This window comes from Nicotiana attenuata, unplaced genomic scaffold (assembly GCF_001879085.1).
Source record: "Nicotiana attenuata strain UT unplaced genomic scaffold, NIATTr2, whole genome shotgun sequence".
Taxonomy (NCBI): Eukaryota; Viridiplantae; Streptophyta; class Magnoliopsida; order Solanales; family Solanaceae; genus Nicotiana; species Nicotiana attenuata.
This window is the reverse complement of record NW_017670348.1, coordinates 728289-800377: the sequence shown is the minus strand read 5'-3', so window position 1 is coordinate 800377 and position 72089 is coordinate 728289. Positions and strand designations below refer to the sequence as shown.

The following is a 72089-nucleotide window of genomic DNA, read 5'->3' as shown; positions in this document are numbered from 1 at the left end:
GTTGGGGGTTTAGAGCGAAATTACGACCGAAAAGTGGGCTTTAAGACGAGGTAAGTCTTTTTCCTAACCTTATAAGAGGGAATTAACACCATAGGTGAATTGAATTAATATGTTCTTCTATTTGTGGGGGCTACGTACACACGAGGTGACGAGATGCTTATGTCCGGGTAGTCTTAGATTTATACCATGCCTTGTTGACACTGTTATTTGATTATGCTTATTATTTTCCTTGAATAAAGTTGAGATTGAGGATTTCAAGATTTAAAACTTTTCAGTTCGAATTTCTTATTTTTGGAAAGAATTGAGGAATATCATGATAACTTTGAGAAATCTATGTTCACTCGCGTCGCAAGTATATTCCGCGAGCGAGGTAAATTCCACTTCTCTCATGGGAGCAGGCCGTTCGCCTCGGTAGGTTAATAGATGCATCTATGGTTCGTGCCGTTCGACCCTTGGCAGTGCAAAGTTTATATATTTATATGTTGGATCGGGTTTCATTGGCTTGAGAGATTAATCTGTTAAATAATGAAAATTAATTTGGTATTTACTATTAATGATAGAATTGTTTATGTATTTTCTTGTTATTGAGTTTTCACCTATATTTATATAATCCATGCTTAATTATAATTTTGGTACTTCATTGTTAACCTATAGTAAGTGTCGAAGTCGATCCCTCGTCACTACTTCTTCGAGGTTAGACTAGATACTTAGTGGGTACGCGTTGATTTACGTACTCATACTACACTTGTTGCACATTTTGTGCAGGTACATATATGTCTAGTGGTCTTTTAGCCGCAGAGGCGCGGCTATTGCAGGGACTTACGGTGAGCTGCATTCCATCTACTAATTTGCAGCATACAGAGTCCCCGTCAGAGTTATTTACATTCTCCTGTCTAATTTGTATTCTAGACAGGTATTGTATGTTATCATATTTCTTAGTTGATGCTCATGCACTTGTGACACCGGGTCTTGGGGGTTCCTACTGGATGTTTAGTATGATAGTTCACATAATTATCATTGTTTCACCCTGTAAATTCTATTTTATATTATTTAATAAATGGGAAATATGATTTCAAAAGTAATAAAAATGAGTAATTAAGTGGATCGGTCATCGTTGGCTTGCCTAACGGCGGCGTTAAGCGCCATCACGACCTATAGTGGATTTTGGGTTGTCACAAGAAGAGAATATAAGCCGCCACTACTCGACCCCTTGTGTCGAATTTTTCTCGTCGCCAAATCCTTAATCAAAAAATAGTTAGGAAAAAAATCAATTGACACTTGATTAGACTTAGCAAAGAAGCTAATTGATAATAAATTGTGTGTAGCAGAAGGAACATGTAAAATATTATCAACATTGAAATTTTGGTTGGAAATAAGAACAAAACTTTTACCAACGTGAGAAATAGGCAATTTGAAACCATTACCTAATGTCACTTTTTCGGAGCCTTGATACTCAGAGTGAATATCTAAATTATCAAGGTCTGGTGTGAGATGATATGTGGTGCCACTATCCATTAACCAGGTTTGTGTAGGTGGATTGGGAGAATTGGCAAGATTAGAAGTGGGTCGGCCAGACACCACGCTGCTACTGTTAGCTCGTGGTGAAGGAAATACACGTGTAATATGACCTTCTCCATCACAATTATCGCAGATAATTTCAAAGTGGTCAGAAGATTGTTGATTTGCTTTAGTCGATTGGTTAGATGCCTGAAAGCCACAGTTTTGGTTATTCTGTGTAAACCCTTGGATGGAGGAGCATCCATGACCATGCCTTCCTCGTCCTCTACCATGCCCTCGAGTGGTAGAAATAGAACTCTAAGTGAACTGAGCGGTGGGTGAACACTAATGGTCTCATCTCTTTTTAACTGTCTTTCTTCATTAAGGAGAAGGCCATATAATGCATCAACCATAATGTTTTGTTGACGCGATTCTAGTGACCTGGTGAAGGGACGATAGGCAGGGCCTAGTCCAGCAAGAACAAATTCAACTAAATCATCATTGGGAATTGGATGTTGTAATGCAGCTAATCTATCTGCGATTTCTTTGGCTTTTTGTACATAGGCCTCAATACTTGATTTATCACGCTGCAAGGTATGCAACTGCATCTTGTGTTCACAAATTAGTGGCTTCGATCTTGAAGCAGATGCAGCAACAAGTTTATCCCATGTTGCATGAGCAATCTCTGCTCCAACTAACTGACGCAGAATATTTTCCGAAACTGATGCAACATCCAACTTAGCACAAGTTGGTCTTCTCGTACCCATACTTTGTACACTCGACTTGGCTTATTCTCTTCTAGAAACTGTGTCGGTATTGGCTCACTACCATCAATATGATGGTTGAAACCACAACCACACACCATTTGCATAAATTGTCTCCTCCACACCACGAAGTTTGATGATGTGAGTTTTACTGGTAGTTGATGCGCAAGATTTGGTGAGGTCATAAGAGGAGATGTGGGAAATTGAGCGTGCGTGGTTGGTGTAGTAGAGGTGGCCGAGGAGTTGGCAATAGTGTCTCCTTCTCTGTTATTGAAAAAAATTGCCTTGGGTTGATTAAACCACTTAGGCTCCGATACCATAAAGAGTTCTTTCATTCACTGATAGTAATGGGTGATTACAACAAGAATATATATAAGGATGATTAAAACAAGAATATATATAAGGAGTTCTATGTTGTATAAGACTCCTAAGTGTATAGACATACAGAGAGCAATATAAGTTCGTACATTACAAAGAACCTAAACCCACAACAAATTAAATAAATAATTTTAACCAAGATTCTAGTTGGTCTAGGATTATCCTTTACGTAAGTTTCAAATTGTTTTAGCCCATGAATTAGTATCAAATCATGAAAAAAATAAAGATAAAATAGTAAATAAATAAATAAGCTTGACGTTTTTGCATAGGGTAAAAACTTACTCGCACCAGTGTTTACACCCAACCAATAAGCAAATAACATATGCTTTATTTAACTACAATTATCAATACATATTTATAGTTAACACATGATCCTAAATAATACTAATATTAAAAGTTTTAAGTTATTATATATAGTTTATGCTCTTTACGGTATCACTGGCCATTTACCAATAATGTATTCCAAGATTTCACAAAAATTATGTAAAAACTACTTTATCCCTGGATTCTATTTTTTGATAGCATTATTTCTCGCAAGAAATTTAAAATTATACAATGTCATACCATCAAATCAATATAAGTTTTCACCATTGAACACCATTTATTATTCTGCATCGAATTTGACTTAGCAATAAAAAGTACAATTACTATCATAACCTATGCCTCCCAAGTCCTAGAGTGCAAGACTAATAGAGTAACATATACTCGTAAAAGAACATGGACATTCATGGCTATGGCTCTTAATCTAACTCCCAACTACATATATTGTTGTTTCGGAATTATGCTTTGCGCTCGAAGAAGATCGGAAATAATTAGTACTTCGAAATTTAGCCAAACACTTGAAGAAGAATAAGAATAAAAGAAAGAAGAACGAGGAAGTTGATGGCAACACTATGTTTCTCGAAGTTATGTTAGTATAAGTTTTTCTGAAGTTATGTTAGTATATGTGACTTACTTCCTTTTTAATTTTTATTTATTTATTTCAAATTAAACTTCTAATAAACCTTAGTTTGTTTTATATGGATAACTTAACTACATTGGGTGTAAACATCCAGTGCGGGTAGTTTTTACCTTTGCACAATAATGTTATCTTTCTTTTGGGAGGAAGACAAGAAATTACAACAAAATTTAAAAATCGCTCTTCTTTCTTACGTGTCAAGACAGCGATCGAGCATATCATGGCTGTGACAAGAACTTTTAGCCACCCACCATTAAGCTGAAATTCAGAGAAATACAAAATCCAGGGCAAAGAAATTGCAGTGAAAAAAGAAAGAAAAACAAGGAATAATATGCTTTTATTACTCCCCGGTTCTTAGTAAAAAGGAAATATTTGGACATAGATAAAGTATAAGGTAATCACCTGCCTATGCATTGTATATATTGATAATGTAAAGTGTATACAGTGGAAATCGGGGTTATCCGATTTCGTCCTTTGATGGAAAAAGTGATACCACGTCGGAAAGCCAGGATGTCGAGTTCAGGATCGATGTTCCTTTCCATGATCGAGGCCGATATCGCTTACCGAGGTCAGAAGACGGCATACTTCGAGATGACACCGGTATAGTTCAGTAACGGAAAGAGCGAGATACCCGCAACGGACTGAAGATCATGGCGTGAATTTCCGAATAGATTGATCATCGGCGGTTAACCAGTTGTCAAATATGATTTCCTACTATAATTAGAAGTGTACCTTATTTAGGACTCCTCCATTATATAAAGAGGGGTCCGTTCATTTGTACGATTCATTATTCACTGATAAGAAAATATACGCTCATTACTTTCTTACTATTTTATTTACTGTTCATCAGAGTTGCTTTATCATTTGCTATTCTTATTATCACACCTCGAGACTTCCATAGGTCGAGATTTAGCTTGCACACTGGTTTGATTTATTTTATTTTCTAATTTATCTATTGAAATCCTTGTATATCAATTGGTATTTAAATCACATATCCTTAAAATCACAATATAAGTTTAGTTGTTACTCGAATTTTAGGATAAACAGTTGGCGCCCACCGTGGGGCTAAGGATAATAGTGATTGTTCAGTACTGATTCTGATAACACACGTTATTTCATGCTTGTTCTTATCAAGTATTTTTTTTCTCTCAGGTTAAAACATGTCAAACTCATAAAACGCACCCATACATGGTGATGATGGCCTCGGATTTCACGGGGAAAATGACAATGTAATTTATCCAGGAGCCGAGGTGCCACCGGCTAATCTCGAGGAAGCACCGGTTGCCAATCCAGTTGATGTCAGTTAGAACGTTGCTCTAAATGTGAACCTAGGCGCAGACCCCGAAGGAAGTGTGCGTAGGGAAGGCCGATCTGGTGGTCAAGGTAGACAGGGCAGAGGAGACGGAGGAGATAGTCTTCAGGTGATATTCGAGATGCTACAAGCTCAACAGACCGCTACCGCTCAGTTGCAGAATCAACATAGGACTCCAAGTGGGGTCGAGCCAGAAATCACTCGACGTACCGAGCCAGTGCCAGAAAGGTCGAATGATAGCGAATCAGGGATTGATCCTGCAATAATGAAAATGCTCGAGGAGCTCACCCAAATTATTGAGTCAAGAGAGAAGAAAATCGAAGATAATGATAAAAATAGAAACATACAACTCCCGAGTTGATCAGATACAGGGGGCACCCCCGATCCTAAAGGGTTTGGATTCGAAAAAGTTGGTGCATAAGCCTTTTCCTTAGAGTGCGGCTACGAAGACCTATCAAAGGGAGCAATGATTTGGTATCACAACCTGCCACATAATTCCATCGACTCATTTGCCATGTTAGCAGATTCTTTCGTGAAGGCACACGCCAGGCCATAAAGGTCGCAAGAAGAAAATCGGACCTTTTCAAGATAAGACAAAGGGATAACGAGATGATGAGGGAGTTCGTATCCGGATTTCAAATTCAATGCATGGAGTTACCACCGGTCACAGATGATTGAGCCATTCAAGCTTTCACCCAAGGGTTGAACGAGCGGAGTTCGGTAGCATCACGACAGTTGAAACAAAATTTGGTCGAGTATCCAGCTGTAACTTGGGCAGATGTGCACAATCGATATCAATCGAAGATAAGGGTCGAGGATGACCAATTAGGAGCCTCTTTCGGTTCACTATATCCAAAAAGGTCAGCGGTTAAAACCTAGAGGGATGCCGACAAGGAGACAAGGTCGAAGAGAGAACGATATCGACCATATACTGTAGATCGAAGGAATAATGGTTCAGGGCGCAATTCCGCCCGGAATGATCGAAGAAGTGATCGAGGACAGAATTCTCGGGGATTTATGAGCAAAAGTGGTTTTTATAAGCATGCCAATCCCATAAAGGCACCTCGATTATCAGAATATAACTTTAGTATCAACGCGTCGGGCATTGTATCGGCAATCGGAAGGATCAAAGAAACTAGGTGGGCCAGACCCATACAGACCGATCCTTCCCGAAGAAACCCAAATTTATTTGAAAATATCATGGAACGCATGGTCACAAGACCGAGGATTGCAGGCAACTAAGGGAGGAGGTAGCCCGTCTATTCAATGAGGTCCACCTTTGAGGGTTCCTTAGCGATCGAGCTAAGAATCATTTACGAGAAAGGGACGCCAACAGGAAAAATGAACAGGAGGAACCCCAACATGTCACTCATATGATTGTCGGTGGGGTTGACATTCCACAAGGACCCATATTCAAACGAACTAAGGTATCAATCACCAGGGAGAAACAAACCGAGATTATGTGTCCGAAGGCTCCTTATCATTCAACGACGAAGAAGCAGAAGGCATTTCTCAGCCACACAACGACGCTCCGGTAATTTCTATCACATTAAATAAAGTTCAAGTTAAGCGTGTTTTAGTGGATCCATGTAGCTCGGCGAATATCATCCAATCAAGGGTTGTGGAGCAGCTCGGGCTACAACTCGGGTCTTAAACGACTTTAATATGGCCAGTGAAACAATTAAAGGGGAGATTATTTTTCTAGTAAACATGGTTGGAACCATTCAAGATACCAAATTCCACGTGATCGAGGGCGACATGAGGTACAATGCCCTACTCCGAAGGCCTTGGATCCACAACATGAGGGCAGTCCCCTCGACTCTCTACCAAATGCTAAAATTCCCGACGACGGACGGTGTAAAAACAGTGTACGGGGAGTAGCATGCTACAAAGGAATGTTTGCGATTGATGAGGTAATGTCGATATCGACGTTATCAACCTCGAAAAGGTTGAGCATCAAAGGTAAACAGGAAGCCAAATAGCAATCACAGCCACCAGCGCCGACCGAATCGAGGGAGCAGGGGATAGAAGAAGAAGAAAAGGATTTTCTAACTCCTCGGACTTTTATTGTTCCCGAAGATTCGGACGCCAGTAAATCAATGGTCGAAGAGCTGGAACATGTTATATTGATCGAGTATCTGCCCGAGCGAAAGGTATACCTGGGAATGGGATTAACCCCCGAACTCAGGAAAAAGGTTATTCAATTTCTTATTGATAACATAGGTTGCTTTGCTTGGTCCCATTTAGACATGATAGGGATCCCACCGGAGATAACGACGCATTGGCTAAGCCTTGACCCCAGGTTCAAACCGGTGAAACAAAAGAGAAGGCCCCAGTCCGAGGTAAAGCACGCATTCATAAAGGACGAGGTAACTAAAATTCTGAAAATAGGGTCCATTCGGGAAGTAAAATATCCCTAATGTTAGCCAATGTAGTCGTAGTCCCTATAAAAGGGACCAAACTTAGAATGTGTGTAGATTTAAACTGAATGCCCCAAAGATTCTTTTCCACTGCCTAACATCGATTGCATGATCGACGCCACGGCTGGACACGAGATCCTTACCTTTCTCGATGCCTACTCTGGGTATAATCAAATTCAAATGAACCCGGAAGACCAAGAAAAGACTTCATTTATCACCAAGTATGGAACGTATTTTTATAATGTAATGCCCTTCGGGCTAAAAAAATGCTGGAGCTACTTACCAATGCCTAGTAAATAAAATGTTCGAAGAACAAATAGGTGAGTCAATGGAAGTTTATATCGATGACATGCTATTTAAGTCCTTGCGCGCAGAGGACCATTTGACTCATTTGCAGGAAACGTTTGAGATTTTGAGGAAATATAACATGAAGCTCAACCCCGAGAAATGTTCTTTCGGGGTCGGGTCGGGCAAATTCCTGGGCTTCATGGTGTCGATATCGGGGGATCGAGATCAACCCCCATAAAATTAAGGCCATCGAAGACATCACAATCGTGGATAGTGTAAAAGTCGTGCAGAGGCTAACTGGACGGATAGCTGCTTTAGGTCGATTCATCTCGAGGTCGTCGGATCGAAGCAACAAACTTTTCTCTCTACTCAAAAAGAAGACGATTTCACCTGGATCCAGGAATACCAGCAGGAATTAGAGGAACTAAAGCGATACCTATCGAGCCCACCACTACTTCACACTCCAAAGGCAGATGAGAAACTTTACTTGTACTTGGCAGTATCGGAAATCTCGGTAAGTGGTGTCCTAGTTCTAGAGAGCAAGGTACGCAATTTCCCATTTATTATGTAAGTTGAACCTTAGGAGAAGCAGAAACTAGATATCCACACTTAGAGAAATTGGCACTTCCATTGATAAGCGCCTCTAGAAAGTTAAAACCATACTTTCAATGTCACCTCATATGCGTGTAAACCACTTACCCACTTCGTAATATTTTGCACAAGCCCGTACTACCGGGCCGATTGGATAAATGGGCCATCAAACTCAGTGAGTACGATATCGAATATCAACCCAGAACGGCCATCAAGTCTCAAATTTTGGCGGACTTCGTGGCCGATTTCACGCCAACCCTCGTACCTGAAGTTGAGAAAGAACTTTTGTTAAAATCAGGCACATCATCGGGGGTATGGACCCTTTTCAAGGATGGTGCTTCGAATGTGAAGGGGTCCGGGCTAGGCATCATTTTGAAGCCGCCCACGGGTAGCACTATTATGCAGTCTATCAAAGCTTCTAGGTTAACTAACAATGAGGCCGAGTACGAGGCCATGATTGTAGGTCTCGAGCTAGCTAAAAGCTTTGGAGAAGAAGTCATTGAAGCCAAGTGTGACTCTTTGCTAGTGGTGAACCAAGTAAACAAAACCTTCGAAGTTCGAGAAGATAGAATGCAAAGGTATTTGGACAAGCTGCAGGTGACTTTGCACCGTTTCAGGGAATGGACTTTACAGCATGTACCTCGATGGAAAACTCCCATCGGATTCTAAAGAGTCGAGGGCCCTACGAACCAAACATGCTCGATTCACATTGCATGAAGATGGAACATTATACAGAAGGACATTCGATGGACCATTGGCAGTATGTTTAGGACTAGGAGACACCGACTATGTTTTACGAGAGGTCCATGAAGGCACTTGTGGGAACCACTCCGACGCCAAATCGTTGATTCACAACATCATTAGAGCAGGATACTACTGGGATAGCATGGAAAAAGACACTAAGGAGTTTGTTCGAAAATGTGATAAATGTCAAAGGTTTGCACCAATGATCCATCAGCTCGGAGAACAACTTCATTCAGTCCTATCCACGTGGCCATTCATGAAATGGGGGATGGATATCGTCGGCCCTCTGCCAACGGCCCCAGGTAAAGCTAAGTTCATTTTATTTATGACAGACTATTTCTCTAAATGGGTTGAAGAACAGGCGTTCGAGAAAGTGAGAGAGAAAGAGGTTATAAAATTCATCTGGGATCACATCGTATGTCGATTTGGGATACCCGCCGAATCGTGAGCGACAATGGAAACAATTCATCGGCAGCAAGGTAACGAAATTCCTCGATGATCACAAAATAAAGGATATTGTCAACACCGTATCATCCTAGTGGGAATGGACAGGCCAAATCGACGAACAAGACTATCATTCAAAACTTAAAGAAGAGGTTGAACAATGCTAAGGGGAAGTGGAGAGAAATTTTACCCGAAGTCCTTTGGGCATATCGAACAACATCAAAATCCAGTACGGGGGAAACCCCGTTTTCCTGTTCTCCTTAGTATATGGATTCGAGGCCTTGATTCCGGTTGAAGTCGGAGAACCTAGCACAAGATTTCAACATGCAACGGAAGAATCAAATCATGAGGATATGAATACTAGCCTCGAACTATTGGATGAAAAACGGGAAGCTACACTTGTTCGGATGGCTGCACAAAATCAAATAATTGAGAGATATTATAATAGAAGAACCAACCTTCGCCACTTCGGAATCGGGGACTTAGTTATGAGGAAAGTCACCCTCAATACTCGAGACCCGAACGAAGGGAAACTGGGCCCAAATTGGGAAGGACCATATCAGTTCTTCGGTGTCATCGGAAAGGGATCTTACAAACTAGGCACAATGGAGGGCGAACAGTTGCCAAACAATTGGAATATATCACTCCTCAAACGGTATTATTGCTAAAGTATTCGATCGAAGATGTCAAGAAACTCTTCAACTCGAGGACCTTAGGATTTAAAACACGCGTTGCACTCTTTTTTCCTTAGATCGGTTTTTATCCCGAATGGGTTTTTCCGGTGAGGTTTTTAATGAGGCAACAATTATGTGCTACCTGAGGAAAACTCAACAGTATCCAAGGCTTCTTTACAATCAACCTCGAATATTGAGGGGCATCACCCTTGGATGTTATATTTTCAAGGAAAGTAATTCATGTCAAAGGGTCTCGATAGGAAAACTTTGTAATGGGCCAAACGGTCGAATGAACCGTGTCCATATAGATTAGTCAAGCCCCGATAAAACATGTACGCATGTATAAATTATTCAAAGAAGCATTATTTCTATATCAAACATCTTGTGTCTCAAAGAAAATTTTCTACTATACGAGCTTTATAATTATGATTTTGTGAGAAATGGCTTAAGGGCCAAGCGCAAATATACCTCGAACATACGGGGACTGTCATCGATGATCGACATATTCGAGTTATCTAAAATCGAATTCATAAGACCCCAAAGAGGTACCCCTCGATCTATAGGCCAAGGCCATCATTCTCGGGGACTAATATTTCGAACAAGTTCGAAGTGTTATTGGGGAATAAGCTCAAGTGGAATACCCAAAGGATACGGCCAAATTAATGCAGCTTGGAGACGTCCGAATCCTGAAATCAAAACAGGCCATCGAATTCTTTGAAAAACCGGTTAAAAAAGGCTATCCTTGGCAAATAATAAAAAAGGGCTTCGATAAAATCAGCCCTCAAAAAACCTTAAGAGGTATCAAGCTATCTTAACACAAACGTGCTAAGGCACAAAAAGCATAGGGGTTCCAATCGACATCGAACCCTCGAAAAATCCAATGGGTGAAAAATACATGCTAAGGCATAGTGAAATTTTTACTAAGTATTTTAAGCTGAGAGAAGGGAATAATAGCCATCTTTTAGAGGCCATATCGTCCCGATCTAAAGATCCTAAGGGCCAATACACTTAGAGTTCGATATCTTGTTCTCACTCCATCCGGACCCAAGGGTTAGACTATCCCGAGCCCAAATAAAAAATGACTTGACTATGGCTCGGGGACTCATCATTATTCGACACAAACCCTAAAGGGCCTATGCATCAAGTTCGAACCTTATTCAAACTCGACTGTGGTGACTTCGAGGGAACCACCCAAAACCAGAGTCTCAAACGCACTGTTCAAAGCACAAGATCGTGCTAAAATTTTACAAGGCAAGAAACATGATCGAAGACAAAATTTAAGAGGACGTTCAAAGGGGAAAGTTTCTTTATATATATGGGCAAAAATATGTACAAAGGACCGACGGGGGTCTTACAAAAAGAAAAAAAATAAAATCCTAACTATGCCCAGGGTTGGTTTCTCCCTTGGGGGGAGCTTCTCCTTCAAGCCCCTCGTCGTTATCCGACCCTCCTTGACTACCTTCATCGTCATCATCATCATCGGAGGAGATAAGCAACCTGGCATCAGCTTCAAGCGCCTTAGCTTGAGCTATCACTTTAGAGAGGTCCAAACCTAGAGCGTGGATTTCCTCGAGGGTCTCCCTCTGGGATTGGCACTTCGCCAAGTCATTGCTCCGTCGCTCTCAATCAGAAGCCTCCCTTAACTGCATTTGAGCAGCCTCGGCGTCATCCAGGTACACGGCTATGGACTTGTCAGCCTTGATCTTCGTCTTCTCGACCTCTGCCTTAGCTTCAACAAGCTCGGCTTCAAGCTCCTCGATCGTCCTGACCTGGGCTAAGCTTTTCTCTTTGATGCCTCGAAGTTGGACCTAGGCCGATGACAATTTGGCCAAGGAAGCCTCTTTCTCCGCAGCAAGGCGGTCCATGTTCTCCTTCCACCGATCGTAATCGGCTTTGATCTGATCGACTTCCCCTCGGAGCAGCTCGATCCTTTCCAGCTTTTGCTACAACTGAGATATTAAAGTATTAGCCTCCACAGTTGAGTTAAGACCGCACTCTTTCAAAAGGATAGTTACATGTTCGTCTAGCTCGGTCTCTTCCTTACGAGCCTGGGCCAAGTCTGCTCGGAGGTCCCTGATCTCCTCTTATTTCTTCACATAGAGGCCTTTGAGGGCGTCTCTCTCCTCAGTAAGCTTCTTGAGATCAGCCTCACACCGGTTCAGCTCGGCTTGGGACTTGGTGAATGCTTCCCGATGAAGCACCAGAACCTATGGAGAAAGGAAAGAAATCAGCAAGAATGAAATAAAAGCAAACGTAATAACGGGGAATGAAGTTTACCTGGTTCAGGAAACGATGGGCCTCGTCAAAAACCATCGTCGAGTCTAGGTCGGAAACATCATCGACCCCACAAGGCAGCCACGGAATATGTGTTCCCCAACGTGGGTCATTTCCACATCGGGGGTCTCCATAGATCGAGCCTCCGAAATTGCCATTCAAAAAATTCAGTGCCGAGCGGCGAATCATCAATAGTGATTGCCCGAAGCAAGTCACTTGGGGTACTCTCTCCCTTCTGAAGAGCCCTACTACCGGACCCTTCGGGCACACTCGGCGTTTGTTTATCATGGCAGGAAGTATATTTTACCCCCGATGACTCGGAGACTTTGCTCGGAGTACCTTCCGAGAACTCCTCGGTCCGAGGGTGAGTTTCCTCGACCATTACCGGCCCTGCCGTTGTTGAAACTTCGACGCCCCTCCTCTTTCGAGGCACCGACTCATAAGCGGCATCTTCCCCGTCCTCTTCTTCATCGCTTTTGGGCTACGTCGACGGATAGAGCGGCGGAGTCGTCCTTCGACTTACGAGCCTTTCTCTTCTTAGGCTTCGGGGTGTCGGAAGGTGAGGCCCTTTTCCTTTTTTTGTCCTTAGCCGGTTTGGGAGCCACCTCTTCCTCAGGCAGGGCCGGCCTCATCTCAGCAACGTCCCTGAGGCCTGCATAAAAAAAGAGACAAGTGTGAACAAAGAGAAACGTTACAGAAAAGGTCACAAAAGCTTACAAGATAAACTTACCGTGATTCTTGGCCTCCGATCTGCCCCTCGCCAAGTCACGCCAGCAGCGCTCGACATGGGAGGAAGTCGCGGCCAGCTTCCGAACCCAGTCTTCGAGGTCGGGGATCGCATGAGGCATCCATGCAACCGCTGCATAACAGATAAAAGTATTACATAAAGCAAAAAATAGAGTGCGAAGATTAATGGCTAATACGTTACCTACAATCGGGGTTCCACTTCTCGGGGAACGGCAGTTTCTCCTCTTGGATGAGGTCGTAGTTCCTTACCCGCACGAACCGGCTCATCCAACCTCGGTCCTTGTCCTCATCGATACTTGCAAAAAAGGACTTCGTTGATCGGCGTTGGAGCTTGATTAATCCTTGGCCTTGCTGAGAGTGAGAGTGAATTCCAGCCCCTTGGCCTTGCTGGAGAAGAAGCAGAGCATGATCACTATGCGCCAGAACGAGGGATGAACCTGGCCGAGAGTAACCTGGTACGTCTTGCAGAAGTCGACGATAACTGGGTCAAGAGGACCCAATGTGAAGGGGTAACTGTAAATACTTAGAAACCCCTCCACGTGAGTGGTGATACTTTCTTCTGGAGCAGGGATTTTCACCACGACCTCGGCCCCCCAGTTGCACTCTTTCTTCACAGCCTCAAGCTGTTTCGCCATTATGGAGCAAATATACCTCGATACGTGTTCACATCGTCCAGGGACCGACGGAGGGTTCTCGACTTTGAAGTTGTTTTTTAAAACACAAGGACCGGGAACGTACTCGTGAGGGAGCGGTTCCACCGGTGTTTTGTCACCGGCTGGCCGGGAAGAAGAAAAAGAAGCTTTCTCCTTTTGTGGGAAGGTTTTGGAGGTTTTCTCCATTGATTCAGATGAGATGAAGCGGGAAGAGGCGAAATTCGGTTTGGTACTAACGAAATCGACTCAACGGACGGTGAAAGAGAAGAGATGGAGAGAGGAAAAGACTTAGAAAAACTTGGTGAAGATGGGAGTAAAGTTTTGATTAAAATAAAGAACCCGTATTTATAGATTCACGGCGACGGTTCGGTGGCGCTAATGGTCGATCACCCACTGACAGTCATTAATGATTTGGGGAACTGTACCGACGGGACGTTTCGGTTACCTCGACGTTTATGTCACAGGGATGACGCCATTATCGGGGTCTCCAGAAAATCGAGGCTCAAGTCGTTTCTTCTCATTTTACTCTAAGAAACGAGGGGACTATCTGTATACGGTGAAAATCGGGGCTACCCTATTTCGTCCTTTGATGGGAAAAGTGATACCACGTGGAAAGCCAGGATGTCGAGTTCGAGGTCGATGTTCCTTTCCAAGATCAAGACCGATATCGCTTACCGAGGTCAGAAGAGGGCATACTTCGAGATGACACCGGTATAGTTCAGTAACGGAAAGAGCGAGATACCCGCAACGGACCAAAGATCATGGCGTGAATTTCGAAATGGATTGATCCTCGGCAGTTAACCAATTGTCAAATATGATTTCCTACTATAATTAGAATTGTACCTTATTTAGGACTCCTCCATTATGTAAAGAGGGATCCCATTCATTTGTACGATTCATTATTCACTGGTAAGACAATATACGCTCATTACTTTCTTGCTATTTCATTTACTGTTCATCAGAGTTGCTTTATCATTTGCTATTCCTATTATCACACCTCGAGACTACCATAGGTCGAGGTCGAGATTTGGCTTGCATACTGGTTTGATTTATTTTATTCTCTAATTTATCTATTTAAATCCTTGTTTATCAATTGGTATTAGATTAAATCACATATCCTTAAAATCACAATATAAGTTTAATTGTTACTCGGATTTTAGGGTAAACATAAAGAATTTTTTACACTATTAATGTACTTAAAGTCTTAATAAAAAGGACTTGATCATGGTATGGGAAAGATCTTGGATTCTCTTAACATTTGTGCCCTTCACCAGAATAATTGCTGCTGCGTCCAGAGGAAGAAATGTTAGTTCAATGAGTCCTGAACCTAGATCTGCAAACTGAATTGAACTAAAGGATAACTTATATTATATTGATATTGAAAAAATTATTATGCCATCAAATCACCTAAATATACCTACAGATAACCGCATGTTAAAGATAAGATTCGTAACCTAAGAAATAGGTAGGACAAGTTATATATACACTAGATTCTTTAAATTGTGAGTGTATATAAATTAATTTCTTAACCATGACATCATAACAATTCACGCATTATTAATATTCACCACCTAACAGGTCTTGTATTATTATTCACCGTATCACGGACCGGTCCATGCATGTATTATAATTTCTGCATAGCTAGACGGAAAACCAAATTAACGACCTCTAAATTAATTGTTTTTGAAGTGTGGTTTTCTAGCCAGAGTGGCTTATGATTACACTTTTCAGGGTGTATTTGGTACGAAGGAAAATGTTTTTTTATTTTTTACTGTTTGGTTGCACAAAATAGTTTGGAAAATATTTTCCTAGATATTACATTTTTTTAAAATTGGAGAAAAATAACTTTCCTAGAAAAAGTTAGGAAAACATTTTTCAAAAATTCTACCTAACCTCACATCAAACCCCAATTGTTTTCCGTTTTCCTACGCCACCCACCCACCCCAAACACGTCTAAACCCCCCCCCCCCCAGTAAAAATAATTATTTTTTTACTTTTTTTTTTTTGTATTTTTAATTTTCTATTTTTTCGTTTATCTGAACCACCCCCCTTCCCCCTCGCAAAAAATTTTTTAATACATTTTTTTGTATTTTTTGTTTTTTGTTTTCTATTTTTTCGTTTTTTTGCACCCCCTCCTCTCCCCTGCAAAAAATATTTTCTTTTATATTTTCAGTTCTGATTTTTTTTATTTTTCAGTTTACAGGTTCGAAAGTTTACAAGTTTCAAAGTTATAAGTTCAGAGGTTTATGTGTTTGGAAGTTTTGCGGGTTCAGAAATTATAGAGTTTACGGGTTCGAAAGTTTGCGAGTTCGAAAGTTTATAAAATTTGTGGGTTCGGAAGATTGTTGGTTCGAAAGTTTATGACTTCATATTTATTGTATCTAAATTATTTATGAATACTCTTGAGAAGTTATTTTCCTTAATTGCGTAACAAATACCGGAAAATACTCTTTGTTTTTCAAGAAAATATTTTCTTGGAAAACATTTTCCATGAAAAATATTTTCCGTTATATCAAACACACCCTCAGTCTTCTTATTTCAGGAATTGTGTTGATATGAAGACAGCCCTATTTCATGTCCAAGTTTATTGTTTTCCTCCACGTAGCCAGCAGGCTTTCATCAGCGTCACTTCCTTTTTAGCGAGTGTCTCTAATATGTATTACTCCCTCCGTTTTAATTTATGTGAACATATATTTTTTTAATCCTTGTCAAAACGTATAACCTTTTTTCTTATTTGGAAACAATTTATCTTTATGCAATGATTTATAACCACACAAAATATATGTACATCATTTTACACCATAAGTTCAAAAATCTTCTCTTTTTTCTTTAACTCTATACCCAGTCAATTAGGTTCACATAAAATTGCAACGGTAAGAGTACATCTTAACTTAAATCTTCTCTAGGTCATACATTTTATTTCTATTATATTAACTTGGACAAGATTGTTTGTATTCATATTTCAAGCTTAAATTCACTTAATTAAGCTACGTATAAGAGAACATCACATGAAGTACTAATACTAACAGAAAAGATTAAATGTAAGGCGGCTTTTAAACAATTCTCACGTTTAACTGTCTCATTCACAAAATTAGACTGACTTGTATTATTTTTTTTATAAGTTCAACTTTTTGCGTATTCAGAAAGATTCTTTGGCCAACTGGCTAATATAGTGTCACGATCCAAAACCCAGACCCGGTCGTGATGGCGCCTTTCGTGAAGACAAGGTCAGTCGATACAACACCCAAGTTTAATTAACAGATATAATGATAAATCCCAAAATAAAGTGAAATATATCAACTGCGGAAAACAAAACACAGCCCGACATCGGGGTGTCACCAGTCATGAGCATCTAAAATCCGTCTAAGAGTATGAAAAAGACAACATAGTCTATTACGAAACTAGGACAACAAAATAAAAGTAGGAAGGATAAGCACTGGGCTGCGAACGCCGAGCAGCTACCTAGTCAACTCCAAACAGCCTGCTGGAAGCAAATCAACCCTCGCTAGCATGACCTGAGACTCCTGAATCTGCACACAGAGGTGCAGGGAGTAATGTGAGTACGCCAACTCAGTAAGTAATAAAAGTAAAGGCAGCTGAGCAATAAGAAAACACGTAAATACACAGCAAAATGCCACAGCGAGGCAGTGCAAAACCAGCACAATACAGTAAACAGTAGAAACTCATAAAAACTTCTTAATTCAGTAAAACTATTTTTAAAACATCTTTTAGCAGTTCAAACGAGTGAATGAAAACCAGTATAAAAATATAGAAACACAAACAGCCCCTCGGGCAAAAATACCAATACAACCAGCCCCTCGGGCTATCTCACAATCACTCGTATCAGCCCCTCGGGCAACAACATGGAACAACATCAGCCCCTCAGGCTATATCACAAACTGGGTACCCGCGCTCACTGGGGGTGTACAGACTCCGGGAGGGGCCCCTACGGCCCAAGCGCAATAATAGTCCATCTCGTGCCATAATTAACAGGCTCTCGGCCTCATATAAATCACAAGCCACCTCATGGCATAATAAATCTGGCCCTCGGCCTCTCATATATCAAAATCAGTACCACATGATGCGGCGTGCAGCCTGATCCCATAGTACCCTCACAACACAAGCCCTCGGCCTTAATCAGTCAGAATCTAACAAGCCACACGGGCATCAGTAAAATATGAGGCTCGGCCCAAAAATATCATTTAAAATATCGAAAATGAGTAAGGATGGCTGAGTTGTGGAAACAGTAGAATATAGCATGGCTGATCACAAATACTAAGTCAAAATAGTGAGGAACAACATTAAAAATCCTGGCACGAGGCACATATATGGCATTCAGCCCAAAACATGATAATAGCAAGCAGTTTTCAATCAAATACGCAATTAAACAATCATGTGGGACGGACTAAGTCACAATCCCCAACAATGCACGACCTCACGCTCGTCACCTAGCGTGTGCATCACCTCAAAATAGCACAACGATGTGAATTTCGGGGTTTCACACCCTCTGGACAACATTTACAATCATTACTTACCTCTATCCGGTCAAATCTCTAGCCCGCGATGCCTTTGCCTCTCGTCTCGGCCTCAACTCGCGGCGAATCTAACCAAAAATCAGAATCATGACGTCAAAATATGCTAAGGGAACGAAGCCCGTGCAAAAATAATGAAATTATGACACGAATACCGAAATTAACCAAACCCGGCCCCCCGTGCCCACATCTTAGAATCCGACAAAATTAACATTAATGGAACCCTTATCTTCCCACGAGTTCATACGTACCAAAAGCACCAAAATCGGACCCCAAATGGCCCTTCAAATCCTTAATCAAAGACCTAAATTCCCAAGCCCTAGTTTCTTCCATATTTACCCAATTTTTCCACAAAATTCAAGTCTAATACGTGAAATAATACCATAGGGACGAGTTTTTATTATCCAAAACCTTACCTCAACGAAGTCCCCTTGAATTCTCTCTTCAAAATCCCCCAAAAGCTCCAGAAAACATGTTTAAAAATGGTGAAACCACTGAAAATCGCGAAGGGAGAATTATATACATTCTGACCCAGGGATTTCGCACCTGCGGCCCTTTTTCGCTTCTGCGGCACCGCTTCTGCGGTCAATTCAACCGCATCTGCGGTTTTCACTTAAATAGTTGGGACCGCACCTGCGGTCAGCATTCCGCACCTGCGCAATCGCACCTGCGCCTTGGCGCTCGCCTGACACCCTGCCTGGCCGCTTCTGCGGCTTGGTTCCGCATCTGCAGGAGTCGCACCTACGGCCTCCCAACCATAGATGCGGTTATGACAGCAACCAGAATCCTTCAGCTGTCCAACCAAGTCTCAAAATCACCCGTTAACCACCCGGAATCACCCCGAGGCTCCCGGGACCTCAACCGCACCAACAAGTCACATACCACTCTCCAAACTTGTACCAATCTTCAAAACACCTCAAACAACATCGAATCAACCAAATCACATCGAATTCAAGCCTAAAGTTCCAAAATCTTCCGAAAAATGCTTTTGATCGAAAAGTCTATCAAACCACGTCCGAATGACCTGAAATTTTGCACACACATCCCAAATGACACAGCAGACCTACTACAACTTCCGGAATTCCATTCCGACCCCTATATCAAAATCTCACCTATCAACCGGAAAATGCCAAAATTCCAATTTCGCTAATTCAAGCATAAATCTACTCCGGACCTCCAAAACACATTCCGATCACACTCCTAAGTCCCAAATCACCCCCAAATCTATCCGAATCATCGAAATTCACATCGGAGCCCTATTTCACATAAGTTAACATCCAGTTGACTTTTTCCAACTTAAGCTTTCTTAAAAGAGACTAAGTGTTTCAACCCTTACCAAAACCTCTCCGAACCCGAGCCAACCAACCCGATAACACATAATACAATTGAACAAGATAATAAGAAGCAGAAATGGGGGAAATGGGGCGGTAACTGATGAAACGACCGGTCGGGTCGTTACATCCTCCCCCTCTTAAATAAATGTTCGTCCTCGAACGAGTCAAGAAACATACCTGAAGCCTCGAATAGGTGAGGATATCTGCTCCACATCTCCCACTCGGTCTCCCAGGTAGCCTCCTCCACGGGCTGACCCCTCCACTGCACTTTCACTGAGGCTATATCCTTTGACCTCAACTTTCGAACCTGCCGCTCCAAAATAGCTACTGGCTCCACATCATAAATCAAATCATCATCTAATTGAACCATGCTGAAATCCAAAACATGAGGCGGATCCCCAACATACTTTCGGAGCATAGAAACATGAAATACCGATACACACTCAACAAGCTGGGTGGTAAAGCAAGCTCATAAGCCACATCCCCAATCCTATTAAGTACCTCAAAAGGCCCAATGAATCGAGGACTCAATTTACCTTTCTTCCCAAACCTCATAACACCCTTCATGGATGAAACCTTCAACAGAACCTTCTCACCGACCATGTAGGACACATCCCGAACCTTCCTGTCAGCATAGCTCATTTGTCTCGACTGCGCTGTACGAAGCCTCTCCTGAATCACCTTCACATTGTTTAAGGCGTTATGCACTAAGTATGTGCCCAATAGCCTAGCCTTACCCGGCTCAAACCAACCGACCGGAGATCTACATCGTCTCCCATACAAAGCCTCATATGGAGCCATCTGAATACTCGACTGGTAACTGTTGTTATAAGCAAACTCCGCGAGCGGCAGAAACTGATCCCATGACCCTCCAAAATCAATGACACAAGCGCGCAACATGTCCTCCAATATCTGAATAGTGCGCTCGGACTGCCCGTCAATCTGAGGGTGAAAAGTTGTGCTCAACTCAACCTGAGTACCTAACTCTCACTGCACGGACCTCCAAAACTGTGAAGTAAACTGAGTGCCCCTATCTAAAATGATGGAAACCGGGACACCATGCAAACGAACAATCTCACGGATATAGATCTCCGCCAACCCTCTGAAGAATAAGTAGTACACACAGGAATGAAGTGCACGGACTTGGTCAACCGATCCACGACCAACCCAAATAGCATCGAACTTTTTCAAAGTCCGTGGGAGCCCAACTACAAAGTCCATGGTGATCCGATCCCACTTCCACTCTGGAATATCCATCCGTTGAAGCAAGCCACCCGGTCTCTGATGCTCGTATTTCACCTGTTGGCAATTGAGACACCGAGCTACAAACCCCACAATGTCCTTCTTCATTCTCCTCCACCAATAATGTTGTCTCAGATCCTGACACATCTTCGCGGCACCCGGATGAATAGAATACCGCGAGCTATGAGCCTCCTTTAGAATCAACTCCCGAAGACCATCCACATTGGGCACGTATATCCGGCCCTGCATCCTCAATACCCCATCATCACCAATGGTCACATCTCTGGCATCATCGTGCTGAACCCTGTCCTTAAGGACAAGAAAATGAGGATCATCATACTGGCGCTCTCTGATGCGATCAAATAAGGAAGACCGAGAAACCACACTAGCTAATACCCGACTGGGCTCCAAAATGTCCAATCTCACGAACCGCTTGGCCAAGGCCTGAACATCAACTTCAAGAGGTCTCTCCCAACAGGAAGATATGCCAAACTCCCCATACTCACCGCCTTCCGGATCAAAGCATCGGCCACCACATTGGCCTTCCCCGGATGGTACAAGATCGTAATATCATAATCCTTTAGCAACTCCAACCATCTCCGCTGCATCAAATTGAGATCCTTCTGTTTGAACAAGTGCTGGGGGATACGATGATCAGTAAATATCTCGCAAGACACACCATACAGATAATGCCTCCAAATCTTCAACGCATGAACAATGGCAGCCAACTCCAAATCATGAACAGGGTAGTTCTTCTCATGGGGCTTCAACTGACGAGAATCATAAGCAATAACTCTACCCTCCTGCATCAATACACATCAAATACCCACTCTCGAAGCATCACAATACACTATATATGAACCTGAAGCTGATGACGACTCCAATACTGGAGCTGTGGTCAATGCAGTCTTGAGCCTCTGGAAGCTCTGCTCACACTCATCAGACCATTGAAATGGAGCGCCCTTCTGAGTCAACTTGGTCAAGGGCGATGTGATGGATGAAAATCCCTGAACAAATCGCCGGTAATAACTTGCCAAACCAAGGAAACTATGAATCTCTGTGGTTGAGGACGGTCTGGGCCAACTTTGAACCGCCTCTATCTTCTTCGGATCAACCTGAATACCCTTGCTGGACACCACGTGCCCCAAGAAAGTCACTGATCTGAGCCAAAACTCACATTTGGAGAACATTGCATAAAGCTTCTCCTCTCTCAATCTCTGCAACACCACTCTCAAATGCTCCGCGTGCTCCTCCTAACTACGCGAGTATACCAGAATATCATCAATGAATACAATAACGAACGAGTCGAGATAAGGCTGGAACACGCTATTCATCAAATGCATGAATGCTGCTGGGGCATTGGTCAGCCCAAAAGACATCACAAGGAACTTATAGTGACCATATCGGGTCTTGAAAGCTGTCTTGAGGATATCCGAGTCCCTGATCTTTAGCTGGTGATTCCCTGAGTGAAGATCGGTCTTGGAGAACACTCTCGCTCCCTGAAGCTGGTCGAACAAATCATCGATACGAGGCAAAAGGTACTTGTTCTTGATTGTTACTTTGTTCAACTGCCTGTAATCAATGCACATCCTCATTGTGCCATCCTTCTTTTTCACAAATAGAACAGGTGCACCCCAAGGTGACACACTAAGCAGGATAAACCCCTTATCAAGGAGTTCCTGAAGCTGCTCCTTTAACTCCTTCAACTTCGCTGGTGCCATACGATATGGTGGAATAGAAATGGGCTGAGTGCCTGGCACCAGATCAATACCAAATTCGATATCCCTATCCGGTGGCATGCCGACAGGTCTGCAGGAAACACATCTAGAAAATCTCTCACAATTGGAACAGAATCAATGCTAGAAGTCTCTGCACTGACATCCCTCACAAATGCTAAGTATGAAAGACAACCTTTCCCAACCATACGCTGGGCCTTCAAGAATGATATTACCCTGCTGGGAACATAACAGACACACCTCGCTACTCAATCCGTGGCACACCAGGCATAACCAACGTCACTGTCTTGGCATAACAATCCAGAATAGCCCAGCACGGAGATAACCAATACATGCCCAATATCACATCGAAGTCTACCATACATAACAACTGAAGATCCACTCGGGTCTCCAGACCCCCAATAGATACAACACACGATCGATATACACGGTCTACCACAACAGTATCGCCCACCGGAGTAGAGACATGAACAGAAGAAACGAGAGACTCGTAGGGCATATCAGATAATGGGCAAAGTAAGATGACACATAAGATAAAGTAGAACCAGGGTCGAATAACACAGAGGCATCTCTGCGGCAGACTGAGATAATACCTGTAATCACCGCATCTGAAGCAACCGCATCAGGCTTAGTTGGAAGTGCATAGAAACGGGCATGACCACCACCGGATCGACCTCCCACTCTTGGGCGACCCCTAGATGACTGTCCTCCACCCCTAGCTGGCTGGGTGGATGGTGAAGTAACTGGTGCTGAAGTGATGGCTGACCCCTCTGCTGAGATGAACCCCCAAGGTGACGAGGACACTGCCTCCATATATGTCCCAACTCTCCACACTCATAATAACTCCCTAGTGCCGGAGACGGGGACTGAAGAGGACCCCTAGCACCCGAATGACTAGCAGACGCACCTGGCGCAGAAGAGTCCTAAACTGATGGAGCACAGGACGAACCCTGGGCTGGAAAGGCACTGAGTGAGGAATGACCCTGCTGAGAACCGTGAGAACCATGGCCCGATGATTCCCCACGATAACCTGGGCGAGCTGACTGAGCATGCCTGAACGGGCGGCCTCTGTCGTGCTGAAACTGACCCCTCAAAGGAGCACCCCCAAAACTACCATGTCCTCGAGGCCTCTTGGCCTTCTCTCCTCGCGCTCCTGGCGCTGAACTGACTCAATCTCACGAGCAATATCAACAACCTCCATAAACGTAGCACCTGACACCCTCTCCCTAGTCATGAGAATCCGAAGCTGATATGTGAGGCCATCAACAAACCTCCCGATCCTCTCTCTCTCTCTCCGTAGCAACCAGCCAAATAGCATGACGAGCTAACTTTGAGAATCTCATCTCGTACTGTGTAACAGTCATATCTCCCCGTCGCAATTGCTCGAACTGCCTATGCAGCTCCTCCCTACGGGACTATGGAACATACTTCTCAAAAACAGAGCTGAGAACTGCTGCCAAGTAAGAGGTGCCGCACCAGCAGGCCCACGCCTCTCATATGCCTCCCACCAAGTGAAGGCAGCTCCCGTAAACTGAAAAGTCGTGAATGCGAGCCCGCTGGTCTCCAGAATACCCGCGGTGCGAAGAATCCTCTGACATCTATCCAAGAAACCCTGGGCATCCTCGCCCTCTGCACTACTAAAAGTAGGAGGCTGGAGTCTGCCAAACCTCTCCAATCTGCGCTGCTCGTCCTCTGGCATAACTGGAGCTACATAACCTTGAGCAGCTACCACCGGCTGGGCTAGTGGTGCCTCCGGTGTCTGCAATCCCTGAACAACCTGATCGGGTGTGCGGGCGGCGGGAGTTTGAGTACCTCCCCGGCCTGAGAAGTAGTTGCGGCAGTAGGAACTGCGATCGCCTGAGCAATACTCGTACACACTGTCAAGATCTGGGTCAAGGTCTCCTGAAGACCTGGAATCACAATGGGCACAGCTGGTACCTGAGCTGGTGCTGCTGGAGCACCCACGACTGGGAGCTGATCCTGAACTGGGCGGTTGGTGGATCTGCAGGTGCTGCCCCAGCTGCTGTACGGGCTACACCTCTGCCCCTACCACGGCCTCGACCGCGTCCTCGGCCTCAGTGGCCCCAGCTGGTGGTACTGATAGTCGTCCATCCTGACCAGTCGCTCGTGTCCTCACCATCTGTGAGAGAATAGAATAATAGAAGTTTAGTACTCAGATCAACAGATTCGCACGACAAGAATTTCAAGAATATGAAGTTTCCTATAGGTTCTGCAGCCCGAGGATAAACACAGACGTCTCCGTACCGATCCGCAAGACTCTACTAAACCTGCTCATGACTCGTGAGACCTATGTAACCTAGGCTCTGATACCAACTTGTCACGACCCTAGACCCAGACCCGGTCGTGATGGCGCCTCTCGTGAAGACAAGGCCAGTCGACACAAACCCCAAGTTTAATTAACAGATATAATGATAAATCCCAAAACAAAGTGAAATATATCAACTGCGGAAAACAAAACACAACCCGATATCGGGGTGTCACCAGTCACGAGCGTCTAAAATCCATCTAAGAGTATGAAAAAGGCAACATAGTCTATTACAAAACTAGGACAACGAAATAAAAGTAGGAAGGAGAAGCACTGGGCTGCGAACGCCGAGTAGCTCCCTAGTCAACTCCAAACAGCCTGCTGGAAGCAAATCAACCCTCGCTAGCGCGACCTGAGACACCTAAATCTGCACACAGAGGTGTAGGGAGTAATTTGAGTAGGCCAACTCAGTAAATAATAAAAGTAAAGGCAGTTGAGCGATAAGAAAACACGTAAATACACAGCAAAATGCCACAGCGAGGCAGTGTAAAACCAGCACAATACAGTAAACAGTAGAAACTCATAAAAACTTCTTAATTCAGTAAAACCATTTTTAAAACATCTTTTAACAGTTCAAACGAGTGAATGAAAACCAGTATAGAAAATATAGAAACACAAACAGCCCCTCGGGCAAAAATATCAATACAACCAGCCCCTCGGGCTATCTCACAATCACTCGTATCAGCCCCTCGGGCAACAACATGGAACAACATCAGCCCCTCGGGCTATATCACAAACTGGGTACCCGCGCTCACTGGGGGTGTACAGACTCCGGGAGGGGTCCCTTACGGCCCAAGCGCAATAATAGGCCATCTCGTGGCATAATCAACAGGCTGTCGATCTAATATAAGTCACAAGCCACCTTGTGGAATAATAAATCTGGTCCTCGGCCTCTCATATATCACAATCAGTACCACATGCTGCGGCGTGCAGCCCGATTCCATAGTACCCTCACAACACAGGCCCTCGGCCTTATTCAGTCAGAATCTAACAAGCCACACGGGCATCAGTAAAACATGAGGCTCAGCCCAAAAATATCATCTAAAATATCGAAAACGAGTAAGGATGGTTGAGTTGTGGAAACAGTAGAATATAGCATGGCTGATCACAAATACTAAGTCAAAATAGTGAGGAACAACATTAAAAATCCTGGCACGAGGCACATATATGGCATTCAGCCCAAAACATGATAATAGCAAGCAGTTTTCAATCAAATACGCAATTAAACAATCATGTGGGACGGACTAAGTCACAATCCCCAACAATGCACGACCTCACGCTCGTCACCTAGCGTGTGCGTCACCTCAAAATAGCACAACGATGTGAATTTCGGGGTTTCACACCCTCAGGACAACATTTACAATCATTAGTTACCTCTATCCGGTCAAATATCTAGTCCGCAATGCCTTTGCCTCTTGTCTCGGCCTCAACTCGCGGCGAATCTAACCAAAAATCAGAATCATGACGTCAAAACATGCTAAGGGAAGGAAGCACATGCAAAAATAATACAGTTGAACAAGATAATAAGAAGCAGAAATAGGGGAAACGGGGCGGTAACTGATGAAACGACCGGCCAGGTCGTTACATATAGGGACTCTTTTTTTCCAATTATATAATCCTTGTCTCCTAAATTCAAGATTTGTAAACCAATTTGTTATCCCTTTCTTCAACTTCAACTTGCATATACTTGAGATTTATTTCTATATGTAAATAAATGGGTGGTTAATTACTTAATTTACATCTACTTATAGCAGTTTTATATATTTCTTGTGTTTGTATATTCTTGCCAGAGTTGGTTTCTGCTCAACTCAGGACCAACACTAATACGCAAAAATATGTCCTAATGTTGAAAGTATTGTTCGCAATATCGTTAATCAGAAAGTCCCACAAACAATTATCACAGTCCCTGCAGTTATTCGTCTCTTCTTCCATGATTGCTTTGTTGAGGTATATATTGTCCTCCCCATTGCTTGTATTATTCCGCGTAAACACTTCGAAATTAAATAATTAATGCATCACAACTTCGAACTAATTAATGCATATCATAACTTTCTATTAGTGTATCCCACATTGGTCGAGAGAATGAACTATATGTTATGGCCACCTTATATGGTACTGGATAATTCTTTACAATTCACATCATAAGTTTATTTTTGGAGTTAAAATTAGGTCCAAGATTCATTTTTCTTGACGTGGTATTGAAACAAGACACATCTCGTTATCACTCACTAAAGTAATGTCGAGCTGAAAGAAATTGGATCAAGTCACCCATGTGGGTCAACCCCAATCCATGTACATAAATAAGTAACATTCTCTCCGTCTCAATTTATGTGGAGGTGTTTGACTGGGCACGAAATATAAAATATAGATATAAAGGAAGACTTTTAAAACTTCTGATCTAAAACATATCATAAAAGTTTGTATGGCTAGAAAATATTTCATTAAGGGTAAAATAATAAATTTAAAGTTAAATTATTACTAATTCTTTTTTGAACCGACTAAATGTTAAATGAATCGGGACACATGGAGTATATTTGTTATGTATTTAATATTTACAAATTCAAAAGGGAAAAGACAAACAGTCTAACCATTGTACCGGTTCTGTAAGATAAAATAAAGTGCTCTGATACCAAAGAAGAAAAATAAAAATTAAAAAGATAGTTCCCCAAATTTCTTCATCGATTTATTTCATTAGTCGTCAACGTTATCACATGCCACAAATAAGAACTAAATCGAAAAGTTCACAGTCTAAGTCCTACATGTTATAGAAGATTGCTCTCAAAATCTATCACATAAAACTTTTGGGAGGAACGAAGAGAATTTTATCCATTGTTCTTGAGAAGGAAAATGTGTTACAAATACTAGTAAAGACAGACCTATTTAAACAAGACGATTCTTGTTTAAACGGCGCATCTATTCCTAATAAGTGTGTATATATTTTTTTCTTCCTCTTTCACTTAGTTTTACTTTATTTCTTGGGTGACCATTGGGGGCTCATATTTTTATTCACGAACTCTATTCTATATTGTTCACGCTCCAAATATTCAGTCACGAGCCTGCAAATGTGTTAAAATATCCTTACCGATCAAGAGAATAAACTATTATCTACTTAATTATATGGTATTCGACAGTTTACACCTTATTTTTTTTATAGAGTTGCGCTCAAAGTCCATTTACTTTTACTAGTTGATAGTAGTAGTTTAATACGCTCTTTTTTACGTGGATGTAGGGTTGTGATGCTTCTATGATAATAACATCTACATCAGGGAACACAGCAGAAAATGATCACCCAGATAATCTTTCATTGGCTGGAGATGGATTTGACACAGTGGTCAAAGCCAAAGCGGCCATTGACGCAAACCCAAGTTGTAAAAATAGTGTCTCTTGTGCTGACATTCTCGTTGTAGCCACTCGTGATGTCATTAAGCTCGTCGTACTACTTTTTTTATTATTACCTTTATTTTTAGTACACTGACAATATAAAAGTTTTTATATTATCAGTATAATTTAATCTATAATAGCGTATTGATTATCATCTTTACTAAGTCATTGATTAATGCTTATCATATAGACTCACATTTAATTAGTTTATAAGTGATCACATCGTTTATATGATAACGTAATTAATTGATAATCAAACGACAATAGTTGTAATTAACGTACTATAATTATAAAAAAACGATAATGAAACGAAAATAGTTGTAATTAACCTACTATAATAAGTTAGACAATAGTAATAGTATAAAAAGCTTTACATTATCAGTAAATAACTTATTCTTTTTTTCCCTTTTTGGCTTAATGCATGCTTGATTAAGATTTCTTGGCATAATAATTTTGTAAATTCAGTCTGATGGACCAAGGTATCCCGTGGAATTGGGAAGGCTGGATAGTTTCACATTAAAAGCATCAAATGTGGAAGGCAACCTGCCAAAGCCTACGTTCAATTTGGATCAACTCAACTCCATGTTTGCTTCTCATGATCTAGATCAGACTGACTTGATCGCCCTTTCTGGTAATTCAGATCACTTTTTCGTTTTATTTTATATAACGATATTTGATTGGATATAAAGTTTAAGAAGAATTAAAAAAGGGAAACTACCAGCTATATCCATTTATAAGTAGTTGATGTGTGGCTATTATTCATGGTTTAGCACATTATGTGCCTTGAATTTTACATGCTTTAATGATAAATTACACTTTATTTGCACGTAATGGAGTCTATTTTATGTGTAGGTGAATTGGAGATGAAAGTAGAGCAAAAGGCATACTTAAACGTTGAAAGTGTACGCAAGAACAGTGAAAAGGAGAGGCCAGGCAAAAGCCAGCTCAACTAGGCTTTAGCCTGGCGAGGCCAGCCAAAGGCCAGGCTGAGGCTGGCGCTAGGCTGGCGACGCTGGGGCCAGGTCCAGACCGACTTTTGAAGACTTTATTTGTTTTCCGGCTTGACTGAGATTTGACCTACACATTTAGGTCTTGTCCTAAACATATAGATAGACCCAAAATTGCCACTTTGAAGGACTTTTACAACCGAAGATAAGAATAGCTCGTGGAATACTACTTGGGAGTTAGAATCATCGATTTCTACATTCCTTTATCTTTACTCTGTAATTTAATTATGAAAATTACTTTGGATATTGTGACTATGAGTATGAGTAGCTAAATTCCTAATCTAGGGTTTTGATGGAACCTGTTCAAGGTTGATTTTTTCGTTATGTTAAAATAGATTTGCCATAGTATTCTCTCTATTTGTTCAACTATAAGCTTATTGTTGTTGATTGAAGGGTCCTCAATTAACTGTTCCTATTTAGTACGTATTACTCGGGAGAGAGTGCATATTTAGGTAGTTGTTGAACAACATCACTCCTAACGTATATGAGGGATTAATACGAAGGGTTTAAAGGTGGGATTAGGGATAACGAAACCTTGGTGCGATCTAAGTGAGTTGTACTTAAGGCCAGCTAGCGTAATTCGAGAAAATATGTCTAGTATATTATTGTAGTTACTCGGGAGAGAGTTACGACAGTCAGAGTGCTCATGATCGATAGAGAAGACTTAGGCAAATTTATAGGAAACGTAGCGGAAAGGATTCCGACAATAGAGAAAATCAGAACCTTAGATCATTCCAATTCTTGTCTACAACCCATTCGTAGTTAGTTCTTAATCATTGCATTTTCATTACGTAATATTTAGTTAGTAACCATCCAATCTATTAATTTAATATTTATGAAGATTGAATACGTGAATTTGTGTGAGTCCAATAGTTGTGATTGATAGGTTAATTCCCTATGGGATTCGACTCCCAACTTGTTAACCGGAATATATTTGCAACGACCGCTTGATCCTTTTTATAAGGCATAGTTGGGCTTGATCAAATTTAGGCGTCGTTGCCGAGGACAAAACAGTGTTATTAATTGCATCTAAAAGAAGTGCTAAAATTCTTAGCGTAGTCAATTTTCTTCAATTTAAACCAAGTACTTTGAAATTCTAATGTTTGCAGTCTTGGGTGTTACAGGTGCATGCCTAGAAACTCCTCAAGAACTGGTGAACTGTCCGAAGCGTTATCAGATCCTGAGAAAGTTTTCAAGGCACTGAATCGTGCAATCAAGAAAGGCAAACAGCAACGGAAATCAACAGAACAAATCGAACCAGACATGGATGACGGAGTAGAAAATCCAAACAATAGAAAAAATGCAAATGACCCGAACAATAAGGGTGTGGTGCCTTTTGTGCCAGAAGCGACATTGTATGACATGCACAACCCACCGCCGACAATCTGGCAACCACAATTGTAGTCCCTCAGATACAAGCGGAATCATTTCAAATCACAAATAACATGCTACATTTGTTGCAGAACAAGGGACAGTTCTCAGGGTCATACGTTGAAGATCCTCAGCAGCATCTGAAAAATTTCCTGTCGATATGTGCCACGCAAAGGCAACATAATGTGACACCGAAAGCAATAAGGTTGTTGTTGTTACTATTCTCAGTGACGGGAGTGGCCTAGACTTGGCTTAATTCAATCCCCATAAACTCCATCACTACTTGGGAGGAATTAGTCAAGCAATTTGCGACCAAATTCTACCCGCCCAATAAGACTACTCAACAAATTGATGAGATATTGAGCTTCAGACAGAAACATTACAAGAAACGTGGGAGAGGTTCAAGGGTCTGCTTGTTAAGTACCCACATCATGGAATTCTTAAGCAGATGTTGGGGCAGAGGTTTTACGTGGGATTGGCAGATAGCTTAAAGACCAATGCTGATGCTTCAACAAGTGGAGCATTTTTTAGCAATGTTTAGAGAAAGCAAGATCCTACTTGACAAGATGGCCCAAAATTCAGGATGGATGACAAGAGACTCTCCAATCACTCTTGTAGTTCACTCAGTGGCTTTAGACCCAACTAACTCCGTAGCATAAAATATGGCCACTCTAGTGACACAAATGAGTATCCTCACCAAAAAGATAGATGAATCAGGGCAGAAGCAGCAGGTACACATAGTTGATGCAACTAATGGGGGTTTATGTACGTTATTCATTAACCAACCATATGTTTGCTCGTGGACTACGGAAGGTGATAACCAGCAATATAAGGAAAATATAAACTATGTGGCCAACTATAGGGGACATAGGCAAGGTGGTCAGAATTGGGGTCAGCAGAATCAACAATATAGACCAGCTCAGCAACAATACAACAATAGCAACAATCTTGGCGCTATGCGACCACAGGGTCAAGTGGTGCCTTACCAAAGGCAACAGGGTTACAACCAGCAAAATCAACAGCAGGCTTATCAACAACCTCAACAACAACAGATTGTGAGACACGATGATAGGTTTGCTGAACTTAAGGGGATGATGCAACAATTGATTGGGTCCACTGGAGAAATAACTCAAAGAGACTCACATGAATCAGCGATAAAGAATATTGAGATTCAATTAGGACAGATTTCGATGGCTTTAAACAATCGTCCCCAAGGGACGTTACCTGCAGACACACAAATCAATCCAAAGGAGCAGAGCCCGAAAAAGCTTATGGCAGTAAGTCTACGAAATGCTAGAGACTTAGATCAAGAGCAAGAAATTTCTCGTGAAAGCCGACCTACTGAAACACTGGTGCCAATACCCATTGAGATAGATGATTCAACAAGGTTAACTGAGGTGATGGTACAAAATGCACAAGAGAACACCAGCAAAGAAAAAGAGGTTGCGAAAGAGACTGAGGTAGCACAAGAAACGACAGTTGAAGCAGTGACTGAGCAAGAAAAAAATCAAATCAAAGGAATTGAAGCGACCTCCAACACCATTCCCATAGAGATTGGCCAAATCAGAAAGATGAGTAGTACAAGAAATTCTTGGAGTTGTTGAAGCAAATTAAGGTAAACATTCTGTTGATCGACGCCTTAAAGGAGATGCCTGGTTACGCAAAAATGATGAAGGACTTGATGTCTCGTAAGTTCGACTTTCAAGACTTGGCCATGGTTACACTGACTCAGACTTGCAGTGCTGTTGTGACGAGACCCATAGCCAAGAAGTTGTCTGACCCAGGGAGTTCCACAGTTCCATGCACAATAGGCAACTATGCGTTTGCTAAGGCACTTTGTGATTTGGGGGCAAGCATAAACCTGATGCCCCTGGCTATCTGCAAGAGGTTAGGCATTGGAAGAGCAAGACCCAGGTCTATGTTACTACAGCTGGCTGACCGGATAGTGAAGAGGCCCTCTGGTATCCTTGATGATGTATTAGTACAGGTTGAGAAGTTTGTGTTCCCAGCAAATTTTGTCATTCTTGACTGTCGGGTAGACGAGGAAATTCCTATAATTTTGGGAAGACCATTCTTGGCCACTAGGAGAGCTCTAATTGATTGTGAGACTGGAGAGCTCAAAATGAGATTAAATGATGAATAGATAACATTCAACGTGCAGAAATCTATGCGGCGACCAAGTGAATTTTCTAACTGCTCTCTAATAGATGCCGTGGATGTAATTTTGGAGGAGGAAGATGAGACATTGAACACTAAAGACCCTCTAGCAGCCTGTCTCATGAACCTAGATGAAGCAAATGGAGAAGACTTGGCAGAGTGGGTACTTGCTCTTAAAGGCCAAGGTTTTTGGAGAAGGGAGCTCGAAATTGAGCCTTTGCACTTAGAGGAAACAAAATTCCTCCAGCTAAGCCATCGATAGAAGAGCCGCCAAAGTTGGAACTGAAGCCACTACCAGCTCATCTCAGGTATGCCTTCTTAGGACCAAACTCAACTTTACTTGTTATTTATTATCTCATCTAGTTTGTTAGATGTGCAAGCAGAACAGATTTTGAAGGTACTAACGGAGTGCAAGACTGCAATTGGTTGGACCATTGCAAACATTAAGGTTATCAGCCCGGCCTTCTGTATGCATAAGATTTTACCAGAAGATGGACACAAACCTTCTGGAGAACATCAAAGAAGGCTGAACCCCAATATGAAAGAAGTGGTGAAGAAAGAAGTGATTAAGTGGTTAGATGCGGGAATCATATTCCCCATCTCTAACAGCAACTAGGTCAGCCCAGTTCAGTGTGTGCCAAAAAAGGGCGGTATGATGGTAGTGAAAAATGAGAAGAACGAATTGATATCTACATGAACAGTCACAGGTTGGCGAATCTGTATGGATTACAGGAATTTGAACTTGGCTACCCGAAAGACCACTTTCCACTGCCATTCATTGATCAGATGCTGGATAGATTGGCAGGCAGGTCCCAGTTCTGTTTTTTGGATGGGTACTCGGGGTATAATCAGATCTCTATTGCCCCAAAGTACAGAGAGAAAACATCGTTCACCTACCCTTATGGAATCTATGCTTTTCGAAGAATGTCGTTTGGACAATGCAACGCACCTGCCACATTCCAAAGGTGCATGATGGCCATCTTCACGGATATGGTAGAGGAAATGATGGAGGTTTTCATGGATGACTTCTCAGTGGTGGGAAACTCATTCGATGATTGCCTTATGAACTTAAGAAGAGTATTGAAGAGGTGTATCGAGTCGAATCTGGTACTCAACTGGGAAATGTGCCATTTCATGGTACAGGAAGGTATAGTCTTGGGGCACCTAGTGTCGAGTAAAGGTATTAAGGTAGATCGTGCAAAGGTTGATGTGATCGAAAAGCTTCCACCACCCACTTCTGTCAAGCAATCAGAAGTTTCCTTGGGCACGCCGGTTTCAATAGGAGATTTATAAAAGATTTTTCCAAAATTGCTAATCCCTTGTGTAAATTGCTTGAAAAAGATCACCTTTTTGTGTTTTCTGATGACTGCAGGGTAGCGTTTGAGGAATTGAAGAAGAGACTGGTAACAACACCTATCATAGTTGCCCCTGACTGGGAGAAACCATTTGAGTTGATGTGTGGTGCGAGTGACTATGCTGTGGGAGCAGTTCTTAGGCAGCGAAAAGATAAAGTCATGCATCCAATATACTACACAAGTAGAACGCTGAGTGGAGCCCAGCTAAATTACACTGTGACCGAGAAGGAGATACTGACAGTGGTTCGCATTTGACAAATTCAGGTCATACCTAATAGGCTCGAAGGTAATTTTTTATACTGACCATGCTGCTCTTAGGTACTTAATCAAGAAGAAGGAGTCAAAACCGCGCCTGATCGATGGGTGCTACTACAGCAAGAATTTGATTTGGAAATCCATGATCGAAAGGAAACGGAGAACCAAGTAGCTGATCACTTGTCTAGGCTGGAAGGAGCTGAGAAGAAGGTTGAGGTAGAAGAGATTCTGGAAACTTTCCCAGATGAACAACTATTAGCCACAAGTCTTGAGGAAGCGCCATGGTATGCAGACATTGCAAACTACCTAGCGAGCGGTATTGTTCCTTATGACCTTTCCTCTGTCCAGAAGAAAAAGTTCTTTCGTGATTCTCACATGTATTATTGAGATGAGCCTTATCTATTTAGGATTTGTATTGATAACATGATCCGGAGATGTATCCCCGAGATAGACCAGTCTTCTATTTTGCAGGCATATCACGTGTCACCATATGGTGGGCCTTTCGGAGGAGTAAGGACAGCTGCAAAAGTCTTGGAGTCGGGTTTCTACTGGCCGACATTGTTCAAAGATGCTCACTTATGGGTGAAGGGCTGCGATGAATGCCAATGAACCGGGAATATTTCCCGCCGACATGAGATGCCTATGAACCCAATTCAGGAGATAGAAGTGTTTGATGTATGGGGAATCGATTGCATGGGGCCTTTCGTCAGCTCATATGGAAACAAGTACATACTCGTCGCTGTAGACTACGTGTCCAAATGGGTGGAGGCTGCAACGCTCCCTACAAATGATGCAAAGGGGGTAATTGGTTTTTTGAGAAAGAACATATTCACCCGATTTGACACTCCAAGGGTGATAATTAGTGACGGAGGCACTCACTTTTATAATCGAGCCTTTGCGAAGTTGTTATAAAAGTATATTGTACGCAGCAAGGTTGCCACCCATATCATCCACAAACGAGTGGGCAAGTGGATGTTTCGAACAGAGAGATAAAGAGTGCGTTGACAAAGACTGTGAATGCTACTAGAAAGGATTGGGCGAAAAAGTTAGATGATGCACTCTGGGCTTATCGAACCGCTTTCAAAACTTTGATCAGCATGTCGCCATACAAGTTGGTGTTTGGGAAGGCGTGTCACTTACCAGTGGATTTGGAGCATAGAGCTTTGTGGGCGTTGAGGCAGTTGAATCTCGAGATTGAAGCTGCGGGAACAAGTAGAGTCACGGAGTTGCACGAGCTTGATGAGTTTCCATACCACGCTTTTGAGAGCACAAGATTATACAAGAGAATGAAGATGATACATGATAAAAATATTATTGAGCGGAGTTTTAAATCCGGAGATAGGGTATTGCTACATAATTCAAGACTGAGGTTATTTCCGGGCAAATTAAAGACAAGATGGTCAGGGCCATTTCGTGTAGTTGAAATTCATCCCACTGGTGCCGTAGAGATTGCTGCGAAAAATGACTCTCGCAAGTTCAGAGTTAATGGGCATAGATTAAAACATTATGTAGGCATGGACAAAGCAAAGGTAGTCTCAGTAATTCATTTGATCGAACCTCAGGCAACCTATTGGACTGTTGTATTCATCGTGCCACGACGTTAACTGAGGTGTTTGTTGGGTGGCAACCCAATTCGGAGTTAATTTTTAGTGTAGTTAGAATTATTCTTTTTGTTTTTAGCAACTAACAAGTTTGCAGGTGAGTTTGGGCAAGTCGAGCAGGGTTTAAGCGTCACCTGACGTACACCAGGCGCTGGGGCTGGCGAAGCCAGGATAAATCCAGACTCAACCAGGCCTTAGGCTGGCGATGCCTGGCTAACGCCAGGTTCAACTAGGCCATAGGCTGGCGACGCCTGGCTAATGTCACGTTCAACCATACCGAAGGCCGGTGACGCCTGGCTAATGCCAGGTCCACCAAGCCTTAGGCTAGCTACACCTGGCTAACGCCAGGTCCACCAGGCCATAGGCTGGCGATGCCTGGCTAATGCCGGGTAAGTATTTTGGCCCACTTTAATGTTTTTCTCCTTATTTAATTCGAACTTAACCTCACCTACATGTCCTAAAACACTGAACACAATACAAAAAAAAACCTAACCTCACTTAAACCAAACACACATCAAGCTCTAAAAGAAAATTCACAAGAACACAAAACCACTGCACGATTTGCTTGCTCACCCACACACACTCACCAGCACATTGCCATAGGGTTCTCTACCATCCCCATTGAAGTCAAGCTTAGTCTTGCTATTCTTTCACACTCATCAGAAAGTCTCAGGCAACTCCCTCCTCTCAAAAGCTTCAAAGGTATGATTTGATCTCTTTCCTTTGTAATTTCGAGTTGGTACAGGTATTGAGTTGGTGGTTGTTCTTCATTGTTGGTGGTATTGAGTTTGTGTGCCCCAATCCTATGAACCCCGTAGGAATGGTATTGCGATTGTGAAAACATGTGATAGTACGAACCCCCGAGCCGATTTGGGAGGATAAGGCAATCCCTCATTTCCATAAGAACTCCCATGGCACTAGTGCTTGTTAAGTGTTTGATATAATGCCTCAATGGCATTCCTCGTCCCCTTTGGAACTCGAGTCTCCGGGATTAATAAACTAGTGTTATGTAATCGTGCACCTCGTTAAAATCTAAGTGTGGGGTAGCTCACGGGTAGTCCATGTGTTGTTGTTTGATTCTAATATTAAGAAAATACAAGGTGAAGACTGAGTAACCTCAGCAAGTTGGGAAAGATTATGTGTGTATTGTGTAATGTAGCATTATTTGATTACTGCTTATTTGTGTAGGAATGAAAATGCCTCCCAGAAAAGACCAAGGCAAAGGAAAGGCCACTTCAACTGCCCAAGCTAAAGTAAAGGCAACCTCCGCACCTTCTCCAAAGAAGAGAAAAGGGGGAGAAGCTACCTCTAGTCTGAGTGGAGCACAAACTGTGGCAGCTATAGCTTCCATGCGTCCACAACCCCAACGCCAACGGGAGTTTGGCATAAACAGCATACCTCCGCATATGAGGGATTGGTACAGGCGTTGTAGGCCTAAACATGTCCATCCAGAAGGAGCTGTCCAAGAACGCAGCGTGAAAGTGAAGTATCCGGCGATTTGGAAAGGCATCCAGGATTTGGGTTAAGCAATGTTTTTAAGAACAAAGGGGACATCAATCTCAACCTAGTCTAGGAATTCTATGCAGGGTTTAACCCACAAGACACTAAGGAGCTGGTGCCAATCCGTGAACGCTTGATAGATTTTTCAGCCAAGGCCATATGCGACTTTTTAGGTGCGCCAAATGTTCCTGTGGAGCCATTGGACCAATTCATTCGCTGGCCTACACATAGAGAGCTGAGGCACACGCTCTGTGGTGTGGACTCTACGGCTGCATGGGTTCGGGATAAGGTAACAAACAGTCACAAGAGGTTCCCTAAGAAGAAGATGAAGGCGGTGGCTTAGGTGTGGCTTAAGCTGATAATCGCACGGCTCCTACCGTGCAATCATGACACACTTATGAGCTGTGAGAGGACCTGTGCTATACTTCCTTATGACAGGGCAGAGGGTGAATGTGAGTCATCTGATCCGCTACCAGATGTCATCAGTGAGAACGAGTAAGAAAATAGATCGAATGCCATTTCTTAATTTCTTGACTCGGTTCTTACAGCACGAGGGGGTTAAGGAGGAGCCTGAGATTGACCACACTATCGATCAGCTCATCCGACAAACGGACATCACTAATCTCCAACTGAAGGACGAGACTGCTATGCCTTCATTGACAGGTGCTGAGCGCAATGCGCGTGATGATAGCTTTATGGCCCATCTCTATGGGATGATGGATTTGCATCTGCGGATAGGGGGTCGCCCGGCCACATCTGAGGAGAGGACTGAATTAGAGTAGCAGTACCCGCTCAATGCTCATGCCCAGCAGCTAGTTGGGGTAGGAGATGGATACAGACTCCCCGATGATGAGGATATCAACACACCGGAGTAGTCTGAGGCTGAGCCAGAGCAATTAGATGGTGAGGGAGATGATGATGAGGAGGAGGACGAACATGATGAAGAGTGGAGAGCGTCAGAGGATGAAGACGTTGTTTGATCAGGGAGTTTCCTTGAACCCTACTCTTTTTATTTCTTGTTTTGTCAATTTGTGCATGCACTGAGGACAATGCATGATCTAAGTGTGGAGTGGGAACTTGTAGAAATTAGTAGTTGTTAGCTATTTTTGTTGTTGTTGTAAGTGTCGTTTTCGTTAGCTAATCGTTTTAGTTATTTTTTTTAAGAATTTGTTTTTTTATTTTTAGAATTAGTTCTTTTTATTTTTGTTTAGTTGTTTTTAGGAGTTAAGCATAAAAAAAGCTTAAAAATGATGGACTTTTCCCGACGATGGATCTCCTAGACAGTTTTTTTGAGGGAAGTAAGTCTAAATAAAATACCAAAAAGATTTTTTTTTGTGCAGGTAGTGTAGGAATTCCCCCTTGGTTTTTCTTTGGGTCGAGGTTCTTCTCCAAGGGTTTTTAATTGAACCGGGTGTAGGTAGTTTTAATTTTTAGGAGTAGGAACCACGTGGCTATGCATTTAATCACATCAATATCTCTGAGCTTTGTGATTCCTTAAGAATAGTCAGTACTCTGGTTGTGACGCTTAGGCTCAATTTTTGACTCTAGGATAAAAACCTTAAATCGTGGATTCTTAAATTTGCTTAACTGTTTTGACTGGAGTGTCGTGATAAAAACCAATCGTGAAAGAGTTATGTGCCATGTCTTCGTGAGGTTTGTATGTATTTTTTGCATTGCATTTGATGTCTAGAACTTGCCCCGTGTGTGTGCAAAGCGAAATAATAGTCTTGTTCAGTCTAAGAAGTGATATAGGCGGTTCTTTGTTAAGCCAGATACATATAGAGTACCCACCTAAATGTATTTATCGTAGTTAACCCCTTTGAACCTATAATCATGTTTCTTTGGTAACCCCATTACAAGTCGTACCCCTTTGTTTGGATCGACTATATATTTGAACCTTGTCAGCTCTCATGAGCACTTGGATTGTGATGAATTATGGAAAAGTTAAAGTGTGGGGTGGTGGGTGGGCTTTTGAGTGGAACAAATAAAATAAGGAGCTGTAGTGTATCCACCATCAGGAGCTGTAGTGTATGAAAAAAATAATTCCTGATGGTGGTGACTTTTGATGTACTGGTGCTTAAAGAAGTAGGGGGTAAAATATAGTAAAGTTAAAGTGGAATTTTGGTTTGACATAAGTATGGGCTTAAAGGTTAAAGTGTTTGTATTAAAGTGCTTAAGGGAGGTGTAGTCACTTGTATCCAAATGTATCCTACCCGACCCGAAGCCTACATTACAACCAATGAAAGTCCTATTTGATCTTAGACTGAATGAACTCGGTTAGTGGAGGATTACACTACGGGCAAACTTATGGTACGTCATTTGGGGCATATGAAGGTTATTTCTGGAAACGAGTGAATTTTTCCTATCTTGAGTTCCTGCGTTATTAAAATTCATTGTGTGTGGAACTAAGCTCTTTGATTGGGTGAGGGCACATGATTCATAAAGGAAAAGTAATATTGTTGACCTCCATATTAGAGTAAGTAAGTGAATTGTGAAAGTGAGCTGATTCTTGAGGTGAGGATGTCACACCTTTGTGCATAAACTATTTTAAAGATTCATGGTATAATGAGTCAAGGGAATTGCTTAATAGGTTGTGTCCTTGAGTGTAGTTTGATTGCTCGTGGACGAGCAATGTTTAAGTGGGGGTATTGATATGTGGCTATAATTCATGGTTTAGCACACTATGGGCCTTGCATTTTACATGCTTTATAGATAAATTACACTTTATTTGCGCGTAATGGATTATGTGTAGGTGAATTGGAGATGAAAGTAGAACAAAAGGGATACATAAACGTTGATAGTGTGCGCGAGAACAGTGAAAAGGAGAGGCCAGGCAAAAACCAGCTCAACCAGGCTTTAGCCTGGCGAGGCCAGCCAAAGGCCAGGCTGAACCAGGCTTTAGCCTGGCGAGGCCAACCAAAGGCCAGGCTGAGACTGGCGTTAGACTGGCGACGCCAGGCCTGAGGCCAGGTCCAGTCCGAGTTTTGAAGACTTTATTTGTTTCCCGGCTTGAGTAGGATTTGACCTACACGTTTAGGTCTTGTCCTAAACATATAAATAGACCCAAAAATGTCACTTTAAAGGACTTTTGCAACTGGAGGCAAGCATAGCTCGTGGAACACTACTTGGGAGTTAGAATCATCGATTTCTACATCCTTTTATCTTTACTCTGTAATTTAATTATGCAAATTACTTTGGATATTGTGACTATGAGTATGAGTAGCTAAATTCCTAATCTAGGGTTTTGGTGGAACCTGTTGAAGGATGATTTTCTCGTTATGTTAATATAGATTTGCCATAGCATTCTCTCTATTTGTTCAACTATATGCTTATTGTTGTTGATTGAAGGGCTCTCAATTAAATGTTCCTATTTAGTATGTAGTACTCGAGAGAGAATGCATATTTAGGTAGTTGTTGAACAACTTCACTCCTAACGTATATGAGGGATCAATACGAAGGGTTTAAAGGTAGGATTAGGGATAACGAAACCTTGTTGTGATCTAAGTGAGTTGTACTTAAGGCCAGCTAGCGTAATTCGGGAGAATATGTCTAGTATATTGTTGTAATTACTCGGGAGAGAGAGTTACAACAATCAGAATGCTCATGATCGATAGAGAAGACTTAGGCAAATTTATAGGAAACGTAGCGGAAAGGATTCCGACAATAGGGAAAATCAAAATCTTAGATCATTCCAATTCTTGTCTACAACCTGTTCGTAGTTAGTTCTTAATTATTGCATTTTCATTACGTAATATTTAGTTAGTAACCATCCAATCTATTACTTAAAACTTCTGAAGATTGAATACATGAATTTGTGTGAGTCCAATAGCTGTGGTTGGTAGGTTAATTCCCTGTGGGATTCGACTCCGGACTTGTTAACCAGAATATATTTGCAATGATCACTTTGTCCTTTTATAAGGAAAAGTTGGGCGTGATCAATAGCTCATTACAAAAATTGGCCAATTCATAAAATATTACTAATATTAGCCTGATATTACTAATATCAACCAATTAGCTATTTGTAGCAAAAAAATATCAAATTTTTGCTTTCTTTTGAGTGGGTGTTATTAGAATAGATTGGGTACTCTTAAGGAGCTTGAATCTCGGTTTTGGAATAATTTGGTGAAGTTTTGAGGTGATTTGAATTGAAAATCCGATAAAAACTGGAAAAAAAAATGATATGTGTATCACACTGTGTATCATTTATGTATCACATATGTATCATATTTGTATCAATTGTGTATCACACGTATATCCATGTATACCTGTGTGGGAGAGACATGCGTGATACATGTGTCGCAGTAGAATTTTTTGAACTCGATTTAATTATGAATTTTGAGACAAAACTAGTCCAAATCACCTTCAATCTTCCTCAAATTTTGTATATTGACTTATCTATATATTTTTAATAAATTTCAACTATACCCATTGAAAAGTTCCTTTTTTGCTAAGATTTTTGGAAATTTGTAATTTTTTTTATATTTCATCACCTTATTTGCTACCTCATCCATGAAGTTTCCTTTACGTCTTTCATCTAATATTGTTAATCACACTTAAACATATGAAAGGTGATTTTTGCATGTGATTCTTTGAGAGAAAGATTATTTATTTGATTTTTTAATTTTTATATGTACTTGGCTAGTTTTGATAAGTCTATGACTAATGGCTAGAGGTTGGTAAGTTGCAATTTATTTGGGACATTTGTGTAAGTTTTCCTAAAAAAAAACTTTTGACTCTTAATAGCGGCCCAGACTCTTGGAGCTTCGGGGATTTTGCATCTATACCCGATTTTGGGGTCACAATTGAACTTATATCGCTTTGCAAAAAAGTTTTCAAGCGTAACCACTTTACGATCAACTTCAGACAGGTCTGAAGTTATAAAAAAAATGCCTGAAGTGAAAAAATTGCACTTCAAATGCACTTAAGGCCAAATAGGTCTGAAGTGCAACCAATGGTTTCAAGCACTTAAGGCTAATAAGTCTGAAGTGAAAAATTGCACTTCAGATGCACTTAAGGCCAATAAGTTTGAAGTTAAAAATTGCACTTCAGATGTACTTAAGGCCAAAAAGTCTGAAGTGCAACAAACGTTTTCATGCACTTAAGGCCAATAAGTCTGAAGTGAAAATTTACACTTCAGATGCACTTAAGGCCAAATTGGTCAGAAGTGTAACCAATAGTTTCATGCACTTAAGGCCAATAAGTCTGAAGTGAAAAATTGCACTTCAGATGCACTTAAGGCCAAAAGGTCTGAAGTGCAACAAACGTTTTGCTACACTTAAGGCCAATAATTTTAAAGTGAAATATTGGACTTCAGATGCACTTAAGGCCCCAAAGTCTGAAGTGCAACAAACGTTTTCATTCACTTAAGGCCAATAAGTCTGAAGTGAAAATTGCCCAGAAACGAAAATTTTGTTCTTCGAATTATAACAATCCAATATACGATTTAATACCTAAATCTACTCAAAATGAGCTCAAATTTGAAACATGGACTCCAAATATCATCAGGAACAAACCCCAATCATCAATTTGTCAAAAAAAAAAAATCTAATGAACCCATTTTGCAATTAAGAAAAATAAGAAGAAGGAACCTTAAGCAATAGTATAAAATAAAACGTCATAACAACTCACGATTGAAAAACATCATAAACTACATTAAAATATATTCACAACCACTATATAAAGTCATTGTCACTCGAAGAAGAAGGAGAAGAAGGAGGAGAAGAAGAAGGAGGAGGAGTAGGAGGAGGAGAAGGAGGAGGAGAAGAAGAAGAAGAAGAAGAAAATGAAGGAGGAGGTGGAGAAAGCCTGAAGTTGTTTAAAAAGTGGGTACAGGTTAAATCTTTTTTCAAAAGTGGGTATAGGTTAAATGGGGACGACCAAATAGGACGTCCCGTACAATTTTTACCGGAGCTTCTCACTGCAACAAGTTTTCGAAACGGATTTACAACTTTAGCCCTAAAAATCCATTGGACCCAACCCTAAGCAAGACATTTGCAGCCCAATTACAGCAAATGTGCCCAAAGAATGGGGACCCACAGATAGTCATCAATATGGATCCAATCACACCCAATACCTTTGACAATGTCTACTACCAAAACCTACAAAAAGGAATGGGCCTATTCACCTCAGACCAAGTGTTGTTCACAGACAAAAGATCCAAAGGAACTGTTGATTTGTGGGCCAATAACTCCAAAGCTTTTCAAGCAGCATTTGTAAATGCGATGACCAAATTGGGCCGAGTTGGTGTGAAAAGTGGCAAGAATGGGAATATTCGTAGAGATTGTGGAGCATTTATTTGAGAGGAAAAAAAAAAAGATGAATGATTAATTGCTTGAAGTTTGAATTGCTTGTGAATGATGACAATAAAAGATTGCAAACTAGAATTTAGTTGTTTCTCTAATAAAATGGGACCAAGTTCCTTAATTTGTGCATAGGGCGAGTGAGTTGCAATAATAATATACTTAATATCCAAGTTTAAAGTAGGGTATTTGGGTAACTTGCATATTTGTGAACTTATTGATGGTAGAGGTGAAATTCTAGCATCCGAATATCAATTAATTAAATATGTAATTTCGAGTAGTATTCTGCGTTGTCGCGTATATGACTCTTGAAACAGGCATATTGCTATTAATTTGATGATCCCTATAGGATGTGGTCAACGAAAATTAATTATTGTGAATAAATAGACAGTAAAACGCAGTAGCCACATATAGAATTCTCAATACACAAGTTTTACACTATCTAGTAACCTGAAAAGTAATTAAACTAAGGGAACTACCCGTAATTAGTGAAATTGTTTGCTAAAAAGTATGACAAGCAACTTTTTATAGCATGTTAAATTCTTAGGGTATTACTAGACATCTATCATCCGCTTTGTCTAGGTTAAGCATATGTCTCGTCTTCTTTCTTTATTATTATAAAAGTTTTGATGCTTTCAATTCGAGTACTAAATTCAGTATATTTGCATGATTTTGCATTTATAGATACATAGTAGAACCTGATTTGGCAGAGGGTCTTCAAACTGTTACCGAAGATTGATCTTTTCAGTTTGGGAAATTGATGAGAGAGGTGTGAGAAGGAGAGAAAGATTAGGCAAGAGAATATGGGCAAGATTAGAGCCTAAAATCAAGGAATTTGTTATAAATAGAATTGTATTTAAGTTGAATTTCTATATTTTATAGTGATTTTCGAATTTGTTACTTTGTGCCTAAGTCATCTTTGCCCTATAAATAGAGGGGTCTTATTTCATTATAATTCATCCCAAATAAATAAGAATTCTCTCACTACTTTTCTCTACAATACTCTTCTTCTTTTATTATTTATAACACGTTATCAACACGAGACTCTAACCAATTGAGTAGAAGGCCGTTGTTTTAATTTGTAGATATATTATTAATTAGTTGTCTAATGTTTGAGAAATTAAACCACCCGTGGAGAGAAGATAGGAATTTGCATGAGGCTCTTGCGTGAATGTATTAATATTCATATACTAGGCATCTGCTTTGGTCACCATGGTTGGGATACGTGCATAATACTCAACTTGTATATAATATTGAGCATAATAATTGTCATTGTTCCATGAACTTCCTTCAGGAATAAATTCTGGATTTAAGGTAGGTATTGTACCTTGTTTTTCTCTTTTAAATCTTTTAAATTCTATAATTTGATGCAAAGACAATAAATTTTGATTATAGCTCTAATAGAGTTTGTAAGAAATTATAACCACCCAAAGTGGTAAAAGATTTTATGTCTTGCCATGATCAAATTCATGTATGATTGTGAGCACAAAAAGTGAAAATCCGTCCCATCGAATTTGCTCCATTCTCGTTCCCTTAAGAGAATTGATAGCAGTATGTGATAAGTTTGAAAGAAGACGAAATTATTATCATGAAGGTATCAATGGATGTAGACATGACAATAGACGAAATTATAATCGTCATCATTGTGATAATGAGAACAATAAGGATTCTCAAAATAATCATTCACTCTGTGAAAGTAATATTTGTCATCGATTTGACATGAGATTTTGTAAAGCACATATAGATGATTATGGTCCAGTCATGATGTGAATGTGAAAGTTTGTGATTTATGAATATATATTCATTTTTGGAAGAATATGAGCGTGCTAGTGGCAGTGAATATACCACAATAACCTCTAGAAGGAGGTTTGAGATGAAATAAGAAAATAATTAATTATTATGGCATGAATGGTCATTGATCACGTACATATTATGACTATGCCAAAATATTATGCCAATGTGATTATTACATGGCAAAAGTAATAGAATCAACATATCTTGCCTATAATGATTTTGACCATGACCATAATGGTATAACTTTCTCCTTGAAAGAGATAATCACCATACGGATGTTGATGAATATATGGTAGTACAAAATTAATTGAGAAATCTGGAAGAGCCAATTATTACTATTTTGGAGGAATAAAATTGATTATCAATAAGGCATTGTGTTTTAGTAAATCTCAAAGAAACTTATTGAGTTTCTAAAGTATTCGCGAAAGCGGTTGGTTATATTGTTACTATAAATAATTAGAAGATATAATATTTTTATATTATTAAAACTGTAGCGGGGTAATATGTATGTGAAAAGCTATCCGCTTTATTCTCCTGTTTGTACTATACAAATACAAAAATGCCACAATAAAATAAAAGTTTATTGATATAAAATCTCATTAAAATAAACTTGGAGTTTATTGATAATTACACACGTCATGGTGTAAACCTGAAGTTTATCAATATTGATAATTTATCCAGTTGACATAGTTGGTTTAACCATGTTAATTTTAGTATAATGTGCAAAAAAATAAAAGAGAATTCACATGGGTAAATATTAAAGAACTAGACAGTTCTTTACGAATTCTCTTATGTTGCTTGTCCTCATTAATTAATAGACCAACTAAAATTGGGATTGAATCCCATGAATGCTGGAAATATCATAGGTGAACAAGGACCCATTCACTTGTGTCACGACCCCAATTTCCATCCATAGCATATTGTGATGGCACCTAGTCTCTACGACTAGGTAAGCCTAACATTTGATAACAATTGAAGAGATGTAATTAACAAAATACTAAATACCAGTCTAATAAACTCATATAAACCTCTGAAAAATAGAATCTCAACCATACAATTCCCAATAACTGTGAAACAGAGTAATAAGCTCTATAGAATAAAACTAAGATATCTGATACATTGCTGTATGAAAGAAATACAACAGGAAGTAAAATAGGAAAGGTGACTCCGAGGCCTGCGGACGCTGGGCAAGCATACCTTGAAGTCTCTGTAAGGCATCTATGAATAATCTCTAACGACCGGCACGAGTAGACGTACCTGGATCTGCACAAAAAAATATGCAAAAGCGTAGTATGAGTACACCAAAACGATACTAATAAGTATCAATCCTAACCTCAGTAGAGTAGTGACGAGGCCAGGTCAAGATACCTACAAGGATATAAATAAACAGTATGAAAATGTAATATAAAGTGAAGAATTAACTGATACGAAACAAGATAATAACATGAACTAGTACTGAAAATCAACAAATAACATAAAAGAAGTAACTAAAGGGGCTACAATGATCATATACGGACAACAACTCCTAGAACAATAAATGATGAAACAACAAGAAATGTTCCCACCAAAACTCTTTGCAACACGAAATAAACAGCAAGCATCACAACGAGGTACTGCCTCGTGTATAATGAAATCATAACCAAGGTACCGCCTCGTATAATTAAGAATCACAACCGAGGTACCGCCTCGTATACACATTTCTCAATTTCAATCACAATATTTCCTTTTACCGTCGCATGAGCCTTACATTTGAAATAGGTTTTGAAAAACAGTTTTTTTGAAATAGCTACACGCACTTTAGCTCACCTTATGACGCCGCGTGGCTTCACGTAGTTCCCCTACAAGCAACACGCACATAAGTCCCGCCTTATACCGCCGCATACCCATCAACCCCAAGCCTTATACTACCACATGCGCGTCAATATCATGTTATAGTAACAAGTCGCACCACATGTGCTCATATATCACAATTTTCCAACAATACACTATATTAATGTTTCCACAATAATAGCCCACGGCTCCACCACAACGGGTACAAGAATATCAACAACAACAATAAATGTAAAATGCTCAAAAGGAAGATGTTTCAACAATAATAATATCCTCACAACGTGATAACGGCTTTCACAACTTCAACACCAATAACTCAACAATGAGAGACAATTCGTAACCACAATGTTAAATAAAAATAACTCACAATGGAAGAGATAACGTGTTGCAATGACTTCAAATAATGGGAGTCAACAATGAAAGAGATAACATGAACAATAACTTAACTTCAATTAATAATAATCAACAACGAAAGAGATAACATGTATAATAACTTCAAAAAAAATGATAATCGACAACGAAATGATAGCATGTGAAAATAAAAGAGGCAACAAGTTCAACTAAAGCATGAGAGAAAATTATCAATTAGGAGGTAGAACAGGAGTTAATGAAATCATTTAAGGCATGTATGGTTAGACTAACACAAGCAAGAATAGATTGACCAAGGGAATTGGAACATCATATGGCACTCAATTATATCAAACCAACTTCTAAAACTAATGCCGAATCACATCAAACCAACTCCGAATAAGCTCAAATTTTGCACACTAGTCCCAAATAACACAACGGACTTATTTCAACTTCTAGAATCGAAATATGAACCCGGTATCAATAAAGTCAACTCTCGGTCAAACCTTTAACCTTCCAAACCTTCAACTTTCTAACTTTCATCTCAAACCAATGTACGAACCTCCAAATAAATATCCGGACATACGCTTAAGTCCAAAATCATCATATGAACCTATTGGCACCTTCAAATCCTGATTCCGTGGTGCAGTGTCGAGGGTATTGCCCTCGTGTTGTGAATCCATGGCCTTCCAAACAGAGCATTGCATCTCATATCTCCCTCGATGACGTAGAACTTCGTCTCCTGAATGGTTCTGGCGGTGTTCACCGGTAGGGTTATCTCCCCTTTAGTAGTTTCACACACCATGTTGAATCCATTTAAAACTCGGACTGCAGGCACTATTTGGTCTTGTAAACCCAGTTGTTCTACGACCCTCGATCTGATGATATTGGCCGAGCTACTTAGATCAATTAACACTCACTTAACTCTAGATTTATTTATGAGTATAGATATTACCAGTACATCATTATGTGGTTGCACGATGCCCTCAGCGTCCTCGTCGTTGAAAGATACGGTTCCTTCCGGTATATAATCTTGAGTCCATTTTTCCCTTGTAAGGGACACCTTAGTGCGCTTTAGCATCGACCCTTGGGGAATGTCAACTCTACGAATGATCATGTTGATGGCGTGCTGAGGTTCCTCTTCTTCGGTCTGCTTGTTGGAATCCCTATTCCTGAAGTGATTTTTGGCTCGATCGCTCAGAAATTCTCGGAGGTGTCCGTTATTGAACAATCGGGCTACTTGTTCTCTCAATTGTCGACAGTCTTTGATTCTGTGGCCGTGAGTGCCATGATACTTACACATTGGTTCGGGTCCCTCTAGGCATGATCGGACTGCAACGGTCGAGGCCATTTGGTATCTTTGATGCGTCCGATGGCGGACACGATGTTGGTAGCGTCGACACTGAAGTTGTATTCTGATATTCTCGGTGCCTCCCGGGCCCCGAGTGTCTTGTCGAAATCGTTCTTATTCATGAGTCCCGGACTATTGTGGCCTCGATTGTTCCTTTTTTCACTCCTCGTAGGGTTGAGTCCGGAACCATTATCCTTCGATCTCCGTTGTATGGTTGATATTGATCTCTGCTCGGTCTTGGTTCATGATCGACGACTCTTTTAGACCTTTCATTAGTATGATGGGATACACGAACCCAGAGGGCGCCCCGAGCTGATCATCCTCTGCTCTGATTTTTGATTGGTATCCGTTATGGACGTCAGTCCAAGTTACCGCCGCGTATTCTATCAAATTTTGTTTCAACTGCTGTGAAGCCAAAGAGCTTTGGGGGTTGAGTCCTTGAGTGAATGCTTGGACAACCCAATCGTCTGCAACCGGGAGGCAGATCCATCCTTTCCATTTGAAACCTTGACACGAACTCCCTGAGCATTTCGTTATATTTTTGCTTGACTTTAAAGAGGTCTGATTTTCTAGTCTCGACTTTGATGGCCCCTGGCATGAGCATTTATGAAGGCATCCGCAAGCATAGCAAACGAATCAATAGAATTAGGGCACAGGTTGTGATACCATATCATTGATCCTTTAGACAGGGTTTCCCCAAACTTTTTCAGTAGAACCGACTCGATTTCGTCATCTTCCAAGTCATTTCTCTTAATGGCACACGTGTAGGAGGTCACGTGTTCATTTGGATCTGTGGTCCCGTTATACTTTGGAATTTCGGGCATACGGAACTTCTTTGGGATCGGTTTCGGAGCTGCGCTCGTGGGGAAAGGCTTTTGGACGAACTTCTTGGAATCCAAGCCTTTCAATATTGGGGGTGCTCCTAGGATTTGATCAACCATGGAGTTGTAGGTCTACACTTTTTTGGTCGTTGGCTTAGATTTTCTTTTCTCCCGATTCCACCCGTTTTGTCAGTTCCTCAAGCATTTTTATTATCTCAGGGTTGGTCCCAGGTTCAGCTTCACCCGGTCTCTCTATGCCGGTTCATTTCTGCGAGTGTTTTTTCGGGATGGTTCGGGCTCAACTCTGCTGGGGGCGTAGCTTTGGTTCTGCAACCGGGCTATTGCTGCCTGTTGAGCCTGCAACATTTCGAAGATCACCCGCAAGTTGATCCCATCACCTTCGCCGTCGTGTGTACTCCGGGCTACCGACTGGGCTCCCCCGCAAAAGCTATTTTCGGGGTCGGTAGGCAAGTTTGCTTCGATAGCGACATGTGAGTTTGCATCGATCGGGTCCGCGACTGGAACTCCGTTGGGGTCAGCAGGGGGTACCTCATTGCTGGGTACCACATTGTTGTTCTCGCCATGGTGGCCGGACTCAGCATCAACGCCCAAATGGGCATATTGGGGTTTGGCATTTGTAATTTGACCTGAAATTAAAAACTCGAAGAACAAGCGTAAAATAGAGTGTGTTATGAAAATTTGTATCAAATTGCCACTATTATCCTTAGCCCACGGTGGGCGCCAAACTGTTTACCCTAAAAAACGGATAACAATTGAATTTATATTTCGTTTTAAGGATATGTGGATTAATTCAATACAAATAATAAATGGTGTTAGATTAAACAGATAAAAGATGTAATAAATTGTCAAACCAATACGCAGTGATCACGGACTCAGTAACGGCTTAACGAAGTGCTTGTCTTGATTCCGAGCTCACACTAATGAGTAGCTGATGAACAAAAGTAAGAACTTTGGATAACAGAGAGAATAAGAATATATTGGTTTGATATGCGTGTTACAATGTTCTCTATGGATAATAAGCTTTCCCCTTTATATAGTAGGGGAATTTTACCCTAAGTATAATTCTAAAAAAGGTAAAAATCTTTAGTTTCGCCGATCACTGATTTTCTGCCGATACGAGCTGAGATTTACGCCGTGATATCCGATTAGGCACGGACATCACGACCCTTTGTTAGTTGTGAGCAGCTGCTTGGTAATACTCTCCGAAATCTCAATCCTTAAATCGGACCTCGAGGATATGGCCCTGATATCCCCGAGGGCAGGTGTTTGCCCAAGCCCTGATACGAGGGGCTCTTCGCTCTGAACCCGATATATTACGGTCACGTTCCTGCTCCGTTTGGCTCACTGGGAAGTCTAGTCATGCAGCGGGCTCGATTTTACCCGTATACACCACCTCTTTTTTATGAGTTAGTACTTTTCTTCAATTCCACCAATTTTCGCTCCCAATTAGCACGTTCATAATCGCTGTGATTTATTTTATGAAAAATTGATCTTTACGTTTTTTACTATATTCAGATTATCTTATATACAAACTTACAAGTGGTACTCTAATTAATTATTGGTAATATATTATTATAATGTTTACATAAAGATTGATTTATTATTCTCAAGAACATATATTTCATCATACCAAACACATGAGCCACGCGATGTGGATTCAATAATTAAACTTTGAATATTTGCATGCCAGGAACGTGTTTAATCATAACCACCCTTTGACAAGTAATAAAGATTGGACCAAGATCTTTTTAATTATCTGTCACAGTTATTCAACCACTTAGAAATTAGACCAGAATAAAGAACTAAAACACAAGTCCAAAACCAATTCTAATCCTTCAAAAGATGGCCTATAATCGCAGTGAAAACCTATACATCTTGGGGATTATAGAGTTCATTGGAAAAACTAGAAATTAGAGGATACAGTGGCAGTCCTAAGTTGATCTACCTTGCAAATACAGTCGAATTAAATAAGTTTAGTTCTACAATCCTAGTGTCAACAGGCAGTGAAACATTTAACATGCTCATGAAAACTTCGTTTGCTCAGCAGCTAATCCTTTTCTTTCTTTGATAATCGAGAAATCTCCAACGACCAGCACGCACACGGCTCGAAACTTGGTGAATAATGAACCACCCCTCTACCCTTCTCCACTTAAATACCAGGCTTTAGTTTGCGCCAGGATTCGAACCTGTGACGTGCGTCTAAACCCCTGATCACACATTGCACGCCCCGCTACTCTCCTCCACTTAAATACCAGGCTTTAGTTCGCGACAGAATTCAAATCCGTGACGTGCGTCTAACCCACTGATCACACACTGTGCTCTTATTACCAAACCAAAGGCCTGGGGCTGTTCTGCAGCTAATACTAAGACATAGATTGCCTCCTACTTCTACATGGGGTAGACTTTGTTTCCCCTGCATTTGAAGATGATGGGCTTTCTGATGTATCTGAGCTGCTATTCTCACTTAGTCTATCTTTATTTGACCACAGTTTTGAGAACATTTTTCTGGATATGATTGAACCCTTCACTTTGCTACCATCAACTTTTTCCGCATTTGTTTTCATGTTGTTCAAGTTACTACCGTTGGTATGTTCCCTGTCTCTCAATCTTAGAGTAGCAAGCTCACCTTTCAGAGCTTTAAGTTCCTTGGCCGTGGGCACAGCATCCCAATCTTCCTCAGTATTGGATGTAGCAGAGGTGGAGCTCCCCTGAGATCCCACCGGGAGCAAAGCCTTAACTGATCTAGTTAGGTCGGGAGTGCTGCCACCACCGGATGATGTTGTGGATCTGACTTGCTCAAAAAACAGAACTTGTACAACCACTCGCAAAGGAAGGCGCTCGTTCTGCACAGCATGCATGGAGGCCTCAGCTGATAGCTTCCTGCAGTCCATCAGCCTGCAAACACTTTTTCTCTCGCTTTTGGTAATCCCGGGATGTTCCTACCAAAAGAAAATAATGAAGATTCATAATCCTTGACGAAAAATCCTTCACAAAAATTTGGTGTGTTTCACCAATTCACTCAATTTAATTGAGATACCCAAGCATACATAATTCAAAAAAGAGAAATGCAAAAGGATACCTTGAGATACATGTCAATAGCGCGGTAAATTCCATCATGGGAAGGCCTGGAGAAACCAGATACCAACTCTGCAAGATTGACAAATTTCGATAGTGGTAGGTTTGGATCTCTAGCAACTTCAGCAAGGTATCCGTCAATCATCCTAGCCACCTTAACCTTGGAACAATTTGATGCAAACACAGGCCGTATATCCTGGAATCTATTATCTGCTGGATAATCAATCTGACTGTTCTTTTGATGGAGCATGAACTGCTCTACGAGGTCTTGTACTAGGTCAATATCGAACATAATAGTTTCACTTTCTGGAGCCCGAATTAGAAGGTCACCTACTGTTGCCTGTTCCAGCTGCAGCCCGACCCTCTTCTTCAGTTCACTTCTCACTGTTTGTCCACATTCCAATGCAATAGATGCTTGCAGCAATCGGATCAAGAAACCACACAAAACACCATTTTTCTCTTTGGGCAACAACCAAGTAATCGTATCAACCAGATACCGATACTTTTCAGGATCACTTCCCTGTATCTTGCCCTTGCTGAATCCAGGTAGCCTTCGATTGACATATGCTTTCAACGCTTCACCTATTGCTTCTGCAGACATCCTTCCTTTTGTTTTTATGGTTGTTATGACCCGTTTATACAGGTCAATATGAAGCTCGCAAAGGTCCTCAACCCACCAGTCTCCTGGAACAAGCTGTTGCTTGTTCACTACGTCGCAGTGCAGATCAATTTCATTTTCAGATAGAAGCTTTTTATGGTTATAAGTATAAGACCAGTCCACCTTTGAGGTGTCTGTGGAAGCTTTAGATGCCACGGAATCCAGGCAATGACTAACGATCTTTAGTTCCTCGCACCAGGGGAAAAAACCTTTTGTGGTCTGAAGAACAATGATAGAGTCTTTCCAGCTTCTGAAGATGCTAGATGTAAGAAAAACTTCAATCTTGTAGATAAGATTTCCCTTCTCAACTGTCTCGTACATTTCCAAGTACTCTGCTGCACAACGAGCTGCAACAACATTATATGCGTTCAAAGTTACTGTCATACCATAACAGAACTTTGCGCATACTTCAAAAGCAGCAGGTCCACCAGGTATATCATGGATGTTGATTTCATCGCCGTTTTCCTCATTTGTACAGGCAACTAGCTTCTGCAAGCGATAACTCTTCGACAGAAGGGGAAACTGGAGAAAGTTGTATTGTAATCAGAAAATATTTTGGCTGGAGAAGATAGTATATTTGGTATTTTTCATGCAGGAAACAGCCAACAAATACGGATTGAGAAAGGCTACATACCTTGTGGACGTAAAACTTCACATCTCCAACATTGATGACCATGTCAGTTGCCAATTCAGTTGCTACATACCTGAATATATACAAAGTTCATACATCATATGGCTAGTGAAAAACTTAGCAAACGATCTTAAAGTAAAACTATCCACATTAGTTCTTCATATGTGAAGAGCATATGAAGAACTACAAGTGAATCGAAACAACAAATGCTAAGTATTATTTTGGTGTCTATAATTGATACTCCATGTTTTAGCTGACTGAAAAGTGGAGGTTTTACTTAACTAACAAAGGAGCCACTATCAGAATTTCAATTTATTACTCAACCAAAGAGTTGAAGATTGAGTTAAGCAATGACAACAGCAAAAGCATTTTTCATCTAACAAGCAAAATGTACAGTATGATGTTCTTTCTGTGCTTGTAATATGTGAGCAGAAGAACTGTCCTGAATGAAGACAACAAAAATTAACAGCCATAGCAATATAGTAATAAAAAAGTACATCTGGAAATGATTTCACATTCAGTGATTTTTGACCTTTCATAGTAGGTAATTATATTATCAAGTAACCTATTAATGCTTATCATAGAAATTTACTTGTAATTACCTAATAAGTGACATGTTGTATAAATGGTTTTTACACAGTGTTATCAAAGGCAAAAAGCGCAAAAAAGCTCTAAGGTCTGTTCGGGCTTTAACTGCGTGGGCTTTAATGAAGAAATGCGCAAATGGAAAAAAAACTACAAATATGTATGTGTAATCCAAGACAAATATCTATAAGCATGAATACCAAATATATGGACAAAGAAATTGAAGAAAATTTATGACAAAGTAAAATATCAATTGTTTAGTGTCGTCTTTTCAGGATTACGCTCATTGGCAAGGAAGAGTATGCCTTAGAGCCTTGATGACAACACTGAAGCGATCGCTAAGCGAAACGAAGGGCTCAACATGTTTTGAGCGTCACTTTAGGGCTTAAGCACGCTTTAAGCGCGCCTTTGATAACACTATTTCTACCATTTTAGTGCATCAAACTTAAAACTCATCTGGAAATAAGACATATATGCAGAATAAACAAATCCAAAAAGAACATATGCTGGGAAAGAACTAAACAACATTCACCAAATTAAGTCCATTATTCACCTGATATTATCTCCTTCAGTCTGAAACTGATCAGGTTTCGATCCAAGTTTCATAAACTTCATCTTCAGGAATTCTCTTCACCTCCGGTATTTCAATTCGGAGCTTTCCACAAATTCAGCAAACAAAAAGAAGGAAATGACTCTTTAACTCAGAACTCACGACGTTTAAATTCTGAATCCGCCAGTGTTAGTATTTAAGACGCAACCAAAAGACTTGCTGTCCACTGACACCACCGCCCTTCCACTAATTCTTTATCTTCAAAATCCCTCCACTCTAAATGTTTATATATTTAAGAAAACTTCCAAATTGCCTTTTTTGAAAAAACAATTTGCAAACACCAGAATCAACATTCCTCTGAAATAGAAATACCTGTCACAGCAAAGACACATCAGAATGGTATGAATTGAAGAGCACCACTAAAATTTTCAACAAAAAGCATCAACTTATTCTGGAAAATTGTACAAATATGAACAAACACACACTACCACCCAAATTAAAAAAGTGGTTCATATTGGCAATGGAAAAAGCAAATTCCTAACACATAGCATCTCAACAAACATAACACGACACTAGGCGTGGATGGAGTTTATATACTACGGGTTCAACACTTCAACTGCCGTCTTTTCGACATGAAGTATAAAATACCCAGGTTTAATTTAGGTTATAAATATCACATTATTCAGAATAAAATTAAAGCACAATATCTCTTCCCCCTTTTGGCATCATCGAAAAGTTGCATGCAATGTGAATCCCAGATTTTAGTAATTACTCATGGCCACTTGGGCAACTGCAAGTGAAATCATGGATTAAATCATCCATAATCAACAAACACATTTAAACTATTAAGAACAAAATCTTCATAGAACAAGAGAAACAGCAGTTGCCATTGATACGATATGTTTCCACCTACAAACCACAAAAAGAAAGAAAAACTTCCAAACATGAGCAAAAAGTAGAAAAAGTCCCTAATCTGGGTCACTGAGGGGTTACTAGATTGGTTCAGAAGACAACAATTGGAGGACCTAAGGCTNCATATATGCAGAATAAACAAATCCAAAAAGAACATATGCTGGGAAAGAACTAAACAACATTCACCAAATTAAGTCCATTATTCACCTGATATTATCTCCTTCAGTCTGAAACTGATCAGGTTTCGATCCAAGTTTCATAAACTTCATCTTCAGGAATTCTCTTCACCTCCGGTATTTCAATTCGGAGCTTTCCACAAATTCAGCAAACAAAAAGAAGGAAATGACTCTTTAACTCAGAACTCACGACGTTTAAATTCTGAATCCGCCAGTGTTAGTATTTAAGACGCAACCAAAAGACTTGCTGTCCACTGACACCACCGCCCTTCCACTAATTCTTTATCTTCAAAATCCCTCCACTCTAAATGTTTATATATTTAAGAAAACTTCCAAATTGCCTTTTTTGAAAAAACAATTTGCAAACACCAGAATCAACATTCCTCTGAAATAGAAATACCTGTCACAGCAAAGACACATCAGAATGGTATGAATTGAAGAGCACCACTAAAATTTTCAACAAAAAGCATCAACTTATTCTGGAAAATTGTACAAATATGAACAAACACACACTACCACCCAAATTAAAAAAGTGGTTCATATTGGCAATGGAAAAAGCAAATTCCTAACACATAGCATCTCAACAAACATAACACGACACTAGGCGTGGATGGAGTTTATATACTACGGGTTCAACACTTCAACTGCCGTCTTTTCGACATGAAGTATAAAATACAACAACAACCCAGTAAAATCTCACATGTGGAGTCTGAGGATGGTAGAGTGTACGCAGACCTTACTCCTACCAAAGGAGTAGAGAGGTTATTTCCGGTAGACCCTCGGCTCAAGAAGATGAAAAGAGAGACAATATATTAGTACAATCAATAGAAAACCACAAAAATAATGACATGAAGTATAGATATATATAAAAAAAATTCACTAAAAACATTAAATTCTGAACACAATAATTATAATAGTATAGTACCATGAATTCAGTGTCAAGAAACTTAAGAGTCGAATCTATCAAGTTCAAATCATGAACTCTGCTTATAACACAACATATAATGAAAACAAGCCAAAAAGAAAACCAACAAACCATCAGAAGGGCTCAAACCCCATTTGCAGAAACTGATGTAAAATCAGAAAATGTATATGTTTTGTATAAAATATACATAATATATACATACCAAAGAAAAACTTATTGAACCTGCATTGTCAAAACACAAGAGAAGAAAAATGGAATTTTTTTTACTATTCATTATCTACAGGACTCACCAATGAAGCTGTTAAATTAACTTTCATGCAGCGCAATGCAATTATCAAAATTTCAGCTACGTATGAAAAGGAAAAGAGCATTTGAAAAACAGTGCAAATACAGTGTAAAAGCATTAAGTGACGTGAAATAGTACAACTTTGAGAGAAAATCCAAGAACCACCTTCAATTTCTCACCACTAGTATTATTATTAGTATACTATTTAGCTATCAGAACCAACAAAAACACAAAAAAAAACGACCCATCATGCCTGCCACAACACCAACACAATGTTCTCACAAAAATCCAAAGCTCGGAATGTTTCCAAAATCTTATCTTTCACTTTACTTTAGAATCAGCACCACTGCCCCCACCACCACTTCTTACTTTTTAATTTTCTCTCCGCCCAAAAACAGAATTCAAGAAAATTACTCTCTTCCTTTCATTTTATATGACGGTTTAATATAACACAAATTTTTTAAAATAAATAAAGAATTTTCTTTCTTTTTTTTGAAGTTTGTAATATAAATATTTATGTAACTACTATACAACAATAACAACAAATCAGCATATTGTCACACTGAATAGTGTGTACAGTTTTACTTCTATCTTGTATAAGTAGATAGATTATTTTCAAAAAAATATTCGGCTCACGGACCAATATTTATATAACTATAAATCATTTTAATAATAAGTACTCCATAAGATAGGAAATTAAGTTAAATTATTTCTACTTATAATAAAATATATTCCCTTCTTTTTAATTTAATAGTTTGTTTATTCTTTTTTTTTTAATTTATATGACATAGTTTGACAAGAGGCAGAATTTAAGAAATAATAAAAGACTTTTAAAACTCGTGATATTAAATATGTCATAACTTGTTGAGTAACTATAATCGAAAACTAATCTATTTGTAAATATAAAAGAAAATATGTCATATTTGCTAGAAGAAACTAAAGGACTAGTGGTTGCATAAAGCATTCTCAATTCACGAAGGGTCTAGGAAGGATTTCACGTGAGAGATGTGATACAGACAGTGTACTCTAATCGAAATATTAGTAACTAGTTCTACGGTTTGAGCCCGTGACTTAAAAGTTATATAAAAACAATTTTACCCTAATACAAATATTAGTAACTGGTTCTACGGCTCGACCCGTGACTTAAAAGTCATACCGAGACAATATAATTTTACCAGTGCTCCAAAACTACCTTTCTTTGTTTATAAAGAATAGCTGTATTTGCTTCTTTTCCAGTGTGTTTCAGTGATAACTAGAAAGTGGGGTTAGCTTCTTTTTGCATAATGAGCTAATAAGGATCGCTTAATATATCTCTTTTTGTGAAAATTGTTCTACAATGTCAGGCACGCCAATCTGACAGACTCGAATTTGTTGCCCAACAAGATTAGCTTTTGTACCCATTTTATAAACGAGAGATAACCACCACTCGCGTACTTTGATAATAGTGGTTTCCATCTCATTTCTCTAGTACTTATCTCTTTTCCCAAATTTATTCTAGAGTATAATTATTTTTATGCATTGACAAAAGAAATAATTTTATTATAATACCATTTATAAAATAATTATCAGTAATTTTTTCTGATAAATATTAATTTTTTTCCATTTGATGTGAAAGAGTAAAAATACAACGGTTGAATAATAATTTTCTTTGTGAATTTGGGCATATATTCTATAAGTTTTTTAATTAAGATAACATATTCGAAAACTACGTGAATAATATCATAAATAAGTATAATTAATAATTGGAGATGCCAAAGTGATTGACGCTGGGGTTGATTTTCTACCTTTATCAAGTCATAAGTAGCTTGAAAATGCACACGCAAAAGAAAAAGTAAGCTCTAGGCTTTGATGGCCATAAATGCTCGACCATGTGGTAGGCACAATAAATCTTGAGAATTGACCCTTGGACTATGTTAAGGTGATGACCTTGGGTTTAATTCAATCTTACAAGCTAACTTATGATGTGAGAATTATATAAGATCATATAAGGAGACAAATAATTTATATTCCTAGTTATGTGGAAATTCAATACCCCAACACGCCTGGATCGGGTATGTGAAGGATGAACAATATAAGATGGAGGCCTGCCATCACGTAAATCATGAAGTTGGATGGATTTGACTCTGATGTCATGATGAGAGAATGGATATTGGGCTAATGGGTTTACCTTAACTTCAAAATCTAGTTCATGGGGTGAGTATATCCAAGACTATACATTTGATATTCCACAACCTTACCAATGTGGGAAGTCAACAATAGACCTTTGGATCATGGTGATGCGCTACATGAAATTTAGTCTGAGGGTGAGATTATTGGATGTGCAAACAAAATTCATATTTGTAATTGAAAAATTATTGTACGAAAATTAATCAAAAAGAACAATATAATACCATAGTAAGAGTTTTTTTTGGAGTAATTTAGTCCAAAATCTCTTGGAAAAAGGTGCTCCCCTCCGAAAGTGGACAATATGCTAATGTTTCATTGTTTGGATATTTAATTAGAAACCTCCTTTAAATCAATAGAATTCTCGTTTATTTGATAGAAGGAAAAAAAAAACAAGTATTTAGGAGGATACTAAACACTAAGGATGAATCACTCAAAGACGTTTTCCTAAAAACATTTATGTAGAGTAGGGCTGCTTATCGGGCGGATTGGGCAATTATTTACTCTTAACGGTTTGGTTTATCGGTTATCGGCTTTTAAATGTATTAATTCGCTTGCCACCCGATAAGATATCGGGCGGTTTATCGGCCTAATTCAATCTATATAGCGTGCAGTAATTGTTTGCTGACCGCTGACTCAAAATAAAATTCCTACTCTCAGTGGACTACATTCCAGTCTATGCTCTATAGGATACAATAGATGAGTCCATGACAAGGGTTCAAGGTTTACTATTCCAACAAACAAACTAAGGTATTCTGCATTCCTTTTGATTATTTTATATATATGTATATATTGTTAACGGGTTAACGGATTATTCATTAAGAAAATTGAATAATCCGCTCCCAAATCGATAAGCCGTTAACAAAAAAAATCTATTCCCGGTCCGTTAAACTGTTAACCCGATACCAGTAAGCCATTAAGCTTCGATTTCAGTTCGGTTTTTGGTTTCGTTCGATTTTGAACACCCGTATAGAGGTTAATTTTTAACTACAAGGTGGTCCTCTGGATATCCACTCTCCACCTAATGGACAAATTGTGGCCACCTCCCCTTTTTTCTTTCCCCTAAAGTCTTTTCATTATCCTTCAAACTTCTCCCATGCTAATGCCCCAAACTCCAAGCTTTTCTTGCCATCCTACGCTATATTCTTGGGACTAGTCTTAGGGTACGCGCTTTGCGCGTGTACCTTATATCAATGGGTATAAACTTTATAAATTATATAAATATTATGAAATAATGTGTTTGAGTTATAAAATAAAATTTAAAAAATATAAGCTCTTGAAAATGATGAATATTGATCCTATTTAGTCGGCAAAACATAATTTTGATAGCTTAGTAATCTATTATTTATCCTTATTTCATTTTAACTTTGGATGAAAATAATTGTCTAAGTAATATGTATTCTAGATAGGGCAATTAAAGAAATAAAAAAAATATGACAAATAAATTATGTAGCTATAAGGCAAATATTCATTGCCGAGTAGAATTTAGCTATAAGTTTGTGATGGATCCTATTAGCTAGGAGACGGATTTCAAAGCTAATTCTTATTTCTTAAAGTCAAATTCTGTAATAAAAAAAAATTAACCAAAAAAAGGTCATTTTCATCTAGTTGACGGAAATATGATTACAGTAAATTAAGGTATTGCCTTGGAAACAATCTAGGTAAAATTTTAATTATTTTAAAGTACTATAAGTACTTCTTACTTAATTCAAATAAGGAAGATTTTAAAATAATAAATTTGATTTTATTCAAACACCTAAATATTAGCTAGGAGAATAATTAAATGACTATTTTGTCTAATGTGAACTTTATTTTAAAAGGATAAAAAAGGTAAACGACATTTCGCTAAGGGCTTTCGTACTTTTAATATAGTATAGATATAAATTTTTACGTGTTCCTATTTAAATGGCTACATAGAGCTATTTTTAATTAACCTTTTGCTAAGAATATTTTTTTCACTCATCGCATTATTCTCTATTCAACTCAATCATCTACCCTCATCCCCTTTACATTGATATAACAAAGTTTAACTGAATCTCGAAACTAACTCGTCGATTGTGATAATAAACCACGTGAAATTGTACAAAGAAAAATCTATGGATCGTGGTAATGAGCCATATGAAACTTAGTCCGAGTGAAAGATTAGGATGTGCAAATAAAATTTTATATTAATAGTTGAGGGCTCGAGTATCTCCGCATAATGTATTACGACTTGCGTAAATCGTCGGTATTGGTTTTCAAGTTTTTTGGAATCGATTTAGAAGAATGAATTTCAAGATTTAAGCTCTAAGTGAGAAGAGTTGACCAAGTTTGACTATTTAGCATTGGACCTCGAAATGGAGTTTCGTCGGTTCCGTTAGCTCCGTTGGGTAATTTTGGAGTTAAGAGCGCATCCGGATTATAATTTGGAGGTCCGTAGTCGAATTAGTCTTGAAATGGCGAAAGTTGGATTTTTGGAAAAGTTTGACCGGGAGTGGACTTTTTGATATCGGGGTCGAATTTCGATTCCGGAAGTTGGGGTAGGTCAGTAATGTCAAATGTGACTTGTGCGCAAAATTTGATCTATACTCGTGTTGTAGATCATTCTTGAGATTTGTTAAAATAGTTGAATAATAAGTTTCTTGAGGGTTTATTGAACTATTGTTGGCTTGAAAGTTGTGACTGGGGTTCATTTTGAATATTCGTTTAAACACTCTACTTGATGTTATTTATGCTTCCTACCTTGTTTTTCTTGATAGACATATGCTTGGTAAGGAAGAGTGTAAAGCACGAAGGGTAATGCCGTGCCATGTTATGAGAGTGTAAAGCACAAAGGGTGATGCAGTGCCATGTTATGAGAGTGTAAAGCACAAAGCATGATGTCGTGCCATGTTATGAGAGTGTAAAGCACTAAGGGTGATTTTATGCCATGTTATGTGAGTGTAAAGCACGAATGGACGTGATTTAATAGGTTTCGGCGTCGGTTGTAGAAGTTTGAAGTTCCAAAGTTCATTAATTTGACTTGAGGTGCTATTCGTTGTTTCGAGGTTGTTATGCATGATTTGAAGCCTCGAGTAGGTTCGTTTCATCATATAGAACTTGTCTGCAAAATTTGGCGCCATTTGGAGTTGATTTGATATGGTTCGGACGCTTGGTTGCGATTCTAGAAGTTCTTGAAGTTTACTTTGATCTTCGTACATTTTGGCGTCCGATTCGTGCTCATAGAGGTTATTTTGATATTTTGATCACGCAAGTGAGTTTGTGTTGTATTTTTGGACCTGTGTGCATGGTTGGTTTGGAGCCTCGGGGGCTCGGATGAGTTTCAGATTGGTTTCGGAATGATTTTTCAGTGTTGGTACTGGTGTCATCGCATTTGCGATGTTTTTGTCGCAAATGCGATAGTCGCAATTGCGAAGCAGCCATCGCATTTGTGAAATTTGGGCTACTGGGGAAGATTCGCATTTGCGAATAAACCTCTCGCAATTGCGAAGTGGGTTATTCGCTTTTGCGAGGACCCTGTCGCTTTTGCGAGATAATGGTCTTTGCGAAGTATTGGGTCGCAAATGCGACCTTAACTGGAAGTGTTCTGGTTCGCTTTTGCGACAGATTATTCGCATTTGTGGAGTTCGCATTGTCACAAATGCGACATTTGCAGCCTGCATATAGCTGAGAATTCCGAGACTTAGCTTCATTTTGTTATATTTTGAACCCTAGCTTCGATGGGAGGCGATTTTGTGAAGGGATTTTCATACAAAATCATTGGGTAAGTAACTCTAATCTATTCTTGATTATATTTCATGATTATACATAAGATTTAACATCAAATTCATGAGAATCTAGGGAAAAAATTTGGGAATTTTGTCAAAACTTTGAAAAATGAAAATATAGGATTTGAGAGTCAAATAGGACTCGGATTTGGAAACAAAATACGTATATGGACTCGTGGGGCTATGGGTAGTCAAAACCTACCCTTGGACCCGGGTTTTGATCGGGCGGGCCCGATAGTTGATTTTTGTTGACTTTTTAAAAATTATATAAAAATTACAGCTTTATTAATTGAAATTATTTTCGCTTGCATTGTGTGATGTATTTAAGTTGTCTTTGGCTAGATTGAGCCGAGGGAGGTGAATTTGTAAAGGAAAAAGCTTATTGAGTATTGAGTTAGCCGAATTGAGGTAAATGTCTTGCCTAACTTTGTTGAGGGATTTTTCCTATTATTTGACATTGTTTGCTATAGGTGGGGGTGATACATATATGAGGTGACGAACATATATGCTTGTGCCAGGGTGAACCATGCTCGGGAGTAAATTATGTTATAAATTGTGTCTTGTAGAATTAAGTGACCTTTCTTGCTTCATCTCTTACTTGACTTCTAGATACTAAGAACATAGTATTAAATGTTAGAAACCAAGATTCATTTCTTTAAAACTTGATTACAATTTGATGGAAATTCTAAGAAACATTGATGTGTCTAATTCGGTCATCATTATGTTTAATCATTAATACATTGCTACAGCTGATATTCTTGAGATTTATTGAAGTACTTGAATAATAAGGTTCTTGAGGGTTTATTGAACTATTGTTGACTTGAAAGTTGTGACTGGGGTTCATTTGGAATATCCGTTTAAATACTCTCCTTGACGTAATTTATGCTCCCTACCTTGTTTGTCATTGATATACATATGCTTGGTAAGGGAGAGTGTAAAGCATGAAGGGTGATGACGTGCCATGTTATGTGTGTGTAAAGCACGAAGGGTGATGTCATGCTATGTTATGTGAGTATAAAGCACGAAGGGTGATGTCATGCTATATTATGTGAATGTAAAGTACGAAGGGTGATGCCGTGCCATGTTATGTGAGTGTAAAACACAAAGGGTGATGCCGTGTCATATCATTTGAGAGTAAAAGAACGAAGGGTGATGCCGTGCCATTTCATTTATATTGTCATGCTTTTATATTATTGTGAGTTCATGGCACGATGGGTGTTTCCGTGCAGGCGAGGATAAGGGACATGCATTATGTTGTGATATCTGTTCCCCGTGTATACGTTTATGCCTTTACCTTGAGCTGTTATTGTCGTACTTATAGATCTTATGTGACTTGTTGTTATTGTCCTGTCCTTGATCTCTATCTCAATTGTTTTTATGTTTCTCATACCTTCTAGTTGCTTAACTTGCAAGTACCATGCCTACTTCCTGCTGTTATAATTACATCCATGTCGTATCTATTCTGTTGCACTTTAGTACAAGCCTTTTACCATGTTAGTCATTCATTCCTCTACTTGTTAACTTGTAAAGATCATGTGTTCCCTTCATTTTGTTATACCTATATCTAGGCCTCCACCATGTTAGTTAGTTGAAGTTGATATTCCTTGTCTTCCAATTGTTGTCATTACTCATATGCCTTCCGCCTAGTCTATTACTGTTGCCCACTTGTATATCCTCGTTCATTATTTCTACTAGCGTATTTCCTACTTTATAATTTCTGTTATCGGTATTTCTGTCATCCGGTTGGTACGGTTATACGTATATTGGGTGAGGATGAGATAAAAATATGAAGGGTGTTGCCGTGTAACTTACTTGTTATCTGAGTACATTCCTCATGCTATGAAAGTTATGGAGTGACTGTCATGGTTTGTTGGTTTTTGTTCTAAGGAAAAGGTTGGTCGAGGTATTAGAAGATGCTAAATTGTGATCTCTGCTAGCACTCAGTTATTGTTCTGCATATTCGTTTCATGTATTTTTTTTTCTATTATATCGTGGTATAGTTCTATCGCTGGTTTACGGTGCAGGTTTTATCAGTGACTATCTTTTAACTAAAAAGCCTCGTCACTACTTCGACGAGGTTAGACAAGATACTTACTGGGTACAAGGGGTCGGTTGTACTCGTACTACACTTTTGCACCTCGCGTGCAGATTTTGGAGCAGAGCTGCTGGTGATGTCGGGAGCTGACTCTGAATATATTTGTGCATTCCGGATATAGCTGCCACTTCTCCTTGGTAGCTTTAGATTTTGCTAGTTTGTTTATGTAACGACCCGGCCGGTCGTTTTTGGAATTTACGCCCCGATCCCCCATTAACTGCTTCCCCTAAGTTCATTTATGCTATTTTGGTTTGCCGGGACGTTCGGTGTTGGGATTCGGAGTGTTTTGGGACACTTAGTCCCTAAATGAGAGCTTAAGAATTGAAAAATGGTCCGTCATCGGAACAGTGTGAAGATGCCCTTGGAATGGAAATCTGATGGTTCCGTTAGCTCTGTTAGGTGATTTCGGGGTTGGGAGCGTGTTCGGAATGTATTTTGGAGGCTCGTAGCTCATTTAGGCTTGAAATGCCGAAGTTTGAATTTCTGAAGTTTCCGGTCCGATAGTGAGTTTTTGATCCGAGGGTCGGATTGGAATTCCGGAAGTTGCAGTAGCTCCGTCATGTCATTTGGGATGTGTGTGCAAAATTTCAGGTCATTCGGGCGAGGTTTGGTTTGGTTTTTGATCGAAAGTGTGTTTTGTTGGAATTTGAAGTTCTTAGGCTTGAATCTTTGATTTAATCGGACTTCCGGTGTTGTTTTAAGTGTTTTAAGGATTGGTACAAGTTTGAATAAGGTATTAGGTGGTATTGGTGCTTTTGGTTGAGGTCCCGGGGGCCTCGGGATGATTTCGGGTGGTTAACGGGGAGATTTTTGAAGTGTTGCAGCAGCTGGTTTTTTTCATCTTCTGGTATTTTCGCTTCTGCGGCTTGGGAACCGCATAAGCGGCTGGATCATCGCAGAAGCGGTTTGGGGCAGAGTTTTCAGGCGTCGCAGATGCGGACGAAATTCCGCAGGAGCGGCCTCGCATCTGCGAGAAAATAGTCGCAGATGCGGCCGTTTGGCTTTTAGTTGGAACCGCAGAAGCGGTGGATAATCCGCATAAGCGGAACCGCATAAGCGGTTGACTGGACCGCAGAAGCGGATGTGGTTGTTTAGTGAGAGCCGCAGAAGCGGCTCACTTTCCGCATAAGCGGGACCGCAGAAGCGGTCCCTTGTCCGCAGAAGCGGAAATCCCTGGGCATAAATAGAAATTTCGAGGGTTTGAGTTCATAAGTTACAAAAATCAATTGAGAGCTCGGTTTAAGGAGATTCTGAGTGGGAGTTGAAGTGCAGATCACTGGGTAACGTTTCTTTGGTCCCTTCTTGTTATATTTCATCATTATATAGTTAAATCCACCATTAGAATTCGAATTCAAGGTCAAAAATTTGGGAAAAATTGGAAGAAACTTCATAGACCTAATTATTGAGTTTTGAGTGGGCAATTGACCTCGATTTGGGATTTTTATATGGTTAGACTCGTGAGAGTACGAGGATTCTGAAAATGTGAAAATTATTCGATTCCGAGACGTTGGTCTGAGGGGCGTTTTGGTCATTTTACCTATTTTCGCGTCCTAGCTTTAAATTTAATAGTGGGATCAGTTGTTTGCAATATTACTTACGATATGTAATTGAATTGAATAGATTTGGGCCATTTGGAGTCGGATACTCGTGGCAAAAGTGTGATTTCAAGTTGATTTTTGGTGCCGATTCGAGGTAAGTGGCTTGTCTAACCTTGTGTGGGGGACCTTTCCCCTTAGGATATGATATGTGGTAATTGAGTGCCTTGTACGTGAGGTGACGAGCGCGTGCTTGAGCTAATTGTTGAAAAATCCGGTTTTCTTAAGATATTGAGATTGAGTTCCTTTCATATTTGCTTTATTCTACTTGTAGTTATAACCTGTGTTAGATTAGAAAAGCATGTTTAGTTGATTTAACTTGCCTAATTGTTTAAGTTGCATTGCCTGTACTATGTGAAGCATGCTAGGCTAGTACTACCTGATGTTTGTCTTTTGTATTTCATTTCTGAATATCTTCTGGTTGTGGTTGCGCATTTACATTGGGACTACGGATGTGGGATTCCGGTAGCTCCCCCTTGTTTGTTTACTTTGGGACTACGGGTTCGATTCCTGGTAGATCCCCCTGCACTTTTACTTTGGGACTGCGGGTTAGATTCCTGATAGATCCCCCTGCACCTTGATAGTTGGACTACGGGACGGTATCCCGGGAGATCCACTGGGCAATTGAGAAAAAGACTACAGGACGGTATCCTGGGAGATCCTTATTGTTACCATTGGTATTGAGCTGTACTTATTCTGTGGTTGTTCCGTTCTTGTGTATTTGCTATTGCCTTGGTTAACCTGTCTTATTTCACTGCTGTCTTTATTATTTCTGTCAGATTATCATACTGTTAATTACTGTTATTACTATATTTTGTCTCAGTATGGCCCTGACCTTCCTCGTCACTACCCAACTGAGGTTAGGCTTGGCACTTATTGAGTACCGTTGTGGTGTACTCATGCCCTTCCTGCGCTTGTTTTTCATGTGCAGATCATCCAGGTACCTCTACTCAGGCGCACTATCAGTGAGGCAGGAGGACTACGGAGACTTCGAGGTAGATCTGCTGCGTCCGCAGACCGACGAATCTCCCTCTTATTCTATCTTTAGTACCTAGTTTTTCCTTCTTTCGGTTGTTAGAAATTCTGGAGTTTGGAACCTTTACTATACACTTCTGTAGCCTGTGTTGCCCGTGAGTTTTCGGGTTTTGGGAATTGTTTAGACTTGTGATATTGAGTTGTACTTGCCAAGCGGCATTCAGTACAGTTTTCTTTAGATATTTGATTTGATTTTCTCTACTTTCCGCAATTATTATATTTTCCGCAAATGTTAGGCTTACCTGGTCATGGGGACCAGGTGCCGTCATGACATGTTCACAGTTGGTGAACTAGGGTCATGACAGTTTATGTAACTTTCAAACAGATCGTGTAATTATTTGTACCAGCTTTGTAATTTCCAAATCTTAGAAGCTCATGATTCGTACTTCCAGTCCTTGGGCTAATATGTAAATGTTCAGATAATTCTTCACCGTTTTCTATAAATTCATTTGGATTGTATTGAGTGTTAGTTGGCTTACCTAGCGGGTTGAATTAGGCACCATCACAACTTGTGGTTTTTGGGTCGTGACGCCTTTTGCTAAAAACATTTATGTAGAGATTAATTTTTAACTACAAGGTGATCTTGTGGATATCCACTCTCCACCTAATGGACAAATTGTGGCCACCTCCCCTTTTTTCTTTCCCCTAAAGTCTTCTCATTATCCTTCAAACTTCTCGCATGCCAATGCCCCAAACTCCAAGCTTTTCTTGCTATTCTACTCTATATTCTTGGGATTTTTACGCGTTCCTATATAAATGGCTACATTGAGCTATGTAATTGACCTTTGCTAAGAATATTTTTTTCACTCATCGCGTTATTCTCTATTCAACTCAATCATCTATCCTCATCCCCTTTCCATTGATATAACAAAGTTTAACTGAATCTGGGAACTAACTCGTCGATTGTGATAATAAACCACGTGAAATTATACAAAGAAAAATCGATCGATCGTGGTGATGAGCCACAAGGAACTTAGTTCGAGTGGTAGGATGTGTGAACAAAATCTTATTTTAATAGTTGAAAAGATTGAAGAGCCACATCTAAAATGCATAAATACTCATACATAGTTGGAGAAAATCTTTAGTCTGATTTACCTTAATATATTTTGACAAAATGTATTTATCTACAAAGTGGTCGTGTGGCTCTCCCCTCTCTACCTAATGGACAAACTGCGAGCACCTCCCCTTTTCTCCTCCCCGTAAAATCTTCTTATTATCCCTCAAACTTCTCAAAACATGTGACACCCCTTTTTATGATGTGACAGAATTTAACTCGATACGTATATAAGAGAAATAAAAATGTGCTTAACACTTGTGATTTTAAAATTTACTATAATATTTTGTGACTATAAATATATGCTATTGAAAGTAAAATAAAAATTTATAGTTCAATTGCTTGAACTTCACATGCCCAAATTTTTCGAAAGAAAGTGAGCATATGTACTTACTCTTCAACTTTTAATTAACGTTTAAAATTACTTTCAACTTGGAGTTTCATTAGACAGAGCAAAAGAAAGAGATTTTTCGCTATAACGAGGGTAAGATTAGACCAAAATTTTTAACAATAGCAGAGTGCTGGTCAACTTCATACTGTACATGATCAAATCTGACTCTTTTCCTTTAGGTGGTAAAAGTAAAACAATGAATAGTGAATGTTCTATTTTGACCCAACACCTTCCGTTTCTGCACCAAAAGATCGAAGATATATGCGTCAACAAGGATAATAATGGAATGGTCAGTATTATTCATCTTTATTAAAGATTTCGAGTTTGAGCCTTAGGCGATATTACTTTTATTAGGAAGCGCTTTACCCTTCAATATGGGACTTTGCGAAAATTCAAATTTATTCGGATCTCTGTAAACATCATGTGGGAAGCTAAAAATAGAAAGAATAAGATCCATGCAAAGACGTTATGGAATTCCTAATAAACATTATTAGCACGAAGAACCCTTTGGAGTCCACGACAGTTGGTCGGATGTTTGATTAGTTGCTTTGCTTTCGTAGCGACATCAACATGGTTTTAGTCAATCTATCTTATTCTTGTCATCTGTAAATATGCGATTGTTTCACATGTTGCACTCGTGGATTTTCTTCCTTCCATGAAGTCCTTGGACATATGTTCTCTCTCTCTTTTGTTAAAATTTTACATGGATTTAAGTTATATTTCAGGAAGATTATAAAAAAATTTAAACTATCACTACGTTGATAGTATTTTATTTATTATTAATTATCAAGTTTATATCTAACATGTTGAAATTTAATACATACGCAGAGCCGTTGCAGCGGAAATTAAACAAGCAACATACCTTCAGCCATAGTTGTTCAAGTATCGTAGAGTCGCCTTGGAAGAATCTTGACAGAAAACCTAGGGAACCTTCTAGTCTATGCCTATCGTAGGATGCCAGACTGATGGATTCACAGGCGTATTTATAGGTATGCTAGGGACTCTTAGGAAAATACTTTAGCCCCAGGGACTTCTCCATAAATTATAATTACCCTAGGGACTCCTAATATGTGGTAATTTCTTTCCATCAAAGAAACTACCATATATGCATAACTACTGAATATTATCTGATATATTATTTCCTTTGGGAGACAAAGTAAATAATTTATTACCTTATATGTGGGCCTAACTAGAAGTCTCTAGAAGAGACGGTAAATTTCTAACATTCTCCCACTTGGCCCGCATATTAAAATCAGATAATCCTTTATGAGAGATAAACATATAATATGGCCATAGACTTTATCACTCAACTAAAAGTTATGCAACAATCACTTTAACTAGAATATATTATTACACGAATTATTGCGGTCATGCTTTTAAACAAACACTTCCTTCCATGTATTACAATGCACAATACATTCTAACAAAGTGTCAAACAACTTTATAATGAACTTAATATAATTCATTCAGAGTCCAACTTTATTGATCCAATGATCACAAATAATACGTAAAAAACCAAAAGTGTGCACTGTCATATATATCAAAATAAACATAATGTCTAGACAAACTGTTAGAGAGCAAAGCAAGACTAAATTGAGCTGCTAAGCCCCATATGGGTTACATGATCCTTGAAAATATTAGCCGGCAGACCTTTAGTCATAGGATCAGCAATCATCAAAGTAGTACTAACATGCTCAAAATTCACATCTTGCTTCTTCACATAGTCTCTAACCATCAAGTACTTTATGTCGATGTGCTTGCTTCGGCTGCCACTTTTATTGTTCTTAGAGAAGAACACTTTATAAGATATACGAGTCCACCAAACTCTAGAGTACCTGGTCCTCGATGAGACTGATATGTAGAATGCAATACCAACTGAAAGTAAAGAAGGCCAGAGATTTTCTACGTGAAAAAAATCCCACACAAGGGGATCAAGAAAACCACGACCTACACCTGTAGGCTTTAAATTTACTAACTTGTAATCTACCTATTACTAGCCACTCTACAATACTCCCGATTGCAAAGGCTTTAAACTAACTTGTGATGCACCACCATAAGCCACTCTATAACTCTTCTAGTTACAGAGGATTTAATTTATGACCAGGGGCGGATGCACGCATACCGAAGCGGTGTCACGCAGCACCGCTTCGTCGGAAATTTTTACTAAATATATGTATTAATACTGTACGGAAACGGATAAGTAGGAA

At 39.9% G+C, this 72089-nt stretch overlaps 1 protein-coding gene and 1 pseudogene across 1 annotated transcript; one reads left to right on the top strand and one right to left on the bottom strand.

Annotated features, from left to right (window-relative positions):
• Positions 1-14365: 14365 nt before the first annotated feature.
• LOC109238190 lies at positions 14366-43840 on the top strand (annotated as a pseudogene).
• Positions 43841-51802: 7962 nt separating this feature from the next.
• LOC109238198 (BTB/POZ domain-containing protein NPY4-like) lies at positions 51803-56146 on the bottom strand. Its single transcript, XM_019404624.1, has 4 exons — positions 55508-56146; positions 54373-54442; positions 53085-54260; positions 51803-52944 (listed from the first exon to the last, which is right to left on the bottom strand). The coding sequence occupies exons 1-4, from the start codon at positions 55567-55569 to the stop codon at positions 52369-52371; spliced, it is 1884 nt and encodes a 627-aa protein (XP_019260169.1). The 5' UTR covers positions 55570-56146; the 3' UTR covers positions 51803-52368.
• Positions 56147-72089: the final 15943 nt, after the last annotated feature.

Coding starts and splice junctions, on each gene's coding strand:
- LOC109238198 (XM_019404624.1), bottom strand. CDS start 55,569: ATGAAGTTTATGAAACTTGGATCGAAACCTGATCAGTTTCAGACTGAA. Junction 54,443..55,507: donor ACTGAAGGAGATAATATCAG/GTGAATAATGGA, acceptor GTATATATTCAG/GTATGTAGCAACTGAATTGG. Junction 52,945..53,084: donor CTATTGACATGTATCTCAAG/GTATCCTTTTGC, acceptor TTCTTTTGGTAG/GAACATCCCGGGATTACCAA.